Source organism: Suncus etruscus, chromosome X (genome assembly GCF_024139225.1).
Source record: "Suncus etruscus isolate mSunEtr1 chromosome X, mSunEtr1.pri.cur, whole genome shotgun sequence".
Classification (NCBI taxonomy): Eukaryota; Metazoa; Chordata; class Mammalia; order Eulipotyphla; family Soricidae; genus Suncus; species Suncus etruscus.
Genome location: NC_064868.1, coordinates 114,867,344 through 114,939,432, shown reverse-complemented (window position 1 = coordinate 114,939,432; position 72,089 = coordinate 114,867,344).

Here is a 72,089-nt window from a genome sequence, read left to right as displayed (position 1 = left end):
TAAAAGGTCAGAAGAACTTGTTCCTAGCAGAAACCGAATTTCTTTTGAACATTTTTCCCTTTCTTTTTTATTGTTATTTCTTTATTCTTTTTTATGTTAAAGCTTCTTATATTTTTATATTATCTTAAAGTTTTTTTGGTTTAAACACCATGGTTACAAAATTATTCCTGTTTGAGTTTCAGTCATGCAATGTACAAAACCCTTCACCAGTGCACATTTCCTGCCACCAGTCTCTCCAGATTCCCTTCCCTTATTTTCTCCCCCTCCTCTTTTACTTCTCTCATTCCTTACTCCTCCCTTCCCGCCACTGATTTTTTCCCTTTTGGGGAAACCATGCTGTTTCTTGAACATATCTCTATCATGATCCTCTTTCTTTCTCTGTCCCCTTCACATCAAAGTTTCTTTCAAGTAAAGCTAAAAAGTTTAACAAATAGATGAAGCAATAAAGGTCATTAAGATATTGAAAAACTTTTATTAGGGTAAAGAGAAATCTCAAAGGTCTGGAACCCAGTCTTTACATGCAGGGGCCTGGATTTCAGCCTGGATTTGATTTCTGAACACCGCTATGGAAAAACCACTAAGTATCATACAGTAAGACTCACAAACAAATGAAGAATATATTTTACATTTCAGCCATGTGACTAAATAATTATAAATTCGGTGTCTAATGAATCTTGTCAGAACTTTATAGACTGGAAAATATAGTTTTTCGAATTAAATATTCTTGAGTTCAAATCTATGCTCCTTCATTTTAATAACTGTGTGAGCCTCAGAAAGTTATTTAACCTCTCTGAACAATAGTTTCAACTGTTCTATTATAATAGATAGTAATAATTATATCATGGTAAAATAATGTATATGACTAATGTGTAAAATTATTAAATGGTAATTTTAAAAAATTTTATGTTTGTGAAATCACCATGACATACCAAGTTGTTCATAATAGGTGTTTTGAACATTTAATGTTCCATCACAAATTCTATAACCAGTAGGACCTTTCCTCCACAGGTAGTGTTCCATTTCTTTTAGTAAAGCCTTAGTTGACACAAAAAATTACTTCATGCTACATGCTCTATGAAAACTTAGAGTAATGGTAGATGTAATTGTCAGAAAATAAGTCAATAAAAGTCAATTTGTGATGGTTGTCATATTGTATTAATCTATATTAAGAAATTAAAATTATTTTTAGAATTACTACTCTAATTTGCATAGATACATTTTCAATTCTGATATATAAAATTTATTGGTACTTGTGTCTCATTATATCTTGAGATAATTTCTATGATATGCTTATTAGGCATTCATGTAAGTTGATGAGATTGGGTATACCTTAATGACCTGAAGCACCCTGAAATATTCTTGCTTTTTATGTTTTCCTGTAAGTTTTCAAGGTATAATCTAAAGTTGTTCTCATTGAGAAACATTCCATGAACATATCAGTCACTTATATTCTATCATTGCCTGTTTCTGAAATAATTCTTATAGCATGTGTTTTATAAAATGCACAAAGTTTGAGATTATGGTAGTAATCATCAGTGAGATCATCTATTTCTTACTGGAGTCTTTAAATTTGAGCTGGATTTTATTCTGGGGTTGTGTAAGTCTTGGTGTATTTTAATAATAAGGAAGTAAGGGATCCTGTTTTAGAATTGTGGTACCTTGGGCTAGAGCGATAGGACATTTGCCTTGCATGAGGCCAACCTAAGTTCGATCTCTGGCATCCCATATGGTCTCCCAAGCCTGATAGGAGTGATTTCTGAGCACAAAGCTAGGAGATCCCCCAGACTGCTGCTGGCCATGGCCCAAAAATATAAACAAAAAGAATTGTGAAAACTTAAAGATTGAAATATGTCTAAATATAAATCTTGATCAAAAGAGGAAAAGATGATTAGTTGAACTGAAGCACAAAGGAATTTAAGATAGCTCAAGGACCAAAGTACATGTTTAGAATACACAGGACCTTGATTCTAATCCCTGACACTTTCTGTTCCATTTAGGATAGCTGGGTGTGGCTATGGTGACCTCCGGTACTGTTGGGGAGGCTAACAACAAAAAGCCCGAGCAAAACACGATCTAAGCGTATCCAATTTAATACACAAAATAAAATAGGATTCCTATATACTCATCAGACTGAAACTATTACTAATACCCTAAAGAATATTTGCCACCATATGCAAACTTTTAATCTAGGAATTGTAGTGTCCAGTGACAGTAAAAAGATGCATCTTTACTATTTTTGGTCACTTAAATAGAAGAGACTTAAACATCTTTTTCAAACAAATTTTATTATTGAAGAAATGTGGTTTGCAAAATCACTGAAAGTTGAGTTTTTGGTATATTTCAACACTAATCCCTCCTCCAATGTCAACACCAATTGCTAGAGTCCTCACACTTCTCCCTCACTCCTTGGCTGCCACATTGACAGGTACATTGCAAAGTGAGGTAATTGCAGCTTAGATGTCATGTTTTTGGCGTTTTTGAACCTTCTCTCAAGGAATACTTAGACCACTCTCCCACATCACCAATATAAAGAAAACCCAGACTCCTATTTCTCCTTCATTTCCCTTCTTTCCATCTTGGTTTCTTTTCTTCTCTGTCCTTTTCCATTCCCTCTGGGGTCAAGGGATGTCTAATCATCCCACTCTTTACTCCATTACATGCTTTCATCCACGTATTATACATGCCACAGATAAGTTGACTTGTCCTGTGTTTGTCTTTCTCCTCTGGATTATTTCACTCAACATATTTTCCATTTTCAACAAGATTTCAGCAAATTGCATCATTTCATCATTCCATGCAGCTGCATAGTATTCTAATGTTTATATATATCACTTTATAATCCATCCATCTGTGCTTGAACACCTAAATTGATTCCATGTCTTAGCTATTATACTATGTACAACAATGAATGATGGAGTATATGCTTTCTTTTGAATGGATATTAAGTCCTGTGGATAGATACCCAAACATGGCATTTCTGGGTCATACGGCAGATAAATACTAAGTTTACTGAGGACTCTCCATACAGTTTTCACAAGGGTTGAATCAGACAACAATCCCACCAGCAGTGTATTTTAGTTCCTTTTTCACAACATCCATGACAGCACAGAATTTTCCTCTAATTTTTGGTATGTGCCAAGCTCTCTGATGTGTGATGATATGTCATTGTTATTTTCGTTTGGATTTACATCATGATAAGTGATGCTGAGCACTTTGTCAGGTGCCTATTGGCAATATGCTTGTCTTCTTCTGAGATGTGTCTGTTCATATTCTCTCCTCAGTTTAGATTGAGTTTTGAATATTTTTGATATTTTTAGTACTTTACATATTCTGGCTGCCAAGCATTTATTTGGTGTTGAATGCAAATAATTTCCCATTCAGTTAGCTATCTTGTAATTTCATCCCATGTTCCCTTTACCTTGCAGAAACATTATATCACTGTCATATAATTACACTACAAAAGTTAAATATATTGTATAATTATGAGTTAGTTTCAAGTTATGGTTATTGTGTGCTCTCCATATGTACAACATCATATCTATAATACATTTCCATATTTGCCACTAAGAGTTAATCTTGCTTTTGCAGAAGCATTGAAATGAAGCAGAAACAATTGAAATATGGCCCTTGTTTGGTTTATTATTATTGCTAATTGCAGAGGAATGACATTATATCTGTTTGTGAAAAGAAGTTAAATGTCATGTTAATTAAATTTAGTGATAGTAAAGGGTAAATTATTGTGAACACTATTGAGAATCTATACATAAACCTTTCTAGGGGAAGGTTAAGTATACAAACAGACAAGAAAACCAGATTTAGACTATCAAATAGAAGCAATCAGGTATAGGAAAATTATTTTTAAAGTAAGATTTTAGTTTAAGGAGAGTACTACTGGAAATCAGCCATGCTGTGAACATTTGGCAGCAACCAGAATAGAATTAGGCTAAATAAAATTCTCGAGCAAGGAATGAGAAGATTCACACTGAATTTCTAACTTATCTCTTAAAAATACATTGCATTTTAAAGCATTTTTCAAAATATGTTTGCAGCTCATAGACAAAAGATCACATACCTTAGAGATAGATCTTGTGATCAAAGAGTTTCATGATTGTTAACAAAGTGGGTAAGAATATTCATAGCATGAACTAATTTAGTTAATTATAAAAGAATATTAAATAATAGTCTCACATTACAGAGTAATCCTTAAGAAAAAAGACAAATAGTAATGTCTTTTGGTTGTTTTCCAGAAATCTTAAGAAGTAATTGTTAGTGAATCTGCATATGGTATTTTTCAAAATGGAGATTTTGGGCTCTACTAAATACTGCTTTTTTACTTTATGTAATAAATTTTGGTGAGCACCATATAATGTTATAACTAAAATGTAATTAATGGAAATTATGTACAAAATAAGAGCTCCGTTGATATAAAGCTGTGTTAAAAACTTGAATTGTAAAGTCCTATAAATCATCAGAAGTTAGTGAACCCCACACATAGAAAGGAAAAAGATAGGCTAGCATTGTCAGAGATTCTGTGTAGTGTATGAGGTCACAAATAATATAACAGATTCTATGGGGGCATGATTCAAATAAATTATAATGTGAATAAAACTATATTCATTTGTGCAGTCAGACTGAACAGTAATTCCAAGTATCCCATTTTTATAGCATTTGATTCTATTTTGAAGTAGAGAATGACATTATTTTTCCTCATATACCAGATGAAAAGACATGTTTCTTTTAGTTCTTGTCCATCAGAACTGGCAAGTTTTATTCTATGCTGTCTTTGAGCTGAGATAGGGATGTCACTGGACATAGCATAATATAATATGGTCCTATTCTCATTCCTAATCCATCTTTCTTTATCATTTAGATTATGGGTGTCAGTTTTATAACCTCCAGAGTTCAGAAACATGTCCTTGTTTAACACCATTTCTACTAAACATATTGATTTCAAGAATGTCAACCAGAAACTATCAGTAAACTTTGCCCTGATTGTGACTACAGCTGCCATGCTGTCAGATATTTTATGGGGTAATGGAAAAATCAGTGTTTAAGTAAATAAGAAAAGTTGGAGACAGCTTGATGAGCCACAAAATCTATTTAGAATATTTTTCCTCGCATGGCAGTTTTTTTTCTTGCACCTGCAACTAGATTGTAACCTTGAGAAGAATCTTATGCACAAAATTAGAGGCCACAGTGGAAAATTTACTTCTGAGAGTAGGTCATCAAAAAGAGCATGCTGAGTCCAGATGCAGAGGAAATTAGAACCTTTGTTTGGTCTCACTTTGAGTACAGTTGTGCCCTCTGTGAAAATTGCATAGCCCTTCCTTACACTTTTCTTCAGAGGGGAGAGAAACACATTAACAAAACTAGGAAGAAATATTGGAACACAAAATTATAAGGAAAAGTTGGAAAAATAATTGCATTTGTGAACTGCTGAGTCATTAGGACTGATTGTATAAGCCTGAGAAAAACAAGAAGAAAAAAAATATGTTACCTAAAGTAAGAAACTGACATAGTGACCATAAGGTCATAACTTCTCTGTTAGGTTTCGCTTCTGAAAAACATTTTTACTTGATCTTACTTTCCTTTCTAAATCCCTCCTAGTTTCTTTCCTGGCTCTCACAGCTAAACTTCTCTCTTTAAGGAGACTTATTCTCCTCAATATTCAGTCACTTTTTATAACCTTCAGTTGCTTGTTTGAATATATTTTATCTCAAATTTTTTCCTGTCATTCAACTAAATCTATATTCCTAAAATTTTGCAGTGCCATATCAAACCCATGCTTCAGTTCTTTATCTACGTCCAAGTCTTTCTCTGCTTTATAAATGTATTCTGGCATTTCTTTCTCTGTAAAGAGATGAAGTGATATAAACGAAAACTCTAAAGAAAATACCATTATCAAGACAAAATTATTTTTAAGCACTGACAGGCAAGGTTCCAAAAACTTTTACATATATTAAATCGTGTAATTTAGCAATTCTTTGAATTAAAAACTTTTATTGTCATCAGCACATAGATGAAGTAACTAGTTTGGAGAGGATTCATAATTTAACTTAAACAACATATTTAACATTAACTAGTAATGATGAGAGCCTGGATTTAAGGTCAGATATTCTAACTTTAAATACTTGGCCATTTATGGCTTGCACTTAAAATGTAACATTGTTAATTGACTATCCTATTTTATTTTATATTTATTATTATTACTGTATTTAAGCACCATGGTTACAAAATTGTTCATGATGCCAGGAACTCAAATTTAACATATCTAAAGCTAAACTTCCAAGTACTTAACTCTAACACTTAGCACTTTCTCTTCTTTTGATTTACTATACTTCTTTCAAGAAATCATCATTTTCCCAAGTCAGAGAATAACACAAAGACTGGAATTCGGGTAGTTTATGGTTTACCATTGAGAATATTCATAAAAATGCTATTAATACATGAAAATAATGATAATTTTAATGCTGAATATGCTTATTTTGTTATAATATATACACAGGTTTGTGCCATGATTTTACAATAAACATGTAAAGGCTTTGGGGTTGGAAAGAGAGTACATCAGGCAGGGGGCTTGCCTTGTACATACTTAGTTCAGTTTTGATCCTAGGTATCTCAAATGGTTCCCTGACCACTGCCAAGGGTGAATCCTGAGCATGGATTCAGAAGGAAGCTATGAAAACAGCTTGATATGGCTTCAAAACCAAAAGAAAAAAAAAACCTCATATATTTTTTTCAAATAAAGTTGGATTTCGATTCCTTAGCCAGAGTGTGTGATGTTTGGCATGTAAAAATCTCCTTTGCACATAGGATCTCTTTTCATGATCCTCTAGAGCTTCAACAGACAGTAAACACTGTAAAGCCAAAAATATCTTTCTCCATAAAAATTTATTAAATTAAACAATGACAAAATTACTTTAAAAAATTTTCGACTTGTATGTTTAGTATGAAAACAATTAATAAAAATGCAATTTCATTATCTTTTATTTTCGCTCGTAATATTTGGAAGCACATATCTTTGTCATGAGGCAGATAAACCACCCTGTTGCTGGATGACCTTTTCATTTTTGTGCAGTTTGATGTCAGCTGTACAGCCTTTTTATTTTTGTTTTGTTTACTTATCTCAATATCAAGTAGAGGAACAAGTGAGTTAAAAGAAATTTGGTTTAACTTTTCCCCTGCATAAATCTGATCTCTAGGCCTAGGAGACTGTACAGGAAATATGGTGCTTGCCTTGCATTTGACTGACCTGGCTGACCTTCTTAGATCTTTGACACTTCATAATGTTTCCCATAACTGCCCAGGAGTACTCCCTGAGCATGGAGCCAGGAATAAGCACAATACAAAAACAACAAAATTGTGTACTGAGCACAATATAACAACAAACATAAAACTCCATGAGAGGTCACTTACCTATTGTGGCTAGTTTCAAAATTACCACAATGACAATAGCATTTCCAACAGGGGGAACTTAAATAAATCTTGCTCTTTAGTTGAACAAAAAGCATTCTTTTTGTACAACAAAAACAAATGTTGTTATATAAATTTTAGTGTATAAATTTTAGGAATATAATGTTACCACTTAGGAATACAATGTTACTGCCTCATTCCTACCATCGAAATATCAGTATCCAGCCACCTCTGCCTATAGGATCTTTCCCTTCCAAATGGAATATTTTTGCTTATATCCCTTCTCTTTTGTGTGTGCACTGGTGAAGGGTGTTGTATATTGTATTACTGAAACTCAATCATGAACAACTTTTCACTCGTGTAAAAGCCGTCTTATAAACAACCTTGTAATCACGGTATTTAAATAAAATATTTTTAAGTAGGATTTTTTTTTGCAATGCCAAATGGTATATAGAGATTTCTTCTACAGTGAACCTTGTGGAGTATACCCAGAAAATTTCTATGGGAAGCACTGAGCTTTTTTTCCAGCCCCAACAAAGCAATTCAAACATTGGGCAGTTCCTGTTTTCTTTCTTTACTTGCTTTCAGTCATTACATATGTCTCTGATTCTGTCTCCAATAACCATGATTGGATCCTAACTGCCTGTGTTTGATTGATTCTTTATGAAGTATTTTAGTTCTTTTGAGCTTATTTGATTTCTTTATACTATATAGACCCATAAATTAAAATCCTGACTCAGATGTTCATCTCCTAATCCCTGTCTATTTCTCATTTCTCAGTACTATCTGCATTTTCTGGCACTGACTGTTTATGTACTTATACTTGAGAGCTCTCACCTTTGCTATTTCATCTGTATACTGAACAACTTCAAGGAACACCACTGTGAAGACTGATTTGAATGGTGTCCCATAGAATTGTGCAATGAGATAGCTCTACCTGTTTTGCACTGACAGGCTACCCTCCCTTTCTACCTTTGGAAAGCCTTGCCCTACATGTGTCATGAGATTTGTTTATCCTTATTATGCCCACCTGCCTAAATCCTGCCTTCCTGTGCCACATGTTAATACTTGATGTTAAATACTATTGCTGATATCTATAAATACAGCCTTTCTATAGACCTAAACTGTACAGAAAAAGCCCATTTATAAAAATGACAAAATTGAAAATTTCAGGGGCTTATGAAATGGCTAGTTGTCAAGATTCTAGTATTTTTAGTCTCTTCATTTTATAACATAGGAAGCTTGAGTCACAATATTCTTCTCATTGAATTAATTTCTATAGGAAGATGATTTTGCAGAGATGATGGCCATGAGGACCAGTCCGTGTTAGGAAGCTTGTCATAGAGTATAAATTCAGTTAAGATAACAATGCTAGTTAGAACTAATCACTCTGGACAAGGAATGGGCACTGAAGGGGACAATGTGATATGCATTAAGAGTAGAGCAGACCACAATGTCTAAAGGGAAGAGAGAGAAGTAAAATGCCTGGCCCAGAGGCTGAAGGTGTGTGGGTGGGCACATTGGTGGTAGTAATATGCACTGGTGAAGGGTGTTGTACATTCTGTGACAGAAACACAATCGTGAATATTTTTATCCAAATAAAATAAAGCAATTATAATAAAACAAAATAAAAATATAAAGATTTTGCCATCAGATGTGTAAAAAATAGAAAGGTCTTATCTTATAATTCATCTACATATTTTGAGTTAAGAATGATTTTCTGAGGTGTCAAAGTGATAGTACAGTGGGAAAGGTTTGTTTTCTTGAATGTTGCTCCCCTAGGTTCAGTTCCCAGCATCCCATATGGCCCCTGAGCACCGACAGGAGTGATTCATGACTGCAGAGCCAGTAGTAACCTGGGCATTGCTGGGTCTGATTCAAAAACCAAAGGAGGAAGATAATATTTTTTTGAGAACCTAAGAAATTAACATGTAAACAAACTAGCTCCTTGCTATCATTTCAGTTATCAAACTTTTTGACAATAGATTACAAGAGATATTTTGTATACATCTTAGACATTGCAAAAAATGTTTATGCCATGGCTAAATAATCATATGGTAAATTATATTTTCCTTTTAATTAAGAACTGTAGTTACAAGGTTTCAGTCTTATTGGGTTTCAGTGTTAAAATGTACCTCATTCTTAATTCATTTCCATTTCCTGCTACCAATGCCTCCAACCGCCCCATGCCTATGTTTGTGCTCTCTCATTCTCTCTTTTTCTCTCTCTTCCCTTTTTATTCCATTTAGACACTGTGGTTTGCACTATTGTTAATGAAGAGGTACTGTGCCTATCACAATAACTCTGTACAGCACCCTGTTCTTGTCCAGCATGATCAGTTCCAATTATCATTGTCTTTGTGGTCCATTCTCTGCCATATTACACTGCACCACTACTTGTGCCAATTTTCTTACTTCTGGTCCTCATCTCTGTCTTTGGATAAGAATAACATTCTATATTTTTATTATATCCCACAAATGAAAGAGATTATTCAATGCCTATCCTTCCCTCCTGAATCAATTCACTCAGCATAATATTTCCATATTCATCCATGAATAAGCAATTTTCATGACTTCATTTTTTTCTAACAGCTGCATGGTATTCCATTGTGTATTTGTACCAAAGTTTCTTTATCCACTCATCTGTTTGGGGGCACTTGTGTTGTTTTTACATTCTGAATATTTTAAAAATACCCCAAGAGAAGTATTATCATGGTTTCTTTAATTAAACACATTATTTATACATCATATATTTCAAATAGTATATTTACAATGAATTATTTTAAAATAAACCATTAATATTGAAAATTGTTACTTGATAACCATTTGTTACAGCAAATGGATATTCTGAAATATAGAAATTAGTTCAACAAACATTAGAATATTTGTTAAATAAAAATATATATAGTTTCCTCAATGCAAGGAAGTACAAGCAAAGAATCATTGACTTGTTATAAATAATTTTTCCATCGCCAATCATAACGAGTTTCAAAATAATCCTAAGGACTTTATTTGGAAAATATTTTTCTTCAACAATTAAAATACATTTTTCTTCTTACAGGAAGTGGAAACGAAAGGCAGAAAAAAAGAGGAAATTCTTCATTGACTATCAAAGGATTGGCCTAAGCAGTATCATTTTCTCACCTCACATAAACTGCTTCATTGATAGAGCATTTTTGATTGCTTTGTGTTTTTCCAAAGTGCTACTAATCAATATTACAAAGAGAACAGAATCATAGCAGTCACTCTGCTGCAAGGCATATAATTGGTGCATGTAATTCTCGAGCTTGCTTAATATAAATGATAACCAATATCATCATATCTTTGTTTAAAGTTTATTAAGTAGGATGAAAATCACAAATATATAAGATCCATGCTGCTTCAATGAGTCTTGTGAACACTTTTTTTCTCTTCAGCCTCCTACCATAATTCCCCTAAGGCAGCTTTATTGTATTAGCAAATTATAGCTCACTTGCTTCATTGGAGTTTATGATTTTGAAATAATAGCAGTCTGAAGCGAATTTGGTGCATGGAAGACTAGAGCAAGAAATTCTTCAATTTTTACTTAGTAAAAAACAAGATACAGTAATTGTTTTTCTATGGACACTTCTTTATTTAGGGTATATATTTTTCTTTTAAAGTGTTATTATTATTGTTATTATTATTATATTTTAGGTGGCCTGGCAACTACTGTTTTTGTAAAATACTGGTTTTTCACAAATTTACTATATCTCCAAAATCACCACAGCCCAAGACATTCCACATTTGTCCTTATGTTACTTATCTTCCTTCCTCTCCAAATTCTTTCCCCACAGCTTGGTAATCTCTGTTTAATAATCCAAGTCCAATGATTTGTCACTGTTCAGTACTGTCTATGCCCTAGTTGTGTTGGTCTGCATACAACAGATGAGTAGAAAATATTTCTTCCTTTCACATCCAAGTTACAGCAAAATGCATTACCTTATGTCTATCATGTCATAGTATTGAATTGTGTAATATCTCAACTCATTTTTGGGTAGAGATCTGGGCCACACCTCCTCATTGCTTTTTGAATTGGGCTATTAGATATTTTATTGCTAAGCTTTGTGATTTCTTTATATATTTTGGGTATAAGCCATTTATTTATTGTATACAAATATCATCTCTCAATTGGAAGGTATTGTTTTCTTTCTAAGTTTCCTTACAGGAATTCAACACAAGTTGAATTTTCTCAGCTTCTTTGTTATAGATTAACTTTCCATAAATAAGATGGTTTATCTCTTGTCTTTGTGTTATATTTCATTAGACTGATCATTTTAGTTCTATGCTGTGTTAATTATGATAATTTTAAAGACAGTGTTAATTCAAGTACCCTTCATCTTATATTTATTCAGAATTCTTTGGTCTACTCAGAGAGCTTTCTCTTATTTTTAAAGATGTTTTAACACATTCAGTGATGTTTAAGGCTTACTTCTTGCTCTATGCTTGGGAATTATTCTTAGCAAGTTTGGTAGAACAACATGGGGTGTCAAAAATTGAATCTGATTTTATTCTGTGCAAGGCAATTGCCCTACCTGCTATAGAATCATGACAGCTTTGTGAGTTTTCTCATTCCATTTTTATTTTAGTAGTTTGTTCTAAATCTTTAAAGAGTGTCAAGTTTTTAATGGGAATTATAGTGACTATAATTATTACATATGTTGTGCATTGTGATAATGCTAATTCTTATCCTTTAACATGGGAATTCTTCCCATTTCCAGATTCCTTTTTTTTTCTTCAGTAATGATTTGTAGTTTCAGATTTTTATGTTTTTCACCATTCAGTAATATCTCTTTTGGTATTATGGTAATTCTGACTTCACAGAAGATGAAAATGCTTGGAATGATTCCATTTCTTTGATGGTTTGGAAGAGCTTGTAGAGAATAGACAGTAATTCTTTTTGATATTTTAGTAGAATTCAGTATTGATACTGTCTGGACATGGGCTTTTGTTTTTCGGGAGTTTTTGAATTACAGTTTCAATTTATTTACTTGTGATTTGTTTAGTCAGGATTTCTACGTCCTCCTGATTCAATATTGGGTGGTTTTATGAATTTGAAAGATTATATATTGCTTCCAGATTCTCCAGCTTTTATGTGTAGTTGTTTGGACTAGACTCCTATGATATTTGATATATCTGAGTTGTCTATTATGATTTTATGTAATCTTACTTATTCGGATTGTGTTTATGAGGTTTTCTAATGGTGTGTCAATCTTACTGTTTAAGAAGCAATTTCTGGAATTATGAGACCCTTTATATTATTTTCTTGATGTATTTTGCCATTGATTTCTTATGCAATTTATATTATTTCCTTCTGTCTGCTAAATTTTAGATTAGTTTGTTGTCCATTTTATTTTCTTAAGTTGTGAGGTTAGGTAATTGATTTGAGGTTTTTCTTCTTTGCCAATATAATCCAGTATTAAAATACTTTAATATTTTTACGGACCCTTTGTGCTATTTTTGTTATATCCCTTAGCTCTGTTACTATATCTTTATTATCATTCTTTTTCAGGACTTTTCATGTATTTTTATTTCTTCTATATGAATAGTGGTTTTTAAGTATGTTATATAGTTTTATCTTATTGTAGTTTTGTAATTTTCCCCTCACTGTCTTTTGAAGTTTTGTTGTTCAGTTTCCTTTCACTATCTTACTGGAGATTTCCCTCACTGTCTTTTTATGGTAAGTTTCTATATTATAATAGTATAGAGAAATATTTTATGTGATTTATATTTTTGTAACTTCATGAATTTTTGAGTATCCAACATCAATATGTAGAATTTTGGGGGGTAGATGGCCTTGCATATTTCTATTAATATAAATTCTTCCAATTATTTAAATATTTCTATTAATCATAGTTTTTCAAGTCCTCATTTCAAGTCTTTGTTTCCTTACTAATTTTATGTCTTCTTGATCTGTCTAAACAACAGTGTCATGTGTTAAAATCTCCACAGTTTTACTAGTTCTTTTTTAAACCTAGCTGCCAATTCATTTGGCGATTCATTAATTTCAAATTACAAAATGAATTGTTAAGGATTGATCTACTGATACCATAACCAGTATGTAAAATCTATCATGATCTCTTATTAAATTCACTTTTGGTTGAAATGATGTTTTCCTGATATAACATGGCAATCCCTAACTTTTTAATAACTCATTAGCTTGTAATATTATTTTCTATCCTTTCACTCAGAGCTTAAGTGTATTTCCTGTATGTAGTGAAAGGTTAGATTTGGTTTCGTACTCTAGAATTGTAGTCTTTGCCTTTTCACAGGAAAGTTCTATCCAATGATGTTTAATGTGATTATTTATGTGAATGAGTTCATTGTCATTTTCTCATACAATTTATTATTGTTTGTGTTTGACATTTGTCATATAAAGAAGGCCACACATAAAGCTTGTAATATTGTAATACTAGTTTGTATGAAACAAATGCCTTCAATTTTTGTATGCCTGGAAGGTTTATATCACTCCGCCAAATGTGATTAACAGCCTTGGGGTGTAGAGGACTGAAGACTATTTAGTACTATAAATGGATCGCTACTTGTAGTTTCACCTGAGACATATGATGTATATGATGTATATGATGTATGATGTATATTTTACTTACCTAATATTCAAGGCTTTGATTCTACCTAGACACTCTGTCTCTATTTTACTGCCATTTTGACTGAAATGTGTCTTTATTATTTTCCTGTTTGTATTCATTTTGTTTGACATCCTTAGCTCATCTGGTGTCTGTGTACAGGTCTCCCTCAGAAGATTAAGTTCTAAGCTATCATTCTGCACCATTCTCACCTTTCTCTTTCCTTTACTTCTATAATTTCTATCCGATTGAATTGTTTCATTAGTTATTGTTTTTTTTTAATAGCTTAGTTTCTAGTTGGAAATGATCACGCTGGACAAGAACTGGCTGCTAAAAGGAGGTACTGCTTTAGTAAAACTACTGTAGACCACAGTGTCTAAGAAAAAAAGGTTACATAAAAGAAAGTGAGATAGATAGATAGATAGATAGATAGATAGATAGATAGATAGATAGATAGATAGAGATATGAAAACTGCTATACAGGCAAGAAGAGAGAAGGAAGGGGAAATTGGGGAGAAGGGAGGGACATGGGGACACTGGTGCTGGGAAATGTGCACTGGTGCTATAATTTATATTGGTCATTGTGTGACTGAAACACAACCATGAACAGAACAACTTTGTTAACTGTGGATCTCACAGTGATTAAAATTGGTGAAAATGATCTTAACGATAAAAATTGATATTTTAATATGACACTATTAATTGATAAATCTGATTCAAAAGAACTAAAGTGCTTTAATTAAATTAAAGTATTTATTTTATTTTAAAGAATAAAATTTTAAACTAAACTACAGAAAAGTTAACTTCTCCCATTTTACAATTACTTGTTATTATCTTCTTTGTTGATAATCGTGTGAACTTAGTCTTTAAGTTTACCAATTTCTTTAATTCTGCTGAATCTACTGTATTCTTTTTATATTTTATGTTTTGTAATAAATTTCTAATGGATCACCATTATATAGTTACAAAGATATTCATGATTGATTTTTAATCATACAGTGTCCAACAACCATGCCTTCACAAGTGTCCATTTCCTGCCACCAATGTTCCCATTTCCCTGCCCCTCCCTATCTGCCCCATGGCCTTTATATATTTTTCTTTCCTAGTTATTATTGCAAGAACTTTTAGTAATATATTAAATAGATTTTGGATCATTTGTCTTGTGCATGGTCTTAGAGGAAAGGCTTTTAGTTTTGCCTCACTAAATATAAAGTTTGCTGTAAGCTCATGGTAAATGTTTTTGACTATATTAAGGAAACTTCTTTCAGTTCCTATCTTATTGACAGTTATCATGAATAGTTATTGGATATTGTTAACTTCTTTCTATGCATTTTTGATAATATCATGTAAATTTTGTTTATTATGATAATGGTGTATTATGTCAATTGTCTTGCATTTGATAAACCATCCTTTCATTATTTGATTGTGGTGTAATATCTTCTAGATAAATTTTTGGAATTTTTTTAGTATTTATTGAGAAACTGCATCTATGCTAATTAAAGTATTAATGTGTACTTTTATGTTTTGTGGTGTCTCTGTTGGCTTTTTGTATCAAGAAGATAATAACTTTATAAAAATACAGTGAGAGTGTTTCTTCTGTCTTCAGTTTTATAAAAATTCAGGGGAAAGATAGGCAGTAGATCCTTTTTAAAGGTTTGAAAGACCTGGGATTGAAAAGTACATCAGTAACAGTTGCAAAGCACAGTATTTAAAATTTTAAAAATAAGACTGAGAGAGAAGAAAAAGGTTTGCCATAACAATGGGTGCAAGGAGAGGGGAGTGGTTTATTAAGCTGTTTTCTTTCTTGCTATTGGTTTATCAAATTATCTTGCTATTGATTTATCAAGTTTTGAAGTTTTTTAAAAAATACAACTCTTACTTTCACTGATTTTTGGGTTATATTTTGATTTCTCGTTCATTTCTTATCTAGATTTAATTATTCGATTCCTCCTGCTTACATTCTGTCATTTTACTGGTTATTTCCAATTTCTTAAGCTGTGCAGTCAAGTTATTTATGTGGGCCCTTTCTTCTTTTTTTGATGAATGCTTGCAGAGCTAAACTTTCCTCTTAAAACTGCTTTTACTTTGCTGCATAAATTTCGATATATCATTTTCTCATCATTCTTTGTTTTCAGGAATCTTTTGATATACTGTTAGATTTCATTTCTGATGCATTGTTGTCCATTAATGATATATTTAATTTCCAAGTGTTAGGGTTATTCTCTATTTTTGTTTATAAATCACTTCTGTTTTCAGTGAATTATAGTGTGAGATGATAGTTGTTATAATACCTATTCTTTGAAATTTATGGCGTTGTCCTTTTTAGCCAAACATGTATTCTATCTTGGAAAATGACCCAGGGGTGTTGGAGAATAATGCACATTAAGATTTTTGGAATGTAATATATATATATATATATATATATATATATATATATATATATATATATATATATATATATATATATATATATATATATATATTCATCTACTATACCTTCTCTTTCATTTCTCCCTTCAAGGCCTGAAAATCCTTTCTGAGTTTAGCATCTTTATCTATCAAGAGGTATTAGTGTTGTATTGAAGTCTCCATATACTACTGTATTGCTTTATATCTTCAACTCTATTATCAGTTGTTTTAAGTATTCTTCTGACCCCTCATTGGGCTACTATATATTTAGGAGTGTGATTTCTTCTTAAAGGACAATTACATATATAATTAATAAATGACACTCTGTCTTTTATAACTGTTTGAGCCTGAAGTCTGTGTAATCTGATATTAGTATAGCCACACCAGCCTTTTTAAGGGAGTTGTTTCCTTGAAGTATTGTCTTCCTACCTTGACTTTGAGTCTGTGTTTTCTCTGATTATTCAATTGTGTTTCTTTCAGGCAGAACATTGTTTAATTCAATTTCTGACTTATTTTGCTACTCTATGTCTTGAAACTGCTATATTTAGTCCATTGCCATTAAGAGAGAATTTTACAGAATTCTGTGGAATCCTGGAATTTGTGCCATCGTGTTTAGTTTTTTTTTTTTAATAGAAAATTGGTGTGTTGGGGCCAGAGCAGTAGCAAAGTAGTAGGGCGATCTTCTTGCATGCTGCTGACTCAGGACAGACCATGGTTCAATCCCCTGGCATCCTATATGTTCCCCCAAGCCAGAAGCAATTTCACATAGCCAGAAGTAACTCCTAAGTGTCACCAGGTGTACCCCCCAAAAAATAAAATAAAAGAAAGTTGATTTGTTTGTGAATTTTGTTTGTGGTACTTGTCTTAAAGTACCCATTTCAGTTCTGTTTTAAAGTGGGTATAAGTTCCTCAGCTGTTGCTTATTCATTAAGCTATATATCATTACTTCTAATTTGAATGGGAGTCTAGGTAAGTGCAGTATTTATTTTTATTGATTTTATTATATTATTTTTATTATATTTCATCAGTTTCTTGGGATATGGAGGGTTGCCCTTGGTAAGTCTGCTATAAAGCTAATGTACTCTCATTAATATGTAATTTCCTTTGTTTACCTTGCTAATTCTATTATTATATCTATACATAAGTTTTTTATTATCATTTCTATTAGGATTTATCTTGTAGTATTACTTGAATTTCTTTTTATTTCTTTTCTGGTAGCCTTTATGAATTCAGTATGTGTGCACCTGTGCTCTTCAGTTTGGGGGACCTAGCAACAATGATTTATTTGACTCTTGCTGCTTCATGGAGCTTCTCCTCCTGGCTTTTTAGGATACTGCTGTTTCTTATTGATTCTTCTTGAATTCATCCCAAATTTCTCTATTCAGATATTGATTTAAATTATCTTTTCTATCTTCTGCTATTTCCTGATGTTATGCAACTCATATTCAAGCTCACTGATAACGTCTTCAGCAACTACTACTCTGCTGTTGTTGCATTCCAGTGAGTTTATCATTTTGCCTATTATATTTTTCAATTCTGTCATTTTTGTTTCAAGTTTTCTTTTTTTTTCTGATCTTATACTCTCTTGAGTCATATTGACTATACTTTTCATGGTTTCTTTGAATTCCCTGGACACTCCTAACAATTCTTTTCTAAAGGGGCCGGAGAAATAGCATGGAGGTAGAGCTTTGCCTTGCATGCAGAAGGACAGTGGTTCGAATCCCGGCATCCCATATGGTCCCCTGAACCTGCCAGGAGCGATTTCTGAGCATAGAGCCAGGAGTAACCTCTGAGCGCTGCAGGGTGTGATCCAAAACCAGAAACAAAACAAACAAACAATTCTTCTCTAAAGTACTCATCAGAGAGACTTTATATAGTTGGCTGATAGTTGCTTGATCGTCCAAGTGACTTTGTTCACGCTGTATGGAAGTTCTGCATTGCTTTGGCATTGTAACCTATGCAGTCTGCTGGTTTTTATTATGTATTGTGGTGTGACTTCTTAACTAGAAGACATATTTATCTAAAGAGCAAATCAGAGTGGCTGTGCCCTTCTTGGGGCACACTGATCAATGGTACTTTTGATTGACAAAGATGACCCCACGGCCCCTCTGTCTGCCTCAGTTTGGGGGGGATTATGTGGCTGGGTGGAGCCCAACTAGAGTAATAGAAAATCTCCTCCCCTTGTCCTGGTTCTTTCCTTTCCCTTGGGGAAAAATGATCTAGGTACAAAAATTGCACTTCTGAGGCACAAAGAGAACCCCACTGCCACTATATCAGCTTCACTTTCTTCGAAGCATGTTGATCTTATCCCAGTATTTTTCTTTCCTTTAGTACAAATTTATCTGAGTGTGAAGATGGTGCTTCTGAATCACAAAAAATTCCTGCCACTCTTTATGCCTATATAGCCTATATTGTAACTTTGGTTTCTTAAATAAGTTATTTTGTTTTAGGCCACACCAGCATTTCTCGGGGCTTACTTCTGATTCTAAACTTAACGATCATTCCTAGCAGGTGTTGGGGGAGCATATAGAATGCCAGAGATTACCTATATTGAAACATGCAAGACATGATCCATAGCTGTTTTACTGTAAAATTACATTTAAATGAATCCTTTAAATAGTCAATTAAGTTTCTAAAAAGTTTACTGAATTTCAATGAATGATTTCCTTAGTTTAGTGAACATACTAAGGATTGGGCTTTGAATTCATCCTTGGTCAATATTAAAGAATATGTTTGTTTTGTTTTTAGTGGGTCTCAAGGTTTATTTGAGGCTCTAGAAGTAATCAGGAATTATTCCTAGCCTTCTCAGAGTATGATATATAGTTATGGGGATGAAACCAACATAGGCTTTGAACATCTTACTCTCTGTATCATCAGTCCCCAAGTATCTGATATTCTTGATGAATTACCTGAACTGCTGTCCTCAGCTATTAAATAATCAAATCACCACATAATTTTCTTTATTTCTCTTGTTTTTTTGGACGTTTAGGTTATAACTGAGGTTCAGGTAGTCAAAACATTTGCTAAACATTTTTATTTAAAATATTAGGCTATTTTTATGACTTTTCTGATTCTGTGAATCATTGCTGTCTCATCACAGAGGAAAGAATGAGGGACCATATGTTGGTCTTGATTTCTAACCAACAAAAGAATGTGATAGGCCTAGAACAAGGGAGTCATTGAGAGTGTAAGAAAAGAGGAATAGTGGCCAAAGTGATAGCATGGAGGTAAAGCATTTGCTTTGTGTGCAGGTTTGTGGTTTAAATCCTGGCATCCCATGCTTGCAAGGAGCGATTTCTAAACATAGAGCCAGGAGTAACCCCTGAGTGCTACTGGGTGTGACCCAAAAACCAAAAAAAAAGAGGAATAGGACTAAAATATGGTTGGTAGTTAGCAGAGCTTGGTTAAAAGGCCATGGTGGTATGAATGCAGGAATCACACTGCTCTTATTTGAGTATGGCATATTAAACTGCAACAATATCAAGATGAGATGACCTTAGGCAGCATCTATTGCATAAACAGGAGACTGAGATCCTGGGCCATAATCAGACCAGCAATACTAAGACAAATTAGTCAAACTATTGGAGGACAAGTTAGAGAGACTTTCAGGCATCTTATGTCATGCAAGTGGAAGCTGAGCAGTTCAAGAGATTATGATTCTTAATCTTTACTTCAAAACTTTGAATGTAGAATGAAAAGGTCAATAAAAAGAGATTAAATTGAAGAGTCAGCAGAGATTATGTCAGTTACATAAAGGATTAAAATTTTCTAGAGCAGTAGTAAGTTATGTAAAGCTCTGAAGCAGAAAGCACTGTGATTAATTTGTTACTTGGAAAGATTTACTCTAGAAGTTTAATAGGAGTAAATTTTAGGAGGCAAAACTGAAGCCAATAACTAAACTAATGAAAAAATTTTATAGTGATCCAAATAAAATAATTATAGTTTTTTTCATCAGTATTATGATTATTATGATAAAAATGGTAAGTTACATATAAAAAAGTTTGCAAGTATAGCTGTTGTGATATCACTCTACTTATAAGATGATTAGGTTGATGTTGCATATTGTGTCTGTGATCTGTTCAGTATCCTGATTTATATGACAAGCTTAGCATAGTCAATGTCACATATCCAACAGTTTAATATTATGTATATTTTGTTGTGAAAGTTATTTTTGAATAATGTAGATGGGAGAGTGTTGGCTATGTTATCACACATGATTATAATTATTCATTATTAACAGTTTTATTAACAAGTTTAAGCTTGATATTTCAATTATAAATACATACATATATAATTTACAAATATTGTCAAAATAATAATTGTATGACTAAACAGATTTCCATGAATGATATGGAACAACAAAAGATTGAGAATAAAATCTATAATTTGTTTGAGTTACTGAGTAAGCAAAGCAATTTACCATTTTGTGTGAAATGCAAATGGCGAAAGTAGATAAAAATTTCTGATTTCAATGTTGACTTTGAGGCCTCCTAAAATATTTAAAGATATGGATGCTAAATTTAGCAATATAAATATAATGCTAATTTAAAGGTCAGGGTTTTGCTGTTATTTTACGGGGGGGGGGAACACCTGGCAGTTATTAGTGATTATATTCAGGTACAAATCCTAGTGGACCAAAACTGACCCTGGGTATTAAAGCTGCAAGTCAAATGCCCTACCCACTATATTTTCTCTCTGCCTCAAGGATAATATAGGGACATGTATCTGAATCAGTGATGAAAGATATGTTCATTCTACGTCCAAATAATGAAACACATTAGAAATCTTAGAAAGTCAAATAATACATATTAGAAACTAAGAAAAAAAACTTGAGTAGAGATAAATGTGTTGGCGTTCTGAGCATATTTATGGTGACTGAAAATGTGAAATAGAAAGCATATATTTTTCTTTTCTTTACTTAAACATCTTGATTACATAAATGATTGTGATTAGGTTTCAGTCATGTAAAGAACACCCGCTTCACCAGTGCAACATTCTCACCACCAATGACCCAAATCTCCCTCCATCCCACCCCCCCACCTGGCTTTCCAGTTCCCTCATTCATTCACATGATTATGTTAGTTTTCTGTGTAGTTATTTCTATAGATGCACTCACCACTCTTTGTGCTGAGCTTAATGAAGTGAGCTGGAAGTTCCAATCCTCCTCTCATTGTCTCTGAGAATTTTTGCAAAAGTGACTTTTATTTTTCTTAAAACCATAAATGAGTGAGACTATTCTGCATTTCTCTCTCCCTCTGACTTATTTCATTCAGCATGATAGATTCCATGTGCATCCATGTATAGGAAAATTTCATGACTTCATCTCTCCTGACGGCTGCATAATATTCCATCGTGTATATGTACCACAGTTTCTTTAGCCATTCGTCTGTTGAAGGACATCTTGGTTGTTTCCAGAGCCTGGCTATTGTGAATAGTGCTGCAATAAATATAGGTGTGAGGAAGGGGTTTTTATTGTATTCTTGTGTTCTTAGGGTATATCCCTAGGAGTGGAATAGCTGGGTCGAATAGAAGCGCAATTTCCATATTTTAAAGGAATCTCCATATCACTTTCCATAGAGGTGGGACTAGATGGCATTCCTACGAGCAGTGCATAATAGTTCCTTTCTCTCCACATCCTCGCCAGCACTGATTGTTCTCATTCTTTGTGATGTGCACCAGTCTCTGCGCTGTTAGGTGGTATCACATCGTTGTTTTGATTTGCATATCCCTGATGATTAGTAAAGAGAAGCATTTTTTTCATGTGCCTTTTGGCCATTTGTATTTCTTTTTTATCAAAGTGTCTGTTCATTTCTTCTCCCCATTTTTTGATGGGATTAGATGTTTTTTCTTTTAAAGTTCTGTCAGTGCCCTGTATATTTTGGATATTAGCCCCTTATCTGATGAGTGTTGGGTGAATAGTTTCTCACACTCGGTGGGTGACTCTTGTATCCTGGGCACTATATATTTGAGGTGCAGAAGCTTCTCAGTTTAATATATTCCCATCTGTTGATCTCTGCTTCCACTTGTTTGGAAAGTGCAGTTTCCTCCTTGAAGATGCCTTTAGTCTCAATGTCATGGAGTGTTTTACCAACGTGTTGTTCTATATACCTTATGGTATCAGGTCTGATATCAAGGTCTTTAATCCATTTGGATTTTACCTTCGTACATGATGTTAATTGGGGGTCTATATTCGCTTTTTGACAAGTGGCTAACCAGTTCTGCCAGCACCACTTGTTGAAGAGAGTTTTCAAGCTCCACTTAGGATTTCTTGCTCCTTTGTCAAAAATTAGGTAACTGTATGTCTGGGGAATGTTCTCTGAGAACTCAAGCCTATTCCACTGATCTGAGGGTCTGTCTTTATTCCAATATCATGCTGCTTTGATAACTATTGCTTTGTAGTACAGTTTAAAGTTGCAGAAAGTAATGCCTCCCATTTTCCTTTTCCCTAGGAGTACTTTAACTATTTGAGGGTGCTTATTGTTCCAGATGAACTTCGTAAGTTTTTGATCCACTTCTTTGAAGAATGTCATGGGTATTTTTAAGGGGATCACATTAAATCTGTATAATGCTTTGGGGAGTATTGCCATTTTAATGATGTTAATCCTGCCAAGCCATGAGCAGGGTAAGTGTTTCCATTTCCGTGTGTCGTCTCTTATTTCTTGGAACAGGGCTTTATAGTTTTCTTTGTATAGGTCCGCCACGTCTTTGGTCAAGTTGACTCCAAGATATTTGAGTTTGTGTGGCACTATTGTGAATGGGATTGCCTTCTTGACTTCCATCTCTTCCCTATCATTATTGTGTATAAAAAGGCCATTGATTTCTGTAGGTTGATTTTGTAGCCTGCCACCTTGCTATATGAATCTATTGTTTCTAGAATATTTTTGGTAGAGTCCTTAGGGTTTTCTAAGTAGATTATTATGTCGTCTGCAAACAATGAGAGCTTGACTTCTTCCTTTCCTATCTGGATTCCCTTGATAATCTTTTTATTGCCTGATCACTATAGAAAGAACTTCCAGTACTATGTTGAAGAGGAGTGGTAAGAGAGGACAGCCGTGTCTTGTACCAGAATTTAGAGAAAGGCTTTTAGTTTTTCTCCATTGAGGATATTTGCCATTGGCTTGTGGTAGATGGCTTCAACTAGATTAAGAAAGGTTCCTTCCAGTCCCATCTTGCTGAAAATTTTGATCAAGAATGGGTGTTGGACTTTATCAAATGCTTTCTCTGATCTATTGATATGATTATGTGATTTTTATTTTTCTTGTTGTTGATATTGTGTATGATGTTGATAGATTTACGAATGTTAAACCATCCTTGCATTCCTGGGATGAAACCTACTTGGTTGTAGTGTATGATCTTCTTGATGATGCATTGGATCCTATTTGCCAGGATTTTGTTGAAGTTCTTGCATCAGCATTCATCAGGGATATTTATCCATAATTTTCTTTTTTGGCAGCATCTCTGTCTGTTTTTGTTATCAAGGTGACATTGGCTTCATAAAAGCTGTTTGGGGGTGTTTCTGTTTTTTCTATTTCATGTAAAGCCTGGCTAGGATTGGTAGTAGCTCCACTTAAAAGATTTGAAAAAAATTCATTAGGAAATCCATCTGGGCCTAGACTTTTCTTTTGGGGCTGATGTTTAATTACAGTTTCAATTTCCTCAGTAGTGATGGGGGTGTTTAGATATGCTATATCCTCCTTACTTAAATGTGGAAGGTTATAATAGTCCAAGAATTTTTTTTATTTCTTCTAGGTTCTCATGTTTAGTAGCATAAAGTTTCTCAAAGTAGTCTCTGATTACCCTTTGGATCTCTGCAATATCTGTCGTGATATCCCCCTTTTCATTTCTAATATGGGTTATCAGATTTCTCTCTTTATTTGTGAGTTTTGCCAATGGCATATCAATCTTGTTTATTTTTTCAAAGAACCAAGTTCTGCTTTCGTTGATCTTTCATTGTTTTTGGGTTTTCCACTTCATTGAGTTCTGCTTTCAGCTTTGTTATTTCCTTCTGTCTCCCTAATTTTGGTTCCTTTTGTTGGTCATTTCTAATTTTTCGAGCTGCGTCATTAAGTTATTCATGTATGCCCCTTCTTCCTTCCTGATGTGTGCTTGTGAGCTATAAATTTTCCTCTCAGGACCACTTTTGCTGTGTCCCATAGATTCTGGCAGTTTGTGTCTTCATTATCATTTGTTTTCAGGAAAGTTTTGGTTTCCTATTTGATTTTATTCAGACTCACTTGGTTGTTCAATAGCAGGGTGTCTAATTTCCAATTGTTAAAGTGTTTCTTCTGTGTGGCTTTGTAGTTCACATCTAATTTCAGAGCCTTGTAGTCAGCAAAGGTAGCCTGCAAGATATCTATTCTCTTTATTTTATGGGGGTATGTTTTATGTGTCAGCATGTAGTCTATCCTAGAGAATGACCCATGTACATTGGAGAAGAATGTGTATCCAGGTTTTTTGGGATTTAGTGTCCTGTATATATCTACTAGTCCTCTTTCTTCCATAACTCTTTTCAGGGCTAGTATGTTTTTGTTGACTGGTTTTTCATCTGTGAAGTTTCTGAGCTGTTGTTTATCCATGAAGCTATGTATCATTCCTTCAAACCTGAACGTGAGTTGGGCTGGGTGCAGTATTCTCGGTGAGGCATACATTTCATTCACTCTTGTCACAATATCCCACTACTGTCTTCTGGCCTTGAGATTTTCTTGTGACATGTCTGCTGTAAGTCTTAGGGATGCTCCTTTGAATGTAATTTCCCATTTTGATCTTCTGCTTTCAGTATTCTATCTCTATGGGATTTGTTATTGTAACGAGGATGTGTCTTGGGGTGTTTTTCTTTGGGTCTCTTTTAGCTGGTACTCTTTGGACATGCAGGATTTGATTGCATGTAGTCTTTAACTCTGGGAGTATCTCTTTGATGATGTCTTTGACAGTTGATTCTTCCTGGAGATCTCCTTCCTGGGTTTCTGGGACTCCAATGATTCTTATGTTGTTTCTGTTGAGTTTGTCAAAGACTTCTATTTTCATCTGTTCACATTCCTTGAGTACTTTTTTCCATTGCCTGTTTATTTGTCTTAAGGTTCTTTTCCAATTTCTTCTGTTGTGTTGAATTTTTCTGCATCACATCTTCCAGTACTCTGATTCTCTCCTCAGCTGCTGATACCCTGTTGGCGAGTCTATACATTGAGGTTTTCAGTTGAGCTTCCGTGTTTTTCAGATCTGTTATTTCAGTTTGTAGTTTTCTGATTTCTGTCTTTGTGTTCTCTTCAGATCGATCTATGCTTTCTTTGAGTTCTTCAAACATCTTCCATATTGCTATTTTAAGTTCCTTATCCGAGAGTTTAATAAGGTGTATGGAATTTATTAGTTCATCCGAGCTTTTGTCTTCATTCTCTGTGGATGGTGTTTGCCTGCAAGGTTTCCCCATTATCACTCTTGTAGTGTGGTTTTTCCTGCGTTGTGGTGGGGTTCATTGGTTTTTACTTCGAGGCCGCTCTCTTTTGCTGCCTCTAGTGGACAGTCCTTAGAGTGAACAAAGGCACAGCAGGGCGGAGCCTCCACAGGCCAGAGAGCTCAGCTTATTGGATGGTGACCCCCGCAGCCAAATGTACACACTGGGCAGCTCCAAAATGCAGTTTTTTGGAGATGCGCTCCCTAGGCCTCTGAGGAAACCTTCAGGGATTCAGAAACACAGGCAGACAGGTGCAGAAGAAGTTTCCCTTAAAGTCCTCAGAGTCAGAAAGCATTTCTTAACAGATGAAAATATATGGGATAATATAAATACTCAGTAATACCAGAATATGACAAAATGACAGCAGATAAGTGTTCTTGGTAAAGCTGTGGGTATGTGATGTGGAGAAGAGAGAGAACAGTGTGTCGGGTGCTTGTGTTGCATGCAGATAACTTGGATTCAATCCCTAGAACCTCATATTATAAGAGCGAAGGAAGAGATTATTTCATAAAGCCTGGAATTTTAAACAATACAAAAATTATTTGGATGAGACAAGTATTATAATTATCATGAAATATTTATTCAGTTTAGTTTAAAAAGCTAAATTATGTGCATTTTGAAAAATTTTATGAATTACTGGAAATAGAAACAAATTATTTTATATGGATAATGAGTATAGATTTAAAATGGAGATTACAATGTAGATAGCTTTTATAAGAAATTTTTGAGTTAGTGAGAGAAATAAAAAGCACCTAGAAAGTCTTATGTTTTTTAAATCTTTTACATTACTTAAATACTTGATTAAAAGCTGATGGACATTATCATAGGAAACAAAAGCAAAAATAAACACTTGGAGGTACATCAAACAAAAAGGTTTCTGCAGTACAAAAGAAGTTAAGATTCCAAAAATACATTCCACTGACTTGAAGAAATTATTTTCTCATCACACATCAAAATAACAACCCTGTGATAAATTGCAATTGAGGAGACAAATCCCTCCAAGATGATCATCAGACATATAAATGTGTTCATTATCACCGATTCTAAGGGAAATAAAATAAAAATGACAATGATCTACCACTTCAGTCTAGTAAAATTATTCTAGATCAAAAATTTTGGTGTGGCCAGAGACTTATTATAGTTGATAGAATGTTCACTTTACACTTTTCAATTCTGAGCACACCTATGGTCCCCAAGCACAACTAGGAGTTGTGAGTGTAGAGGCAGAGGTAACTATAGAGGCAGAACATCACTAGATATGGGCCAAAAGCAGACAAAATGTCAGTTTTTTTTCAGTGGCTACGGCTTACCAACTTGGCTGTGATTCTTACATGCTTAGCTGCAAAACTCATAGACGGCCACATACTTTTAGTTTTTGTGACCACATAGCATTGAAGGCTCCTGCAATTGCATAATTTTTGTTGTCCCAGGGATTCCAAGACTATACCCGACATATAGCATTTTGAGCATGTGAGGCTGGGTAGGAATCAAATCTGGGCTGCTGAAACAGGTGCTTTGGCAGTGAGTTAACCCCAAACCACTCCATTCCTTGTTTTCTATGAAGTAGAGGGTACATTAACCTAACTAGAATCAATAGTTGAGTCAATGTGTGCTTCTTTTTATCTTTGTTTGTGTGTAAAAGGGAGAAAGAGAAGAAAGAGTGAGAGCAAAGGCATATCTAGAACAATCTACATCTGGCCTTACTCTTTCTCTACTTATTAAGTCCTAAATTATTTATATGTAACTAATTATATACACAGATATATTATTTTTAATATTGACAGTTTGGGAAAAATAGTAAAATCAATGCTTGCAAACAAAACCTTTGACTAATGTACAGCCAGAAGTCAACTACATACCAAAGAATGACTCATTGGATTACATTATAGGTTGATAAAGTTATGTAGAACTTCTGTGATATTATATAATCATGACACTCTGAGGAGTGATCTTTACTAGTGAATATATTCAAAAACACTGTGTATACATTAATAAGCATTATGGCTTGTTAACGTGAGTAGTGGAGGTTTCAATATTGTGGCAAATTTTTCACTCAGTTATGATAGGCAAATAATCATATTTTCAAAGAGCTAATAGAATTCACCATTACTAGGCCTGCTCTTCAAGCTATTTAAGAAAATGTTTAAAGGTATTCTTTTTTTTTTTTTTTTGGTTTTTGGGCCACACCCATTTGATGCTCAGGGGTTACTCCTGGCTAAGCGCTCAGAAATTGCCCCTGGCTTGGGGGGAACATATGGGTCACTGGGAGATTGAACTGTGGTCCTTCCGTGGCTAGCACTTGCAAGGCAGACACCTTACCTCTAGCGCCACCTCACCAGCCCCATGAATGTTTAAAGGTATTCTTACACCTTCAAATAATAAACAAAATTTATAAAAATCTTAATCAATGAATGAAAATAATATAATGAAAAAACAGAGATATGAAATAAAAACAATAGACAATAAGAAATGTAAAAAGAACAGAACCTGTATAGCCCAACAGTTCATACCAGCACATATGTACAATTTAAATATAGAAAGTGTTATATAGTCCCCATGGTAATCACAAAATAAAATATAAGACAGGAAAACAAAAAAGTTGAAAGATTTAGAATGGAAAATGAAGAAATAGAATCACCAAGGAAACGTATTCGTATGAAAAGTTTTATAGAAATAAATGGAGAAAAGTACCAACAAATAAAAAATAACCAGAAACAAGATATAGATTGTAGAATGTAAGCTCCAAAAATCAATGTATCATTTCAAATATGAATGATTTGAGATTACAAATCAAAATATACAGAGTGATTATACATGAAAGGTGATTATCTATGCTATATGAACAGACTTTATCTATGTTATTCTATTATATCTATATTATTCATAGAGTTTCTGCACATAAGATAGAAAGACAAAGATTAGTTTATCATAAAGGGCATTTAAAAAGGGTGTTTAAAAAGGCATTAAAATTAGGGGCTGGAGTAATAGCACAGCAGATTGTGTATTTGCCTTGCACATTTGTGGCACATTGCTGAGTTAGGTTCAATTCCCAGCACCCTGTATGATGCCCTGAGTGTTCCAGGACTAATTTTTGAGCTCAGCGGTAGAAGTAACCCCTGAGAACTGCTAGATGTGGCCCAAAATTCAAAAAAATAAAATTATAATTTATAATGCAAGCACTGAATGAGATAGTAGGGCTTTTGCCTACACATAATCAATGGGTATTCTCTGTGAACCATCCATATAAAGTGCACTTTATAGAGGGCATATGGTGATCCATACAAGCCATCGCTTATAGATCCCTGAGCTTAGCATATGTGATTCTAAGCACAGAGCCAGGGGTAAGCCATGAGCATCATGAGTTGTGGCAAAAAAAAAAACTGCTCCCAAAACAGTGAAGTAAAAAATAAATATAGTGAAGAATTAAAAAATTTTATGGAGAGCAAGAGAAACAAAGACACTAGCTGTAGAATTCAGGGCAGTCAGCCAAAGCAGTATTGAGGGAATTTTATTACTGGACATAGAGGTCTATATGAACAAGAAAGGTATAATTTATAATATAACTTTACATCTGAAAGATCAGTAAAAGGAGGAATAAACAAAAACCATCGAAGGAATGAAAATGATTAAAGATTAGAGCAGAAGTATATTATAAATCAAAAAGTCAACATAAATTGTCAATGAAATAAAAGCTGATATTAAAGATATAAAGTTAAATTCTTCATTGGGGTGATTAAAATGATTAGAAATTCAAGATCTGAAGTTGTAACTGGTACTTATAAAGACACAAATATTCAAAAGAAATTGCTGTAAGCTGCTAAATAAATCGGTAAATCTTAAAGAAGTGAGAATAATTTAGAATCAAAACACCTTCCAAGACTGAACAATGAAGAAAAATAGAAAGTACAGGGACCAAACAAATACAGAAATCAAACAATACCTTACAAAGGACAAAGGTCCAGAAAGAGATGACATATCTAGCTATTTTATAAAACTTCCAAAGAGCTACTAACATCTATTCTACTAAATCTCTTTCAAAAATAAAAGCAGAGACCATACTATCAAACACATTTTAGGAGGCCATTATTACACCAATTCCCAAGGGGCAGCACAAGAAAGGGAAAGTACAGACAAATAGTGTGGCAAACACAGATGAAGAGTCCTCAAAATTTAAAAATATCAGGAGGAGGCTACATCCAGCATTGCTTGGGGTTTACTCCTGGTTCTGCACTCAGGAATCTCTCCTGGTGGATTGGGGACTATATTTATGCCAGGGAGAGAACCCAGGTGGTTGTGTGCAAAGAAAGCACCTTCCTTGCTATTGCTCCAGCTCACCTCAATAAAATTTTGAAACTAAATTTCAGGACAAATAAGGAGACTCATTTACCTGTACAAAGTGAAGTTCATCCAAGGAATATAAGTATGTTTCAACAGTTACAAAGAAACTAATACAAAACATCACATCAACAACAAAGCAGAAATCAAATGCCTATATCAAATGATGCTTAAAAAATTGACAACCATCTACCTATTTATTAAAAGTGTTCAATAAAATTGAGATTAAATTATATCTCAACATAATAAAGTCTATTAATAATAAACCCATAGCTATTAATGTTAATGGTGAACATAAAAAATCTGTTAATATATAGAACTAGACATGTATGTCTACTCTTACTACTCCATTTCAACATAGATTTGTCATTACTATGCAGGATAAATATTCAAAATAGAGAATACACACACATAATAAAAATTATAAAGTTAAAATTAGTTCTATTTGTGAATGACATGAATACATAGAATATCCTGAAATACACACCACTAGTACAAATTATGATATTCTTAAAGTGGCAGGATCAAGATAATATATAATTGTTGCATTTCTTATTTATTAAATCACTGTCATTTACAAAGGTATTCATAGTTGGGTTTTATGCAATGTTCCAGCAATAATTCCACTGCTATTGTCAACTCCTTTCCACCAGTGTTTCCATGTTTTCTCTTCTATCCCTGCTCCGAACACCAGCCTGCCACAAGTACCTTTTGGATTTTGTTGATATAGTTCAGGTTTCATTACTTCTGTGTTGTTGGCTCTGATTTGGATATTTAATTCTATCATTCCTTAACATCAACAATTTACCAAATTACAGATGTACCTTGAACCCTGACCCTTGTTTCTTCTCATATTTATCTTCTAACCCCCACCCTAGCCAATTAAAAACTTACCCTAAATATATGTAAAAAAGGAATTATGTTGCATTTCTACAAAAACATGATTTAGAGAAAGGAGTAATTCAGAAAGTAATTTCATTTGTTTCTAAAAAGATAGTATACCTAACATGAAACTTAACAAAAAGGTAAAAGATCTATACACTGAAAATTTTGATATCATTCTCTCTAGATATATTTAAATATTGTGTACATATGTACATTATATAACTAAATTCTGCACTAAAATGGCAATAGCATACTCCCTGACTTCAAACTATATAGACAAATAATAAAACAATCAACAGTGAGGTACTGAAAAAAATAAAGATATATAGACCACTGTAATGGAATAGGAAGCCTGAAAACAAATTCATACACAAAAGAACATTGAGTCTACAATACAGGAGTCAAGTTCACAAACTCTAGAGAAAAAATCCTCCTCAACAAATTACATTGGCTAAAGTAGATTGTCATATACAAAACAATGGAAAGAAAGGATCTTTGCCATTAATTCTATTCACAAAATATTGCTCAAATAAATTAATAGGAAACATAAAATCCATAAGGAAAACAAAATGATTTATTCCAGGGCTTCAAAATCAGATCCATCATATTTAGAGACTCTAATAGAAAGGGAAACCAAATTAAGAATGCATAAATTGTTGAACATCTTATCAAAAGCCTTTATAGTCCCAGAGAAATAGCTCAATAGGCTGGACTACATACTTAGCTTGCAGAAGACCCAGGTTTGATTACCTTGTCCCTAAAAAACCAAGAGCAACTTGTAAGTCCAGAACCAAAGGAAGCCCTAAGCACTACTGAGTATGACCCACAAAAAATATTTTAAGAGTCTTAAATATTTTAATTGCAAAAATATACCACAAAACTAAAAAATAACATACCAATTGGTAAGCAATATTTGCAAATTGGACATCTGTAAAATAATAATATTTATTGTTTTAGACTTACATATAAATATATTTATTTATATATTTAACCACCTGAAAAGTCATATTTATATATTTTGTATATTTATTTACCTTCAAAATATACAGAGAACACACACAAAATAAGCAACCCATCTATAAATGGGCAACTACTCGGAATCAGAGTTGCTCAAATTCTTTTGTCTACATTCTTCTTTCTGTAAAAAAAACAAATCACAAAGAAATAGCTTGGATATGTACATACTTTAATACAATGAACAGAATGCCTTCCTCCCCCATTGCAGCCAAAATTACTACTCTCCACCATCACTTTACCACCTCTCCAGGGGTTGTATCAATTACTTTGGAAAACATTAACATACAGACATTTGTCTAAAGAAGATATACAAATTTTGAAAGCATTAAAAAGTAATTAATTTTAATGATGGACAAATAAAATACACAATGATATATTACCTCATACCGTCGTGAATATACTTTCTTAAAATATTGAAAACATGGAACCGGAGAGATAGCATGGAGGTAAGGCATTTGCCTTTCATGCAGAAGGACAGTGGTTTGAATCCCGGCGTCCCATATGGTCCCCTGTGCCTGCTAGGGGCGATTTCTGAGCATAGAGCCAGGAGTAAACCCTGAGCTCTGCCGGGTGTGACCCAAAAACCAAAAAAAAAAAAATCGGAAACGACAAGTATTGACAAGAATATGAAAGTAAAGGAAACTTGGTACACTGAAGTACACTGAAATATAAATTGAAATTTAAATATATATTGGTTGCGGCTTCTATGAAAACTTGTGTGGCAATTCTTTAAAATAAATAAAATAAAATAAAAATGTACAGGCCAGTGCAAAAGCACGGCTGTAGGGAGTTTGCCTTGCATATGGCCAATCTAGGGCGGACATTGGTTCTATCCCAAGAGTTCCATATGGTCCCCTGAGCCAGGAGCAATTTCTGACTGCATAGCCAGGAGTAACCCCTGAACATCACAGGGTGTGGCCCAAGAAAGTAGCCTCCTTTTTCCCCTTTATTTTTTCCTTTTATCTTAATTTTTAAAATTTTTAATGTTCTATATATATATATATATACATATATATATATATATATATATATATATATAGTCACTTGTTTGAGTTCTGCTTGGTATGAAATTCTAGAGGAAAAAGTATTGCTTGGGATAAATGCTCAGGTCAAAACCAGGGCACTGATATTTTATAGCCTGTCATTCTTAACCCCCACATGCACCAGCAATATAATATTGTTTCCTTTTGCATACCATACTAAAAAGAAGGGGGAATCTTATGTATAGAAACAAGTTCTTAGCTACTATGGATAAGAACCCATAAATTTTATAATACAGCGGGGTGCCTTCTAACCTGAACATTTGTCACAGGGACTCGATTTAGACTCCATGTGATTGGACAGTGACCCTCCATCGATAAAACCCAGATCTCAACCTTAGAACCAACACAGTTTCATGAAACAGTATCAGGAATCAAACACCCTGTGGGGAGCACCTACTACCACCTTGGCACCAGCTTGTGCCAAGTTGCTAAACATCCTGATGACAAGGAAACAGCAACAACTAGATCTAAGAGCATGTTGCCCTACCTCATCACCTAATTGAAAGATGAAATCAGAAGACACTAAGTTCTTGATATGCGCCTAAAATCAAGATCACTAATCACAGAAGACTAACTTTGACAACTACAACTGGGCAGAACTTTTCCTGGGTCTAATAAGAAAGACCCTATCCTAGGCTTCAGCATATGATATGAACAAAAACCAAGATCTCTAATTTCAGAGGTCTGACTTTGACAACTATGACTGAGCAGAATATCTAGAACCATAAGGAAAGGCTATATCCTGGGTTTCATCCTAAAATCTATGCAAAAACCAAGATCACTAATTAAAGAAAACTGACTACAATAAAGATTATGGAACATAACTTTTAGAACCATAAAGACTATATCCTAGACTTCATCCTATGACCTGTGCAAATACCAAGATATCTAATTACAGAAGACTCATTTTGTCATCCACAACTGAGCAGAACATTTTCTGGCACCATATAAAGACTTTGGGGTTCAATGATGAGCATATTTGGAGCCTGTAGTTGTTCCCATGACAATATGCTTCAAGGGTGGAGAAACCCTGTATCTCAGAGGCCAAGGATATTCCCTTTCAAATTTCTCAAATACTTACTGTGTCTATGCAAAAAAAAGTATAAAACCTTGCCACATCAGTCCTCCTTTTTTTCTTTTTATTCTTTTTTGTGTTGTTGTTTAGTAGTTGTTTGTTGTGGCTGTTGTATATTTTGTTCATTGCTTCTTCATTTCTTTCCCTTATTTCCCCCCTTTTCCTTCTTTTTCTGTCCTTCTTTTAATTTAATGTTGATAGCTCCTAGATGGATTCCTCCCAGCTTTTTTTCCTCTCTTTTTTTCAAACAGAACCACAGAACTTGAATCTTTTTTTTTTCTGTTTCACAAATTAAGGGGGAAAAACAAATGTGGATGGTACCAGGGGCAAACAGTCGCAAGAACATTGAGTGGAAATAAATAATGATCAGGCCTAAATACCAAACACAAAGTCAATGACAACAGAATCAAGATCTACAACAAATTATATGCAAAGTGGACCTGCTAAACTAGCAGTCCAGGGGGCAAATGGGATAAGTATGAGATGCATGCTGGGAACAGGGGAGAAGGGAGGTCAACACTGATGGTGGAGAATTGCCCTAACTCACTGTATATATGTATAATATGTACCTTAAATATGTGTGAAAGACTTGTAATTAACATGTGTCTTAAAAATTATTACAAAATAAAAATGTAAAGTCTTTTTTTGGTAAATGTAAAGTTGTTTTTTTTTAATACGATGGTGCTCAGGAGTTAGTTTTTACTCTGTGCTCAGAAATTGCTCCTGGCTCGTGGAACCATATGGGATACTGGGGATTAAACCTACATCCATCCTGGATCAGCTCTGTACAAGGAAAATACCCTACTGCTGTGCTACCACTCCAGCGCCAAAAATGTAAATTCTATTTGACACAGTGATATACAATATTCTGAAAGTTATAAAACTAATTGGAAGGATGGTACTACTTCTGTATTCATAGCATTATTAATTTCACTAGGCTTACCATGGAAAGTATGTCAACAGATGACTGGAAATAAATTTCTGATGTGTGTGTTTTGGGATTACTTTTTTATAGTTAGTCACTGACAATGTGCAGGGACCACTCCTGGCAGTGCTCAGGAGACCAAAATTATTTTGAGGATTGAACCAGGGTTGGCTGCATGCAAAACTTCTAGTCCTATATATAATTTTAAAGAAAGATGAAATTGTTTTAATTTAGGAAAATGATAGTTCTTGAAATTATGCTGTATGAATAAGAAAGTAAAATCAATTGTCTGGTGGCTTTACTTATACATGGGATATGGATAAATCATTAAAACAGGCTTGTTCTTCAAAGCTGTTTTCATCTCCCTTGAACATGTGCCTTGCTTCCTTATCTGTTTTCTTTCCTTGCCTATTTCCATTCTGTAGGAAATAGTGTCTCAGAGCACTGAGAAATCAGTTTTTTTTCTTAGACACATACTTCTAAATAAGATTCAATAAAAAATCTACCTAAATAAGTTTCAATAAACATATCTTGCTTACCAAAATATTAAAGCAAACAAATGACAAGGTAGACTATGTGAAAATTAGAGACATTTCCAGAGTAAACAGAAACAAAGAGGAAAGAATGTGTAAAATTATATTTTGCTGTTAGTATGGAATTGGAACTTTGGTAGTTATATAGGTGACAATTTCACGGGGGTATGAAGTTGAAATTCCATGTTATTTTTTAAAGAAATTCCACAACACTTAAATGAATGATAGACCATTGAAAAAAATTAAACTAAAAAATAAAATTTGAAATGTTTCACATTTTATATAACATAATAATTTTAGGTGTGTACATTTGGCTTGGAAATTTTATGTATGCAATGATTTCTATTGTTCTGATAACTAAAGCCCCAATCAAGGAACATAATTATCATTTATTTGATTTATTGTGAATAATTAATAACTAGTCTTTTAGAAGAATTTATCATATTATACAATGTAATTATTTATATTCATTATAACTGGATTGGATCTTCATCACTTCTTTGTTGTTTCTATCCCTTAATAACATATCTCTTAAGAAGTTTTACTAAGATTCTTTGGATATTATATTGTTTATAATAGTTTGTAATTCATACAGTTCTAACACCATGGATCGATAACTACCCATATCCCTTTGTCCTCTAAGACTCCAGTGCTTTTCCCTACCCTCCAACTCATTTGTGTGTCAATCATTTCTTCTCTTATGTTGCCTTTTAGCATTCTTATTGCCTTGCTGTGTACAATTAATTCCGACAAATAAGAAAGATCATTCTGGATCCTTCTCATTCTGACTGACTTTGCTCAACATAGCAACACTCAGCCACTGCTTCTGTAACAATACCTTAGTTTACTTCATCAATTTATCTTTTTATTTATTTTTAGTAAATTGTTTTTTTTTAATTTTTTTTTATTTGGGGCCCTATAGTTTACACACTGTTGTAGTAGAATTCATACATAAATGATTCCAACACCGCATCCTCTAACAATGTGTACACTTCCTTCCACCATTGTTCTAGAGACCTCATCTACTCTATTCTCTTCACCACCATAGTTTCATTTATAATAAAGAAAAGTTCTAAGTTTCTGTTGTGTTTGAGCATCTTCCTCCCTATTCTGTTTCTTTGTAACCTGCATATAAAAGAGATTGTTCTGAATCTGTCTGCTTTCCTTGTGACCGACTTCACTCAACATGATACTCTTCAAATCCATCCACATGGTATCAATAGGTTTCTTTCTTTTTTCCTTTTCTTTCTTCCTTTCTTTCCTTTCTTTTCTTCCTTCCTTTCCTTCCTTCTTTTCCTTTATTTACTTCCTTTCCTTTCTTTCTTTCCTTCCTTCACTTTTTTCCTTTCCTTCCTTTATTTCCTTCCTTCATTCCTCCCTCCCTCCCTTTCTTTCTTCTTATTTGTTTTTTCTTTCACTCTCTCTTCTTGGGTCACACTTGGATGGCACTGCACTTAGATGGTCATACTTAGAGACTATATCTCATGCCTGGGATTGAATCTATGTTTGCTATATGCAAAATAATTTTCCTACTTGTTGAACTATTGTTCCAGCTTTGCTTTCCTTAGTTTTCTTACACCTGAGTACCTTAAAATATATATATATATATATATAATACATGTCAAATGTATTTATAATAGATTATATGTGTTTACTTATGTGTTTATATATTTATGTATTGAAATCATTGTTTGTTGAAGAAAGTATGTTGAAACTGGCCCCAAGTAATATATAATTCACATCTGAGTCTATCAGCTATAATAAATTATAAACTGTCAAGAGTTTCTATATGATTGTTCTGGATAGCTTATTTGAAATAAGTCAACATGGAATTTAAGAGCATTAATAAGTACTTTTAAAGTAGCCTTTCTTTGTGGAATCACTATCAGCACCGAAATCATATTATCACGCTGTTGTAAACCTAACTCCACTGTGGCAAACTACTTTGTGGCAAGGTTTTTCTCATAGTTCAATTGCTTAACTCTTTTGTCTGCTGTCTTAAAAGGCCCTATCCGATACAGAATTCTTTGTAATAAGAAAAGCAATTCTATTTAACTGAGAAAAATAAATCTCACAGCTTGATAATATGAAAAAACAATCACATCAAAATAAGTGTTCCTTTGTTATGAAAGTGCTAGCTCTGCTATCTTTCTTAAGCAAACCTATCCCAGCAAATGCACCACTGTTTATTGAAAGGTGCCTCATTTCATTAGTGGTAGATCCTCAAAGCAAAACAGCCCATTAACATAATAATGAAACTAATGTAAGGTAAACAAAAATTAACAGCAAATGTAATTTTAAATTCTCCTGGTGTAATCAAAATATTGCATATAAGAATATCTGGAATTTTATGAGATTTTTTGACAGGCACCAAAAATAATGGAAGCAATCAATCACAATGACTTCTCAATATAGAAGTATTTCTCTGTCATGAAACCTAGAGATTCCTATAATGCTTGATACATTAAACTGTGCATAGTAATTATATCGTTCTGAATCAAAGCCCCTATTGTCTATATCTTCAGGTATTCTAATTATCTTCCTTGAGTCGGCTAAAATGTTTTCTTGACTTCACAAGGAGTCCAGTGATTTATCAGCTTTGTAGAAATAAAAAAAAGAGTGGGAATTTAGTGGCACCCCAACTATGCTGACTTCTTCACTTTGTGTGGAGTATTCATATTGTGTTGCATTTTAACAAGTTAAGTGCTATGTATATTATGCAAAGTTTAGCTTAAATGCCAATTCTCAAGGAAATGTTTTCTCTAGGACCATGTCAGACTTCCTTAGTATTAGTTCTAATTATGATTCTGAATCATGAACATGGTAAAAAAATATAGGCCAATTTTCCCTACTTTTATTCCTTTAGTTTAGCCATATGAAATTTTGTTTATATAGATATTGGTCAAGTTTTAGCAGTTTCATATGGTAGAACATAAAAACTCATGTGTTAGGCATATTTAATTCTTGTCTTTCCATTATACAAAAACTATGTTTATTATTTGCTCATCTTTGTGTTTCTAGTAGCTAGTAAAATATCTGCCATATATCAATTTCTCCACAAACATTTATTGAATTGATGAATGACTAAATGAACATCACTTATATTCTAATTTACAGGGTCATATATTAAACTCTTGAAAGTTTTTAAGATACTCAAGAATAGGACGGTAATACTGTGTGTGGATAAACTATCATTGAAGGGGAGGCTTTGATTTATATAAATAACACAGTTTCTTCACAATAAATTCTCTCACCCCATACATGCAATAAAGTCAAATTGCTCCTGTACTTTTCTCTTACTGACTTATATTTATCATTTCCCTTAGAAATTTTGTGTCAACGGGATAAAAAAGATTAAATACAGGTACCCTAAATTCTGATTTATACATCCTACTCCTACAAACTTATGTTCCACTATACTTTTATATGGACAATTTTACTCATGCTCAAACACTTCTTTCCATATATATTCTTGACAAGAACCCTATGCTTTATTCATTTTCCACCCATATTTCAAACGCCAATTTATATCTCCCTCTCCTTGAATCCTTTAATGACCAACCAAGTTACATTTCTTCTTCTAATTCATTGAACTACTAGTTTGTGTCCCAGATATTGTTCTTAATAATTATTACCCAGTATGATAGTAATCTGATTATGTGAGAAATTGTTATCTTCTTCAAATTATGTCTATTCTTATTCCTCATTATCAGTTATTTGAGAAAGTGGGACGTTGAAAAGAAATATATCTGAAAACAATGCATACCAAGAAATTAATTTATAAATAACTATTAATATACTATATATTATATAAATATAAATATATGTGTTTATTATATAAAATAAAAAACAGCGATGATAGTGTTGTGTTTGGTAAAAGGAAACATTGATTGCAAAATTCGAAGCTGTTGATGCAGTACCTATGTTGTTTATTTATATTGATGTATGTTGTAACTTAAGAATGTTATAAGTCAGGGCCGGAGAGATAGCATGGAGGTAAGGTGTTTGCCTTGCATGCAGAAGGTCGGTGGTTCGAGCCCTGGCATCCCATATGGTCCCCTGAGTCTTCCAGGAGCGATTTCTGAGCATAGAGCCAGGAGTAACCCCTGAGCATTGCCGGGTGTGACCCAAAAACCAAAAAAAAAATGTTATAAGTCAATGTTACTTCAGTTGTGCTTTATTAATAGGTTTGTAATGTTTGGGTTTGCTTTTATTTGATTTAGGACCATACCCAGGAGTGCTCAGGACTTACTTCTGACTCTGTGCTCATGGGTTGCTGAAGATAGAATCTGGTTGGCAGCCTACAGTGAGAATCTGTATCTACCCAGAGACTTATTTGTTTCAAAAAGTATTAGATCAATCTCTTGTGTATTTTAACCATAGACAGGTGGCAGATGTCCAGTCAACAAATGTTAAAGTACCACCAAAGTAACATCTCTTTCTAAGCAACCATGATCTTGAAAATAATTTTTATAATTTGCATGGTTAATAGACAACACAAAGAATTTTTATTTTAAGATTTTCCTTTATATAAGCATGGTGGCACATAACGTTGTTCATAATACAGGTTTTTCATGGTTACATACTTAAGCATGTTTGTTTTCAGTCATATAGTGCACAACACTCATACCAATAACAAATAGCATTATTAATAGTAAGTCTGAAAGACCTATTTTATTAAATAAAATACTAGTTAAAATAGGCCAAAATCGATTAGCGAAGTAAACGAATGTAATTGATTTATTAAATATAATGTATTCAACATAATATGACTAAGTTACCATGAGGTATATTGCCTTAATTCTTTCTCTGACTTTTCCTTTTATTTTTAATGAAATGCAATCTTTGAGCTCTGATGGAAACTTGGTTGCTTAAAATATTTTACATACAACTGCTGATTGCATTTTATGATGGAGATAGACTATGCTGAGGATTCTGAATATAGGAGTAGAATTTCTTCTGTCTATGACTGAGATAGATGATTGATTGACAGATGATAGATAGATAGATAGATAGATAGATAGATAGATAGATAGATAGATTTTGGGGGTTTTGGGGCCACACCTGGTGTGGATTACTTCTGGCTATGCACTCAGAAATTGTTCCTGGCTTAAGGGGACTATATTGGACGCCAGGGAATTGAACCGTGGTCAGTCCTAGGCTATCACTTGCAAGGCAGAAACCTTACGTCTAGTGCCACCCCTCCAGCCCTAGGACTGAGATATATAAATGAAAGTAGGTATCAAAAGGTATTCTAAGTGTGAAAGGTAGAAAAATGGTAGAACAGTAGTGATAAATCAGAAAAAATGTCTAAAAATAAAACTAGTCCAAAGGCATGAATGGCTTGGATTGTGAGGATGCATTTCCACCTAAAGATCCTAGGTCACTTTTGTCATGCAGAAATCCAAGCAATAACATCTGCTGGACTCTTGGAGGAGTAGGACCAGGGCAATAAGAACAAAGACTATGTAAGAACATAAAATTTCGAACAATAAATTTAAAAAAATTTCTGATGAAAATTCTGATATTGTAATAAATACAGACCATAGGATCAATGGAATAGACTTTAATATCTGGGAATGGTCCCACAGGCTTATGAATAGTTTTTGATAAAGGAACAAGAAACACAAAATGGAATGAGGAAAGCCACTTGAATAAATGGTGTTGGGAAAACTGGTCAACTATATGCAATTAAATAAAAAATAAATGAACTCAGACCTCTCCTAAACACCATGCAAAAGGTCAAATAAAATAGATTACAAACTTTGATATCAGACCTGAAACCATAAGGTACATAAAGAAAAACAGGCAGAACACATTGAAGCTAATAACATCTTCTAGGATGAAAAAAGATAAGAAATGGGACTACATCATTAAACTCAGAAGCTTCTGTACCTCAAAGGAATTAGTGACTTGGATACAAAGACTATGGGGAATGGGAGAAACTATTTACTCAATAGCCATCTGGTAAGGTGTTAATATCTAAGATATACAAGGCTCTGATTGAATTTTACAAGAAAAGAAATCTAGGGGATGGAGTGGTAGCAAGGCAGTAAGGCATTTGCCTTGCAAATGGCTGACCCAAGATGGTCCCAGGTTCAATCCTCCAGCATCCCATATGGTCCCCTGAGCCTGTCAGGAGCGATTTTTGAAAGCAAAACCAGGAATAACCCCTGAGCACCGGGTGTTCCCCCCCCCAAAAAAAAGAAAACCCAACAACAGTAAAAATTTAAGAATAAAGAAAAAAATCTAACCCCATCAAAAAATCTGTATTCCTCAGAAGAGAAATACAGATAGTCAAAAGACACATGAAAAAATGCTCTTAATCACTAATCATCAGGAAGATGCAAGCCAAAACAACAATCAGACATCATTACACCACATAGACGAGCACACATCACACACACACAGACACACACACAGACACACACACACACACACACAAATCTACCAGTTCTGGCATGGATTAGGTGAGCAAAGGGCTCACATTCATGCTGGTGTGAAAGAAGACTGGACCAGTCTTTTTGGAAAACAATATTCCTACGAAAGCTAGAAATTGAGCTTCCATATGATCCAGCAATACTACACCTAGGAATATACCACAGGTACACAAAAACACAATACAAAAATGCACTTTGCACTCATGTTCAGTGCAGCACAATTTACAATAGCCAGAATCTGGAAATAATCCAGGTGCCTGACAACAGATGAATGGCTAAAGAAACGGTGGTACATCTATACAATGAAATACTATACATCTTTTAGGAAAAATGAAGTCATTGAATTTGCTTATACATGGATGGGCATGGAGACTATTAATTATGCTGAAAGAAATGAGTCAGAGGGAAAGGGATAGCCATAGAATAATCTTACTCATTTATGGAATATAAGAAAAACAAGAGATAGCATAGTAATAATACCCAGAGACAATAGAGATAAAGGTCAGGAGGTCTAGTCCAGAGTAGAAAGCTCGCCACAAAGAGTGGTGAGTGTAGCTATAGAAGAGAAGAGTCTTCTAGGACAATGATAGTTGGAACTGATGGCTCTGGAAAAGAACTTAGCACTGAAAGTAGAGAAAATAACAGGCAAGGCACCCGGCAAGGCATCCCTCCATTGAAAATAGTCCAAACCTGTGATAAAAAATATAGAAAGAACAACAATTTTCCTGCCTTAGAGCAAGGCAGGGATGGTAGGAAAATGAGAGACATTGATTATGGTGATAGGAAAGGTGCATTAGTGTAGTATGCTGTATATTTTAAGACTTAACCCCCCAAATTAATAATTTTGTAAACATGGTGATTAAATAACGTAAGTTAAAAAAAGAAAATTCCCAACTAATTCCTAATTGTGCAAAAATGTCCAAACAGGGCAATTCCAGACAAAGAAATGATCGGTGTATAATCCCACCCCAAAGCTATTGATATCAGTGAGCAAAAGTCTCCTCTCCCTTCATATTTCCAAAATAAACTTATCTTACTATACTACTACTCTCCTTCCTAAAATCCCTTTCTGAGAGGTAGGTGACAAACTTGGGACAGAAGTTGAGACTTATTTTCCGTTTTCTAGAAAGAGCAATTCCTTTCCCCAACTTGAGGACATGAATATGTAAGAAAATTCTTAGGTGGTTTAGATGAACTTCCATGCCATGAAATAGAACACAGGTACCGTCTGAGGGCTGTATATGTTTCCAGTGAAATGCAAGCTCTACATAGTGCTGGTTCTCATTGTAGACTTTTATCATTCCTAAATCTTCTTGCACTTCCAGAGAGACTAAGGTGGGTAAAAGGGGGAAATTAGACTCTACTATTATAGATGCACTCTCCTACTTCCTACTTCACTGTCGTCACTGAAACACAAATATTTCCCCATCAGAAGTAGTTTGAAACCAGAGTGTAGTTATATAAATTGAGAGCTGATATTTCAAAAATAAACAGGAAGCAACTGGAGAGGAAAAACAAGGAGGTAAAAGCGATGAAAAGAAGATGAATTTGGAGTAAATTAACATGAACTTTCTAAAGCTATACATAAATTTAGTGTTTTGAAAAGACAGAGCCATATTGAGGATAATGTAAAAGTGGTGCTTTTATCCTCAGCACTATAGTCATTTTGGATTATGGATATTCCTTTCAAAACTAAAAATTTAACTTCCATTTGACACAGCAATACTTCTCTTGGCAATATATCCTAGGAGGCCAAAAACAATGCAAAAAAATTCCTCAGCACTCCTATGTACATTGCAGCACTATTCACAATAGCCAGAACAACCAGATGAATGAGAATTGATGAGTGGATAAAGATACTTGGTGTATCTACAGAAAGAAATACTCTGGTATAGCTACAGAAAGAAATACTCTGCAGCTATTAGGAAAAATAGACTTATATAATTTTCTTAGATATACATGGATATGGAGGGTACTATGCTGAGCAAAATGAGTCAGAGGTAGAAAAATAGACATAGAAAGATCACATAACATTTGTAGGATATTTAAAAATGATAGTTTTATATTAATATCCAAATATAATAGAGACAAAGGCCAGAAGGAGGTAGGAAACTTGCTACAGATAGAGGAGAATGTAGTTAAGTCAGAGAAGGGAACATTATGACCATAATAGTTTGTTTTTGTTTTGGTTTTGGCTTTTGGGTGACCACACACTGTGGTGCTTAAGCGATACTCCAGGTTCTGTGCTCCGAAATCGCTCCTGGCAGGTTCAGGGGACCATATGGGATGCCCAGGATCCAACCCGGGTCTGTCTGGGTTGGCCGCATGCACGGAAAACGACATACCACTGTGCTAACGCTTCAGCGCCCTGACAATGATAGTTTGATATGATCACTCTGGACAAGAACTGTGTGCTGGAAGTGGGTTAAATGATGTGCATGATACCCGTTCAGTAATAATATTGCAAACCACAGTGTCTCAAAGGAAAAATGGAAGAGAAAGAAAGAGAAAGAGTAAGAGAAAGAGAGGCAAAATGTCTCCCCCCACAAAATGTCTGCCCTAAAGACAGGCAGGAGAGAGGACAGGAGGGAAAGTGGGGACATCGGTGGTGGGATATGTGCACTGGTGAAAGGTGTTGGACACTGTTTGACTGAAACTCAATTATGAACGACTTTATAATTCTGTATCTAATGGTGATTCAATTAAAGATTTTATTACTAAAACTCTAAGAAAATATTCTTACGGGGACTGTTGTATTATATTATGTTTGGCTTATATTATATTATATTATGTTATGTTATGTTATGTTATATAATATTATATTGATTATATTGTATTATGTTATATTATATTTGATATTATATCATGTTTGGCAGTGTCTTTGGTTCCCATCCCTATGATGAGTTTTGATATGATAAAAATATATCTCCAGACATCAACTGTTTCTCTTTGAGGAGAGAGACAAGCTCACATACTTAGGCCATTTGGTGAAGGAAATGGCATAAATTGTTTAAAATCTCTTGATCCATAAAACATGGGTTATTTTTTCCAGATATTTATAAATTTCTGTGTAGATTTAGGTAATGCTGTCATTTTCCCACCTCCAAAGTGTTAATATCTGTACTTTCAATTTTATCAATTTCATAACTATTGCTATCTCTTTCCCTGTAGTCATAACAGTTCAGACAATAAAGTGCTGATAAATTCCATGTACTTCTTAGGTTAAGATACAGATTCAGGGGCCGGGCGGTGGCGCAAGGGGTAAGGTGCCTGCCTTGCCTGCGCTAGCCTTGGACGGACCGCGGTTCGATCCCCGGTGTCCCATATGGTCCCCCAAGCCAGGAGCGACTTCTGAGTGCATAGCCAGGAGTAACCCCTGAGCGTTACCGGGTGTGGCCCAAAAACCAAAAAAAAAAATAAAAGATACAGATTCAGAGATATGTGAAACATGATATCATCTGGTGAGATTATTTTAGAAGCATTTCTGACTTTTAAACTTTCTCAGATACATCTCGAAAAAGTTCTGAATAGAACATAAATTGCTATTCAAATATATTTTGATATTTATTTGATGCTTCAGTTTAGCTTTCAAGTATATGCTCTCTGAAATTTTGTGATTATACATGTGTTTTGATTTTTCTGATTTTATTGACTTTTGTTTGCTTTTCATAGAAAATTCATAGATCATAAAGAAAGGCAAATGTGCCACTGAAACTGCTATACCAATATTATTTTGGTCTTAAATTTGTCCAGTTTGGGAGTTTACATTTTTAAGCATATGTCCATTTCATACAAGGGAGATGAACAATATAACATTTTCTTTTTTGTGAGCTATGCCTTTAGAATTCAAGAAATTATTTCAAATAATTTTTATTCTTTGATTTCTGCAATTACTCATATTGATATATTCTCTTAGATAATAGAGAAGAACATTTCTACTACAAAGGCAAACAAACATTAGATTTCCTGACTCTAAAACATTTTTACTGACATAAGGATTTATTGATCAAAGGTATATAACATTTTATGCTATTTCTGTTAAGCATTAGAAGAGCTACATGATAGCATTCTTATCACAGAAGAAATACTAACCTTTATCATTTTCTGATAGAAAATTGGCACTTCTTTTCCAACTTAATATTAGATTTTATAACATTTTATTTTATGTGTGTAAGATTTTGACTAATTTTATATAAATGAAAATTTGCAATAAATTTCAACTTTTTGAATTTTATACTAAATTTCTCACTTGCAGTACATCTTCCAAAAGTTTCACTTTTTTTAAGTTTCACGTTTTTGAGGAGACAGGAAAATTTGATAGATGTGTTTCAGTTACAGTGTCAATCAAGAAATGTAAGCATAGCCCTTACCTGAAAGAATAATCATACTTGGAATATTAGGACTACTTTCTGGAAAGTACTTTCATGGATCCAAATAGCATGTAATTTGTGTCATTGAGTTGTCTACATTTGTGAATATGTATATTAACAGCAAGGCAGATAGTCCACACACTCTGCTTTTTGTAATGGTTTCCAGTCAATGCAGTTTGGAATGTTAGAAAGGGTGTCAATGAGTGAATTTCCTTGCTGGGTGATATTTGGCTTACTGACTTGATTTCCACTTTCACTTCCCCAAGTAGTGGGTAACATTGGACCTGTACATATATGTTAGATACTCAGACTAGTAAGGGAAAAAACCCTCAGTGATCTCTACAGTATTTGAATATACTTACTTACATTTAGGTTGGCTACTTTTTGGTTTTTAATTTTATGTAATGTATCATAAAATAGAGAAATTCTGTGATTATCATTTAATTTAGTAGGAATAAATATGAAATTGAAATCTAGTGGAATTCTTAAATACATGTGATTATTTGTGGTGGGAGATATATTTGGGCTCCAATCTTGTCTACTACTTTTTTACTACTAAAAAGTAAAGTAACCTCTCTAAATCTTTCTCATTAAACACTTTTCATATTAAAACCAAATATAACTCTTTCTCTAGATTGGTTGTGATATTGAGTTGATACATTATTAACAGGGATTCTAAACTACCATAGGGCTTTTTTTTCTCAATGGCACACAGTACCTTTCTATTTATTTAATATGACCTAAATAGTATCAGATTCTTGAGTAGGATCCATCAGATGTTGTGATAGAAATAACTAGTGATGACCAAACAACTGATATATTTTTCTAACCCCATAGTAAAACTATTAGCTATATATAATACCATACATTGTGAAGATACATATAATGAGCCTGAGATAGGGGTAAATATCTTGCCTGACACATACATATTCAGTTATACACATGTTCAATTTTAGAATCACCCAATTACAATAAAAATCCTGTTTCTTGTCTTTGTAATACTGTTCCATTTTATGGGAACCCACGTATTTAGGGAGATTATAAATGAGAGGGTGAGCAATTTTAAGTTATTTCTATCAATTACACAATGTTTGTTTCCTTTACGTTGCCTGGGTGATGAAAAATTTAATCTTCAACATTATGTGTAGTTGCCACATCCATTTCATTATTTCTTTTTCTGCTTAGAATATTTTACTATCACAAGTTTCCTTCATTTTAATATTATCATAGGAAAGCAGGCAAGGTCTCTGCCCCCAACTTTTCTATAAACTCAGTTACCTGGAATATTTTTCAAGGAATTACTCCGATTGACAGTTCACATGTGGTGAAGCTGAAAAGCAGTTTTGATAAGCTATAAGTGTGATTTGCCAATAAATCAAAGGTAGCAGATCTGTGATGTTGTTAATAAAATTTTTTCTGTGCTAGTTAATCTGCCTGTGACATGCTTCTTGCTCATTTTTTATCAAAAACTTAGCATGCATTATGTAAAGAAGCCAAGCAGTAGATAATGATAGTATAAAAATAAAACATTTGTCCTCCCACTCTCTGTTAACTATGGCATATCTAAACTGTTTTATTATAATTTTGCATATCTTTATTGGTATCTACTATATGCAAAGAAAACTATTTGTTTAATCGATTGACCTATTACAAGTATTATGCCTCTGAAGGCCATCTTTTGCATTTTTAAGTCTTTATGGTTCATATAGAATGCCTCATTATTTCAAGGGCTATATAATATGACTGAACCATAGAAAATTTAAATTACTTCTTATTTATGAATGCTTAGATTGTTGGCGGTTATTTATCATAATGAAAATGCTCGATTACCACTCTTTTCACACTTGTGCTCTAGCTTCTAGTTCTATACTATGAAAGAACATCAGATTACACATATCACATTCATTTTTGACACAGTGGAATGTAATCTTTGATAAAATTCATATCACCTAAGATACTCATATCATTCTGCAGCATATCTTGAGAAAAAATACAAAACATTATCAAATGAACTGACAAAAATACATTTAAAAACTGGAGCTGGAGTGATAGCACAATGGTTAGGGAATTTATTTGCTTTGCATGCGATTGACCCGGGTTTGATTGCAAGCATCCCATATAGTCCCCTGAGCCTGCCAGGAGCCCCTGAGCACTGCTGGGTGTGGCCCCAAATCAAATAAAAAACCTTTACAAATAAATGATTCAAAGTAATTAATTTGTGCAAAAGACATAATACTTGAAAATAGGTATCTTTTGCATTTTATGGGGAGAAAACTGAGAGAGAGTTTTAGAGCATACAGGGGAATGAATACAAGGCAAACACCTTAACAGTCTCAAGATATCTTCAATCTTGTCCAGTACTTTATATTCATAAAATCTATTGTATTAGGAAATATGTACAGAATAGAGAATGTAGCTTTCTAAAATTTTTACAAACATAAAATAGGATATTTTGTATAATATTCTAAAAGTCATCCCTGAACTGCAGAAGTAAAGTGAAAATCACTTATGTATGGTTTTGTGCCCAATCACATCCTCCTGAAAACACTTCTGATAATTTGGTATGCTATTTTCAAAATGTTGATTCTCATAATTTTAAGTTAGTGCTTTTAGCATTTTGTTCTATAATCAAAACATTTAAGTTATGAATTGTATGTATGCTTAATTAAATTTTGTTGAGGTAACATGGGTTTATAGTATTTAGTTTCATGTATACAGTATTATAATGTAACATATGAATACATAAAATGGTCATTAACACTAGAAAACAAATTTTCATATTTCATCATATAAATGACGTTTTAGTCATTATATTCTACCCTACAACAACTCTCTTCCTCTATGTAACCAGCAATATGTGCTCTATATCTCAGTTAATTTTTATTCTGTGAATTTTCCAGTTGCTTTATTTATTTTGTACATTCCACAGGTGAGGTCATGTTTTATTTGTCATTCTCCTATTTCTCTTAGCATAATATCTTCAAAATCTATCTAAATTGTTAAAAATGACAAGATTTGATTTTTTATAGCTAGATAGTGGCATATATGTGCAAGCTTATGTGCATGTTCACATATTATTTATCTATTAATTCATAAATACAGGAATTTATTGTTTCCATATGCTAGTGATTCAAGGTATTGTGCGAAAATATTGAGGTGTTTGTATGTATCTTTTAGAATTAGTCCTTTTAAATTCTTTAAATAAATATTTAAAAGAGAAAAAATGGATCTTATGGTATGTAAATTCTGATGATTTCGGGAAATTCCTGTGTTTTTTTTATATTGCCTAAAAAATTCAAATTCTCATCATGAAATGTATGAGGATTTTATTTGCACATCAAATCTACCACAGTAATAGATAATGGTCATTCTAACAGATGTAAGGTGTTATTCTTTTTATCATGTGTATTTTATGAATAGTAAATGGGGATCAACAGCTGGCTATCTATATATTTTGAGAAATATCTATTCAATATTTCTGCCCATATTTTTGTTAAATTATATAAGTTTTTATATTTACTATTTTATAACCTTGCTGCTATATAAATGTGCAGATTTCTTTTTTATTAGTCATAGCTTGCTTTTTAATTTTAAGATTGTATTTTCATTTTATAGAAGATACATTTAAATAGTTCTATTTTCCTTTTTTTCCCTCTTTCTTTTGAAAGATATTTCTAAGGTTGATTTCAAGGAAATGTTACCAATCTTTTCTTGGATGTAATTTATGATTAGGATCTTACATTCAAGTCTTCAATTAATTTCAAATGAATCTTATGTGTGAATCACACAAATTAACTTAGTACGATTTATAATTATTGATAATTTAATGTTAGTGGTACTTTTCATTGTTTTTATGCAAATACTCATTTCCCCAGTGCCTCATATTAAAAATATTTATTTTCCTATAATACAATTTGCTCCATTGTCACATATTAATTTTCAATATATGTATAGAATTTTATTTCTATTATCTCAGTTTGTTCCATTGATTTTGGTGTCTATTTTAATTTCAGCTTTATATACTATCTATATCTTTATTGTATAGTTTGAGAATAGATACTCCATTTTATATTATAGTTTGAGGTTAGATATTATAATGTCTTCCTATAAAACAGGTGTTTTTATTTGGGATGACTTTTGGGATTTGGGGTCTTTGGGGATTCCAAAAAAATTTTCGGAGATTTTTGTTATATGCAACAATATTGGTTCTTCTGACTAATGAATACAAACTATCCAAAGTTTTGTTACTTCTATGTATTTAAAAATATCTTACTCACTGTACATATTTAACACTTTGGTAAATTTACTTCTAGATACTCCATTATATGATTATAAATAGTATTTTCTCAATATTCTGATGGTTAACTGTTACAGCCATTTATTTTTACCATCTTTTACACATTTTGGACACAGTGCTATTTGGGGGCCTTTCCTGGTTCAGTGCCCAAAGTATTTCTTGATAGTGCTTGTGGGATCATGGGAAAATGAGTATTTAAGCTGGCGCTCTTACATTGAAAGCACATATTTCAGCCATTGGAGCCATCTCCCTGGGAGAGTTATACTAATTTTATATCACTTACTCCTCCAAAATTTGTTTTATTTTTAATAATATAATTTTATTGCAATTATAGTGGCTTGCATATCGTTCACAGTGATATTCCAGGTACATATTTACATTGAATCAGGGGAATTTCCACCACCGAATTGTCCTCCCACAACCGCTCCCATCCTGCCTCCCATATCCTCCACTCTCCCCCAGGGGCTACTAGAATGCGTGGTCCCTTCTGTGTCTAGTTTATTACTTAGTGGTCTTATAATTGTTTGGTCTTGGTGCCTCCATTACTACCCCCTCTAATTGGGAGGAGGGATTAGAAAGTTCAAGTTATGTGGTTTTGTTTGAGGAAGAGAAAGGTAATATAATGGGGTAAAAATCGACTATGCCGACTATGAGCAGAGTCATTCCGAGGCTCTCATCCTTGGTTTGAGGGACGATGGGGAAAAGAAGAAGGTGAAACACCACAACAGTTCAAAAAGAGGAATCAAATAAGATATCCAGTGAGCACTGCAGCACTAAAAATATGCACCATATAGTTACCAAGGTCTTGAGATAGGAAATATGATAAGGCGCAAAGAGGAAGAAGAGAAGAAAGAAAAAGTAAATATATAATTAAAAAATGGACAACTACTTCAATATCTACCCCAAAACAAAGAAATCGACAAAAACTAGATATAAAAATAATAAAAATTTAAAAAATTAAAATAAAAAAGGATTATTTACTGTTTTTTTGTCTCTTCTCCCCCCCCTCATAGGTACAGTAAATATTGGGGTCATCTGAAACGGGAATCCCCTTGGCCTAAGAGATGCAGGGTTTCTCTACCCTTGGAATATATATTGTCATGGGAATATCTATAGACTCCTTTCACGTTCATTTACTCTCCCCTTGGTGTTTTTGTGTCGTATGGAAGACTTCTGCTCCTATCTGGATGATAAAAACACCTCTAAACCTAGAGGTCTCCGTCTGTGCACAAGTCAAGGAGTGGAATTTATGATGAAGACTTTCTTTGTGATTTTAGAAGTTCTGTTTCCTCGATGTCATTTTAATCTGTCTTCTGTGGTTAGTGGTCTTGGCCCTTGCACTGAAACTCAGATGGAGCCTGGGATATCGTCTTTTGTTATGTTTCCAGATGACTCGTTCAGTTGCAATTGCCTCAGTCAGGACTCTGGAATTGGAGGTCATGATTGTTATGCAGGACGTAGACCAAACCCTAGACTAGGGCTTTCTTGTTGGTCCCAGAATACATACTGCTCGGTCATAGTTCTATCAGCTGGTCATCTGTAGATCATGTTCTTGGCTTTTGCACGGCCCATAGTGTGGTAAGTCTTCCAATTTTGTTTTATCATTGGTTGGTAAGGTAGGATAACCTGTTCTTATGTCCATTTGTTCCCAATTTCCTCGTTGTCAGGATATCATATTAGAATTGGCACATGTTGGAGATCGAGTAGTATTCAGGATGTCCCAGGTGGGCTTTGGTTCCTGTAGCTGTTGTGAAGAACTCTGTCGGTTCTATGTCTGGGGTTCAGGATTCAAGTCTGGATGGTCGGTGTATAATCTAAGGCACAAATTCTAAGTGAATTGGATGGAATAGTAATAACATAAATTCTATAGAAATGCTACATATTCTGAGACAATGGCATTTTGAAAAAAATTTCCTGATGTAATTGTTATGGAGACAATATACTAATAATAAATGTTTAAAAGACAATAAAATAAACAATGAAGAAAGGTAGAAATTGCATCTGAAACCTATTTTCAAAATATTAAATAATAATTCTTGTAAACATTGAGCAGGACAGTAAAATATGATTCCATTTGCTTCAATTCTATCCTTTCATATAACAGCAAAAGATAATTTAGTAATGATATATATGAAGATATGTAATTTGCATGTAACACTTTCTTTGTGAATACTGTCAACATTTACCATTGTGCTTTTATTCAACAACATTCATACTGTGAAACCTATAAAACATATTATACTTTTCACTAATAATTTTAGAATCGTAAACACCACCATATTTTAAACATCATTCCTCTTATAATAATATGTTTCCCTCCATAATAATGTTTTTGAATGTTTAGTCTCAAATGTATATATTATTTAATAATGTCTTAAAAGCATTATCATTCACAAACAAGTACGATTATTTTGTTGTCCCATTCTTTTCTCTGGCATTCTATTTAAAAAGTGTTTGATTTATTTTGCAATTCATATAAGGTAGGTATTTTCTTTGTATTCAAAGGTCATTACAAATCTCTGAGTAGATTGATGACACTATTAATTTACCTGTCAAGAGAGGGCCACTGATGTATCTCAAAAAGGTATCCTAATGGCATGGCACTAATGCAATTTCACAAACGACTTAATGGAGCACATAAAGCATATTTTCTTTATTAAATACACATAGCATGGAGTCATATCTTACTCTACGGGGTGTGAAAAATTTTAATCAGCTAAAAGATGAAGAGACTCTTCAAGGTTATGCAGATTAAGTTATAAAAAGCCCTTAAAGCATAGTCCTCAATGTGTTCAGGAAGGAAAGTTTCAATCAGGGATATGTGTTTAGACTGACATAGTTAGTGACTTTCTAAAGTTTCCAAATGAATTTTAAAGGGAAAATTAGGATGTGTCAATTTTAGGAAACAAAATTTGAAAAATGGAAAGTCTCTCTCTATATACATATATATATATATATATATATATATATATATATATATAATGTAGAGAAAGGGAACGATGGTGGAGGGAAGTTGACATAGGTTGTGGGATTGATGCTGGAACATTAGATGATTAATACACCACTATGAATAACTAAACCATGGTGCTTTATTAAAATAAAATAATAAATATTATCTTCTGAGCTAGGCTTCTACAGTGCTGACCTCTCTGTTAATCTAGATCAGAGCAAAACTCTAGCTAGAGAGAGTTTTGTTTGTTTCTATTTTACTTTGAACCTACAGATATTTTTTACCATTCAGAGATTATTATATGCATTTCCTTTTTTGAAAAGGTTGTAATTGTCTAAGAATCTGCCAATGCAAGTTTTTTACTCTTGAGTTAACATTATATATTTGTTTAATTTATATATTCATCTATTCAGAATACATATTTTAAAATATGCCCAACACTGTGATAGGTATGGGAACTATTATGGAGTACACATACTTTTTGAGATATAGAAATTAATATGAAGTAGAGTAGGTTTTAGGCTAATAATGTATTTTGGGATAATGTAATTTATCAATGAGTTTTGTTTTGTTTTGTTTTGTTTTGTTTTTTGGTTTTTGGGCCACACCCATTTGACGCTCAGGGGTTACTCCTGGCTATGTGCTCAGAAATCGCCCCTGGCTTGGGGGGACCATATGGGACGCCGGGGGATCGAACCGCGGTCCTTCCTTGGCTAGCGCTTGCAAGGCAGACACCTTACCTCCAGCGCCACCTACCCGGCCCCTATCAATGAGTTTTGACCCATTGATAAATAATTAAGTGAGAACAGGTTCACAATCCCACCTTAGAAGGAATATGGAAGAACTAAAAAACTGAAATTTATGGTAGAGTTCATAGCATTATATATGACTAGAATTAATCAAGATGTCTTTATACTAGTAGTTTTAGTCACAATCATCTAAAGTGAGAGACAAAGTGTAGATCTCTCAGTCAGACTCAATCTCCATGGCCTCTGCTTTACCATCTGAACTTTCAAACTCTCATATTATCTCTGAGAATAAATAACTATAGGTGTCATCTGGAACTAATGGCCAGAGAACTGATGCACTATGAAGTTTTAATTGCCTAAGAATTATTAAAATCATATCCAGTAAGTTATTATTCTCCTACTAAGAGAAACTAACCCTCAGAATTAACTCCAAAACTGATTTCTGCTTTGAATTAAGATATTCTGAGAAATTTTACCAGGATTCCAGGAATTTAATTTTAGTTCCAACAATAATACTGTTGAAGTTTATGATCTTGTGCATATCACATAACTTCTGGAAGCTAGAGTTTACAAGTATTTTAGAAGAATTATTGGCTGGAGAGATAGTACAGTGGCTTATACTCGTTGACCATGGTTTCAATCCCAGCGCCACAGATGTTGCCTTGAGCACCACCTTGAGCACAAAGCCAGGAATAAGACCTAAGTACCATCAGATGTGCCCCCAATAAAGAATGTATGCTAATACTTTCTTAGTGTAACTTTTAGAATTATGAGTTGTTTAGTTATATATTTCTGTAAAATTTTTTCATTTTTCTATTGAAATATAGGTACCATTGCATAAATTTAATATATAAAATAAGTTATTTTGTTATGTGTTTATTTTTGTAATAATCCTATCAACAGTTATAATTTTAGTTGAAATAATTAATTTTTTAGTTTTTTATAAATTCAGAGATTGTAACAACATATTTGCTACACTGTATGTTTAACCTGGGAATATATTTAAAATTCATTACAATACTGTACCTTAAACCACATCTATTTTATTCTACCATCCCTTATGCGTTAGTAGCCATAATTTATTAATGTTTTGATAATTTGACCTTTTAATAAAATCAATTAGTTATTTACCATGAGAATCAAAGATCATGATTAAGTTTCAGTCATACAACCTCCAACACTCAACCTTTCACCTCTGAACATTTCCAGCTACCTATTTCCCCATTTCCCTCCCCTCTGCCCCTCACCTGCCTGCCTCTATTGCACACATTTTTCTTGTTATTTCTTTATTTCCTTTTAGACACTGTGGTATGCAACAGTGTTACTGAAGAGGTATCATACATATAACTTTATCTTCTTTTAGGACCCAGTTTTTGACCAGAGTGATAAATAACAACTATCATCATATTGATCCACTTCCTGCTCTAACTGCTATAACTGTACTCCCCATCTTATTGTGGCCAGCTCCCTACCATGGACCAATCATCCTGGCCTTAATTACTATTGTGTTGGGAATTATTAACATGATCTCTTGTTTTATATGTCCCACAGCTATGTTTATTGAGGCCCTATTCACAATAATCATTATCTAAAAATGATCAAGTACCCAAAAACAGATGAGTGGATAAAGAAATTACAGTATACATGGAATACTATGCAGCGACTAGGAAAAATAATTAAATAATATTGTGTATTGAGTATTGTGCTGAGTTTAAATAAATGAGTCAGAGGGATTGGGATAGATAGAATGACCACACTCATTTGGGGAATATATAAAATTAGACTTTTGTAGTTTTAACATATCTAAATTTTTTGACTTATTTCATGATCTGAAAATTGCCTGTGTAGCAAGCTTCTTAAGAAACTTATCTAAAATTTATTGCAGTAGTGAAAAATAATTTTAATATTCTTAATAATGTGGACATATATTTTATTTTATTATGAATAAGAGAATGCCAATAATACAGAAAATTTATTAATGTTTTTTCTTTCTTACTAAAACACTGTGTGCTGATTCTAATACTTGTTCCCAAGCAGTTGAATAAAGTTTAAACTTCTCTGCACTTTTGTATTCTTCTTTAGAGGGTATTAATGTGTAACAGGTTATAGCAGTTTATCGTATGGTCTCAGATAAGAGAGCATTATCTACTCAGTGCAGGAGGACAGAAATAAAATTCAGAGAGCTAATTTATAGTGTACTATTTATAATGAACACTGCTAACATCTTTCAGCATTAAAATATAGCAACGTGTAGGGAGTGTAAGTAAAAACTATAAAAATATATTGTGAAATTATATCTGATTTAAAGTTATCACGAAATATTTTCCTTCTGAATTTTAAATTGTGCACTTGCTAATGATCTCTTTGGTGCTCCTACAAAAAACTATTTTTAAAATCAAATAAAATTATTTTATTTGTAACCCTTGCTTATCAAATCTTCTGTCTTTAAAGCTTTGTCTTCACTAGAAAGTCATATACATAGAATATTGCTTTCTCATATTAACTGCTTTCACTTGGAACACACTGTATTTGAAATTCATCTATGATCTTTAAATTATTCGTAATCCCTTCTTTTATATTGCTGAGAAGTTTCTCATTGCATGAATTTACCACAGTGTGAATGAAGCTTCAGGCTCCAAAACCAAGACTAGGCCTGGAAGCAAACTCTGGTGCAGGAAATAATCCACACAGTGAATGGGGAATAAAAACAGATTCATGAATTTCAACAAACAAACCTTTAGCTCCTAAGAAGGAAGGCAGCTTAGTGAAGGAAGACTGGAGAATGAATGCACTGCGTTGCTGAAACCAGGGCTTTTTATTAGCAAGAACTAGACCACACCCTATGGTGTAGAACAAATACAAGTATATAGGGACCTAGTAATCCAACACCAGATAACACCCTGGGGTGGAGAACAAATACTGAATAGTGTATGTCCCAGTAATACAGCACCACAGTATATATGTTCACTAGTTGATGGTCATTATATTTTCTTGTAGTTTGGATGATTATTAATAGATCTGCTATCAACATTCTCATACTCCTTTTTCATTAATTTAAATCAGCATAGTACCATAAGATAAATGAGTGAATGGAGGAATTTATATTTAAGAGTTATCATTCTAAATTTACATTTGAAATTAAAATTATGTAATTGGCTTTATGAAATTGCCTTACTAGGTTCCAGTCCAACAACAGTGCCTGAGAGATTACATTGTTCCTTATGTTCTAAGTATGGTTATTCTAATTGCTATGAAGTGGAATATTATTATGACCTTAATTTGTGCTTATTTCTCTAGTGATAAATGAGAGGTATAACATATTCATGCATATATTTGCTATCCATTTATCATTCTTGGTGAAATTTCTCTTGTTTTTTTTTTCCATTTTAAAAAAATCAGATTTAGAGAGATAGCACAAAAGGCTAATGTACATGCTTTGCATGCAAGAGGCCCTGGATATGATCCTAAATACTCCATAAATCCCAGTGTTACCAGAAATGACCTCCAAGTTATACACTGGGAGTAGCCCCTAAGCCCTGCAACGTATGTCCCAAAACCCAAATAAATAAAATTAAAAGTATAACAGGTTATCTTTCATTATTTTTATTGATTGCTCTTTATATAACTCAGAAAAATTGCTTTATTAACTATAGAATTATTTTCTCATGGATGCAGCTTGCCTTTTTATCTTCTTGATGGAATTGCTTGTAGAACAAAACTATTTACTATGGGTGAACCAAGCAGTGCTCAGGAGTTTCAAAGACCCAATAATGATTACTGGTCAAGTAGGTTATTGCTTCAATATAAGGGTTTAATAATGTGATGATGGGAATAATCTAGGCCACAACAAGAATGCACCCTTGCAATACATGAGATCATATTGTCCTGGGAGTTGAATCTGGGCTGGGCACATACATCTCATATGCCCTAACTGTTGTGCAAATATCCAATCTAAAACACTTTTAGTTGCATGAAGTTCAAATCATCAGATGTTCTTTGTAAGTTTGTTATACTTTTGGTGTTATATCAAAAGTATTGTTTTGGGGACAAGTAGACAAAGATATTTTTCCTATGCTTGGTTCTAAAAGTTTTAGAGTTTCTAATTACATTTAAGCCCATGATTAATTTAGAATAAATTTTACAAAAACTTAAGCAATAGATAGACGTTAACTTTTCATCTTTCAATGTTCAGGTTTGCCAGAACCAGTTATTGAAAGTCTTTTGTTAAATGAAGTTTATTGTACAATAAATTCTATTGTTAGATCATATTTATAATTTTAATTTCTTCTGGATGAAGTGACCTTAATTTCATTATAAGCTGATACTCCTTAATGCTAGTGATTTCCTATATATTTGTGTCTTCTTTCTATAATAGCTGTATTAAAAGAACCCTAGAGTACTTTTAATGTTCATCTAACATTTCATTTTCAACATTTATTTTTACCTATCAATATATTCCTATTTAAAATTACTTTCATATAAAGAGTATATAGTCAGGATTAGTAAAGGACAAATAATTATATTTTAAATTCAATATGATGATCTGTTCTCATTTTTATTCTCACACCTCTTATGTTTAAATGTTGCTTTTCATGTATCAGCTCTATAATTTTATTTTATTAATAGTATGCTGTTTTGTTGTTTATTCAATTTGTGTCTTCATTTGATTGTTAGAATAGCCTTGATTATTCCAATTTAACTTATCTTTTTGTCTATATGTATTCACATTTTAGTGGCTTCTTAAATTATAATATGTAGCTACCTTTCATGCCTGTTTAGAGTTGATATTTTACCTTACACATAAAATATAGAAACCTTACAATCATATTGGAGTTTGTTTTATTGAGGGGTCACACCCTGTTCTTCACAGGACTTAATCCTGGCTCTATGCTCAGATATCACAACTGGCATGGCTGAGAGTACTATATGAGGCACTGAAGATGGAACCAGAGCCATGTACATGGAAGGATCCACAAGTATCATATCCACTGTATTATCACTTCAGTCCTGTTATCATATATTATTTTTTAAAATTTCTCTGTTTTATATTATATACTGGGTTTAAATATATTGAAACCTTCCTCTGATGATACAATAGTTACTGTAAGTAATTTAGATCTCAGGAACATGCATTTCATGTGGGAGTCCTGTGATCAATCCCTGCTGTGTGGTTTCACAAGCAGTATCAAGAGTATCTCCCCAGCACTATCAGACAGGACTCCTCAAAAATCATACAGTTTGAAAAAAATGTATGTGGCAGCACAACTATGATTTGCAAAGTACCTACTTATTTTATAAATCTTCTTAATTTTATGATTTATTTATTTCTATATTTTTATGGTTTCCCTGGAAACTTTCATTTAAATTATTTTATTTTATTTTATTTTATTTAGTCACCATGAATTTACATAGCTAGTCATGATTAAATTTCAGGCATACAATGTTTCACACTGCTCCCATCATAATTAGCTCAGCCTATTTTCTCCCCCAATTCAGTTTGCCTGTCACCCATCAGTTTGCCTTTATGAGAAGCACTTTAAATATATATATATATATATGTATATGTATGTATGTATACACACACACATATATAATTAAAGCACCATAAGTTTGGATGCCACACATCCAGAGAAACTCAGGATTTACTCCTGGTTCTACATTCAGAAATTACTCCTGGCAGACTTAGGGGACCATATAAGATGCCAGGGATCGAACTGAGGTCAGGCGCATGGAAGGCAAATGTCCTACCTGCTGTGCTATTGCTCTAATGCCACAAGCACCATATTTTTTTAAAGAAAATAATTTTTAACAAAATATATTTTCTTTATAATATATAGTTTAGGGTGTAAGATATTCTTATTGAACATCTAGATATGTTACACGGTTATGCTCATAAAAAATTCTAGTTTTCACCATTATCTTACAATTGAACCTTCTTACCAGTTTTGCCTAATTCCAATCCCTTTTCTTGTGGTAAATATCAATTTGTTCTTAAAATCCATATTTGTTTTTTTAATTTGTTACTATTTTACCTTACACTGCCTAGTTTCAAACTTAGATTTCATCCATATCACACATGAATTTTACTGCTTAATCATATCCCTAGCACCTACTTTTTACTTTTTATTATTTATTCTTTGTATTGATTTTTATTAATACAGTATTATTTACAAATTTGTTTACAATAAAGCTGATTAAGGCATATAATGTCCAGCACCAATCCTGTCATCAATGCACACATATATAGCAATTGATACAAATTATTTAAATTATTTAAAATGAATTATTTTAAATTATCTATAATTATTTTTAAATAATTATTTTAAATGATTTTATAATTATTTTAAATTATTTAAAATTTTAGCAAGCTAAGAGTAAATATGCATTTTTTTGGTTTTTGGTTTTTGGGCCACACCCGGTGATGCTCAGGGGTTACTACTGGCTATGAGTTCAGAAATAGCTCCTGGTTTGGGGGACCTTATGGATCACCAGGGATTGATCCCAGGTCCCTCCTCAATCAGCCGTGTGCAAAGCAAACTCCCCACTGCTCTGCCATTGCTCTGATACCATAAATATACATATCTGGTGTATAGCTTTATATATTTCCATATGTATAAATACCACCAATAAAATCTAGTCTCCATCCAACATCATACAATCACCTCACATTCTGTTTCCAATTGGTTCCACATTCCATTATTATACTTTAAAGATCTTGTGATGCTTGTCTCATCTATGAAACCATAACAATAAGATTTATAAATTACAGCATCTAAAATAAAATTAATAAAATTAAAATAATTAACATTATCTTTTACATATGTATGATGTACTATTCAATGACTTAAAATAAACTTGCAAGACAAAGACATGGATAAATCTTAAATGAATATTACTAAGTGAAAGAAGCCATCTGAAATTGCTACATATTTTATTTGGTTCCAATTATATGTATGTTTTCTGGGAAGTATAAACCTATGAATAATGTAAAATATATTGACTGTCATAGTATTGGGGGTAGGGTTGAATATTTTAAAAACAGTGAAACAGTTCTACATAATATATAACAGTGGCTACACAATAGAATATATTTGTCAAAATCTAGAAAAATTTCAGTTACTTGTGTAATGTATACAAATTAAAGATTTTACTTGGTTAAGGGATGTCAGTATTAATTTCAGAATATAAAAATGAATCTATACATATCACATGAGTCTGAGATGACTGAATGAGATGGGAAAATAAGATACTGACAGCGATTTTGGTAAGATAAGGAGTCTGTAAGACATAATTTTTGCACATTAGTTGGTAAATATATCTCCCAGAGTTGACAATTCTTAATCCTATACATATGAATATATATATTTGAATAAAATTATTAAATGGCACTTGGAGCCAATTTTTATATTTACATGGAATGTTGCCAATATATTAAGGGGAAAGGATAGAGTGATCACTTGATTAAATAATTTGAGTTAGAGTTAGAGTTTGAGTTAGAGTTAGAGTGTGAAGCTAAAATATGTATTACCTGAAATGCATATTTTAGACGAAGGAATCCTGCATAAAACAATTACATACTCTTTTATTCCGATCACATGACTTTCTTTGTAAAGGCAAAACTTTAGAGATTCAAATAAGCAAAAACATACATTATTTTGAAGTTATTAAGGGGGTTCTCAGATGGCTTTTCCCAGAAATTCTCAAACACTAGACCATTTATTCAATGTGAGATATGAAAATGCAAAACAACTTCTGTCTGTCTGACAGACAGTGCCAAAGATTACCCAAGCCAACTCAGTGGCCTTCAGGTGTCTCCACAGCAACAACCAGTTCTGAAGGTCACCATGGCTGCACTTCCTGGTACTCAGGCTGTAGTGCCACGTATTGAACCAGGGTTGTATTAATGTACCCGAATTGTTGTTCTATCTCTCAGGACCTTTGTGTGCATTTTTTTTTTTTTGGTTTTTGGGCCACACCCAGTAACGCTCAGGGGTTACTCCTGGCTATGTGCTCAGAAGTTGCTCCTGGCTTGGGGGACCATATGGGACACCGGGGGATCGAACCGCGGTCCATCCAAGGTTAGCGCAGGCAAGGCAGGCACCTTACCTTTAGCGCCACCGCCCGGCCCCTTTGTGTGCATTTTTAATTTTGGTTTTGAGGCCATACCCAGTGATGCTCAGGGTTTGCTCCTTGTTATGCTCTCAGAAATCACTCCTGGTTTGGAGTACCATCTGGCACACTAGTGGATCTAACTGAGGTCTGACCTGGGTCAGCTGCATGGAAAGCAAATGCACTACCGCTGTGCCATCGCTTGGTCCTATTTGTGTGCATATTTCAATAAGTCAATTATTGCTTCTCGTACATAGACTTAGCAGAAAGAAAAATGGTATATCTGTGTGTATGTGTAAAATTCACCTTTTATCAGTAATTACCAGTAGATAATTCAAGAAAAACTTTTATTCACATTAAAATACACAAATGGGATCATATCATATACCTTTTTAATTTAATTTTTCAATTAATTGTATGATTGGGCACTTTTTCTTTTCTCTGAATAAAGTCAACCCATTCTTTCAAATGGTTCCATACATAATAAATTTATTCTCAGTCCGTAGATGATGTGCGTATTTAAATATAGTTATACTTGCTGTTTACACTGTGTTTACACTGTGGTTGTATTATAGAAGGAAACATACCTGACACAGCAAAGTCAATGATGAGTGTAAAACTTGCGTGAGAGATAGCTCAGTGTACTAGAACACAAAATTTGCATGAGGAAGCCTGAGTTTGATTCTCAGCACTTAAGTTCTTTGAAGATCACCTCCTTGAGCACCTTAAAAGTTGTCCAAAAAACAACAAAAGCAATGTACATAAAAATTATGCAGGTGACCCACATGAAAACCTGAAATAAAGAGAGCTGCTTTTATATCAACATATTGTACAGACATGTAAAGCTAGCAGAAACAGCCAGGAAGCATAAATTGGATTAAAGCTTGAGTTTTCTTTTAGGTAATAGTTATGTCTTAGCTCAGTTTCTTTAACACTGTACTGTTTTCAGTTCATTAGACCATGGGTTTAATACAGATTCTCAATAGGGATTAACTTCAACTCTTCATGGCACAGGTCTGTTTGGATATCATTTCTCATGCCTCTTTTTCCGTTCTATTGATCTACAACTGGCTCTATTTTTCGGACTTGTAAATTGAAAACTGTTTCCAAGAATTGAACAATACCTAAGACTTTGAAGTAATGGTTATTATACAATTATATCATGTGACTATCCATGCAGGTGCTGATCATTTTGCTTACTTAATCATAGCGTATTTATTTGTGGAAGTGGTTATAAAAAATGTAGAGCGAGTGGATAACAAAAGATACAATGCAAGTTTGCAGAGATGACTTATCACTATTTTCATTCTTTTAATCTATGTTCATACATTGAACACATATATACACATACATTTTCCTTTTAATTTTTGTAGATAGAAGTTCAATCACATCTGACTGTGCTTAAGTACCTCTGGGGTAAGTTCTGACTGTAAACTCAGAGATGATTCCTGACTCTGGTCAGGAGCAATATGTGGTACAAGGATTGAACATGGGTGGACCGCACGCAAGGTGAGCACTCTACCCCACTACATTATTTCTCCATCCCCTTTCCTCTTCTTATATACTCCTATTAGAACTGTAGCACCAGTCCTATATGGTTATATTTATTATTAAAATGCTTTTGTTTTTAGACCACACTCAGCAGTGTTAAGAGTTTCTCCTGGTTCTTTGTTCAGGAATCACTCCTGGTGATGTCAGGGAACTTATGAAGTGCTAGAAATCAAACTTAAGTTGGATGTATGCAAGAAAAGCTCTCTATCTATTGTACTATCTCTGGCCCTAATACTTTGTGTTTATTATATCATCAATATCACTGGCTAAATTTTATTTCTAAATTCAAATAGAGTCACACCAGGAATTCAGATGCATGGATTTTCAAGGTATACCATTCAGTTCATAGCAATTATTGTCAGTATTCATTATAGCACTAAAATATTATTCCAATTTTTCAAGAGATGAAATTAAATCTGAAAGACATTAAGTAAATAACTCAGGATCACTGGAATAATAAAATTTATAACTTCTATTTAAATAACAGTCCCCAAATTTGTTCATTATCCTGAAACTTGACAAATTGTAGCCTGTGGAACAAATCAGATCTATTTCTGGGTTTGGTGATACATATCCATTCCAATTTCATTATATAACCCCTGCTTATGGAAGATTTCACAATAAAACAGCATGGTACTGGAATAAAGACAATCTCTCAGATCAATGGAACACACCTGAATATCCTGAGATGTACTCTTAGGTATATAATCAAATAATCTTTGATAATGGGTAAAAATATGAAATGGAGCAAGGAAAACCTCTTTATCAAGTGTTTTTTTTTTGTTTTTCAGCCACACCCGTTTGATGCTCAGGGGTTACTCCTGGCTAAGCACTCAGAAATTGCCCCTGGCTTGGAAGGACCATATGGGATGCCATGGGATCGAACTGCGGTCCTTCCTTGGTTAGCGCTTGCAAGGCAGACGCCTTACCTCTAGCGCCACCTCGCCGGCCCCAAATCCTTTTTTTTTGTTTTTTTTTTGGGGGGGTCACACCTTGCAATGCTCAAGGGTTTCACCTGGCTCTACACTCAGAAATCACTCTTGGCAGGCTCGGCGGACTATATGGGATGCCGGGATTCGAACCAATGATCTTCATAAAAGGCAAACGTTGTACCACTATGCTATCTCTCCTTCTCTTTATCAAGTGTTTTTAGGAAAACTTGTAGGTACATGCAAAAAAAATTAATTCAAACCTGTCTATAATGCCATGAACAAAGTTAAAATAAAAATGGATCAAGGACCTTGATTTTTTTTAAATTTTATTGTGACCAAAGTGCATTACAAATCATTCACTGCATCATTTATGGTACATAATGACAATGAATGAGGGGCATTCCCACCACCAGTGCTGTCCTCCCTCCGCCCCTATTCCCAGCATGCATTCCACATCTCCCTCCTCTATCCCCCAGTATGCCAGTGCAACTGGTCTCCACTTTACAGTTTGTTGTAGATTGAGCATCCATTCCACCGTCATTGAAGATAAAAAGGATAAGAAAAAGAGGAGAAAAAAATTTGATGACAACTACCGAAAAAAAGAAAGGAGAAAAGAAAAAAAAAGAAAAATAGAAGAAAAAAGAAAAAGAATGGACCGGCAAATAAAAATAAATCTCTAAATAATAACCACAAATGTGAAAAATAAAGAGAAAAGTGAAAGAACAAAGAGAAGGAAAATAAAGTAAAAAACTAACAAATCAAAATAAAACAAGAAAAAGTATGGATGCTGGAGTGGTAGGTTTTGGCGTTCCCCCCACTTTTTTTTTTTTGCACAGTAAGCATTGGGGAAGAAAGGAAATTCCCATGGTCTAAGAGATTCAGGGTTTCTCCATCCTTGAAGCATACCATCATGGGATCAACTCCTGGTTCCATATATACTCATTACCCCATCCCAAAAGCTTTTCTGTGATGCCAGGAAAGTTTCCTCTCGGTTGTGTGTGAAAAAATCAAGCAACTGTAGCTAGCAATCTTGGTATTTGAACAGGTTATAGGTCAGGGTTTAGGATAGAGTCTCTAGGTTAGAGGTTCCTATCCATCATTGTTGTGGTGTTCAGTCTTCTGTAACACTTGCTCCCTGTTTTTGTTCAGTCCCTAAGCCGAAGCCTAGGATAGTATGGATCCAAAGGTTCTGCTCAGTCTCTGTTTTCCAAGTTGGACCTCTGCAATAAGACATCTTGTTGTTGTTGTTGTTGTTGTTGTTTTGTGTCCTGGACTACAGCCTAGGGTGGGGTTTTCCTTATTAGTCTCAAGGTAGGCTCTGTTCAGTCACAGTTGTCAAAAGTCAGTTTTCTGTTGTTGGTGCTCTTATTTTTCACAGTTCAAAGGACGATAGCTCTTCTGATTTCCAATTAGTGTTAGGTGATGTGATAGGACAGCCTGGTCTTAGGTCAAGTTTTCCTTTCCTCGTGCTCATGTCAAAACTGGCACAAGTTGGTGCCAGAGTAGTGTTATAAATCTCCCAATGGAGCTTAGTTTCTGGTGGTGTTACCAGGAGCTGTATCATTTCTACACGGGGGATGTGGGGTTTTGGATTGGACTAACACTGTCCAATCTCCTGGGGACTGGTTACATCCACATGACACATGTTCAGGTTGGGAGGCACCTTTCTGCAATAAAAAGTGAGTTCTTATCCCTAGAAGATAAGATCTTCTTTCTGTGTCTATGGTTTCCCCTTTTTTTACTGTACCCATACTAATACGTATGGTGTCATACTGTGTTGCTGGTGCTATTCTGGGTAAGGATGACAGGCTGCACACACAGTCTCTGTCGTCTGGTTTTGTTCTGAGCTTTTATTCCAGTCAAGGCATTTTTTTACCAAGCAGCACCGAAAATGGTAAGGATAGAGAAAAATGTATATATTAAAATAGAAAAAATAAATAAAACTGAGTTTAAAAGAAAAGGTATTCGAATAAAACAAGTGGTGGAGGAGGCTACTTGTATATTTAGGAATACACATCTTAACATGTATTGTTATACAGGTATTGAGCTTCCAATAGGCAATATAAGACACCCAATTAAGACTTTTGATATATTCTGTGGGGAGTAAAAGCCAAGGTACTTTTCGATTCACAGACCTTGGAATTGAGTTTGAGAGATGCTTTGCTGCATTACGAGACCATATAGTGTCTTTGAGTTGGGAGTTTTGCTGAGGCTGATTCCTGTATCGTGCAACAGTCCACAATTTAGTGGGGTGAGAGGGGCCATCAAGCATGAGTCAGCAGGTATGCTGGTTGTAGTTCTTTGCTTATGCATAACAATGGGGATCCAGAGGGTGTCTTTCACTGAGGAGCTGGAAGGTGGTCTGTTGGGGCAGGAGGTTAATCTTGGTGCCTACTGAGTTAGGAACTGAGGGTAAAGAGGGTTAAATTAGGGGAAGATAAAGGATCGGGATTGAAAAATGAGGGGGTAGAGGAGACACAGGGGAAGGGGAGAGGCAATACATGACAGGGGCTATATACAATACATATATATGAATTGTTTGTGATTTCGGCTTGAAGTTAGTACAGAAAGTCACATCCATAAGGACTGACTTTAAAGATCTATTTGAGTGTTATCCAAATCTTTGGTATTCTGTTCCCTTTCCTAGTAACCGTCTAGAATGAAGAACATTTTTAGATAATGCTCAAAAGCAGTTATAAAAATGAGTATTAGTAAGAAAAGACACCGCTGCAAAGGTCCAGTATGAATATGGGAGGAGTTTCCCTCTTCCTCCCTCCCCCCAGAGTCCAGTTGCCAAACCTGGCCCTGAAGACCAATTTGGCATGGGAGGATCTCGGTCTCCTGGACTAGTTGGTCAGCCCAGGAGGCCATTGGCCAGCTGTCTGCCCAGTTTCCCAGCCATACCTGTAGGAGAGGAACAGTAATCCTGGCATGTGGGATTTTCTGGGCCCAGCTGCAGCCTCCCTCTCCAGTATGAAAAAGCATAGGGGAGGAGTTTGCCTCTTCCCCATCCCCCCAGAGCTCAGATGCCAAACCTGGCCTTGAAAGCCAGCTTGGCGTGGGAGGCTCTCGGTCTCCAGGACCTTGATATTTTGTCTGAAATCTTAAAGCACATAGAGAAAAGAGTAGGCATAAGTCTCCATGATATTGAAAATAAAGACATCTTCGAAGATAAAGCACCAATGGCTAAGCAAGTGGAAGCAAAGATAACAAATTAGACTACATTGAATTAAGAAGTTTCTGCATCTCAAAGGAAATATTGTCTAGGATAAAGACTCTCCCACATTATGGGAGACACTATTCACAGAATACATTTCTGATACTGGGTTAATAACTAATATATATTAGACACTGATAGAGATTAAATAAACCTGATCCCAACAAAAATGGGAAGAAGAGATGAACAGAAACTCCCTCAAAGAAGAAATACAAATGGCCAAAAGGCATACAACAATACTTTACATCATTCATCATCTGTGAGATGCAAATCAAAACAACAATGAGATACCATCTCAAACATCACAAAGAACAAAGTAAACCACTACTGGTATGGATTGCAGGGAGGAAAGGACTCTCATTCACTACTGGTGGGAATGTAGACTTGTCTAGCCTTTATGGAAAACAATATGTATATTCCTAAAAAAAAAAAAACCTAGAAATTGAGCTTTCATATGATCTGGAAATACCACTCCTAGCAATATACCTTAGAAGCCCAAAACACAATGTATAAAATCTCTGTCCATTTCTATGTGCATTGCAACAAAATTCAAAATAGCTAGAATCTGGAAATAACCCAAGTGCCCAAGAACAGAATAGTGGATGAAGAATCTGGGGCCGGCAAGGTGGCGCTAGAGGTAAGTGCTAGCCAAGGAAGGACCGCAGTTTGATCCCCGGTGTCTCATATAGTCCCCCCAAGCCAGGGGCAATTTCTGAGCACTTAGCCAGGAGTAACCCCTGAGCATCAAACGGGTGTGGCCCAAAAAACAAAAACAAAAACAAAAGAATCTGTGGCACATCTTCACAATGGAATACAACATATCTGTTAGGAATAATGTTGTAAAATTTGCTTATACAATGAATGTATACATAGAGTATTATGTTAAAAGAAATGAGTCAGAGGGAGACTGATAGACTTAAAATAACCAAACTCATTTGTGGGATGACAATAAAGATTGCATCATATTACTATCCAAAGACAAGAGTTGAGGTCCAGGAGAGCCAGTTCTTGGTAGAGTTTGATTCAGAGTGGGTCAGTTCAGTTAGAGCAGAGAAAGAACCACTATGATAATGATATTTAGAAGTGATCAGTTTGGAGAACTGGGTGTTGAAATGAAATATCATTTGATGATATCACTTGATATGCATGATAGCATTTCAGATGACATCTATTTTAAATAACTGGCTCATAGTACATGTGTTTCCATTCAATCAAAACTTGTTTTCTTGAATTATGGCTTTAGAATCTTAGTTCTCCAAGTTTTCTTTTGAATACTTTATTATTTTAACCTAAGAGCACAATCTTGGTTGGTGAAACTCAACCAAGAACATTTCTGTAACCACAGAGCTTAATTTATTTTAAAAGAAAAATTTAGTAGTTATTTAGAAAATTATGCATTTATTTATTTGTTTGTTTATTTGCTTTTTGGAGTCAAACCTGAAGGTTCTTAGGTGTTACTCCTGACTCTGAGCTCAGAAATCACTCCTGGCTCGTGGGACCATATGGGATGCCAGGGACCAAACCTGCATCTATCCTGGGTCAGCAGCATGAAGGCAAATGCCCTCCAGTCCAAATTATGCATTTTAATATTTTATTTCTAACTCTTATCCAATGTGTTAACTATCTTTTATGTTTCTTATCATTGTTAGCTTAATAATCTATCATCACTTTCTTGCAAATAATTAAAAATAATTTTGAATAAAAATGGTCACAAAATGTCACTGGAATTTTATGTTCTATTTCTTACCAAAAGATGTTTTTTCCAAGACATATTACATACTTTTCAGTTGAATGCTATTATTTACATTACTTCAAGTACACTATAAATATTTATTCCTTTTGAGGGGGGGTGGGATATACCTGGTGGCAGTTAGGGTTTATCTTACTTTTAGCTCTGCACTCAGGGATCACTCCTGGATGCACTGGCATGTCAAAGAGCATACCTGAGTCAGCATCATGGAAGTCAAGTACCAAGCCCATCATACTCATACCTGAGGGTAAATAGTTCCTTTACCTATTTCCTGAATCTATCACTTACACAAACCCTACAAAAAAGAAAAATATTATTATCTATAATATTTGCTTTATGACTATTTCTTCTTAAATTTACCTTTGTGTTATAAGTTGTCCATAATAGAGTTTTCTTTTAGTTAGAAAGTTATTCATGATTGAATTTTCATCATATACTCTTCATTGAGTTTCAGTTCAATACCCTTCACCCAGTTTCCCTATTGCCCTCCCCAACCCTTTCCTGTCTCCTTTTGTGGCGAACCATTCTCTCTCTCTCTCCTCTCTCTCTCTCTCTCTCTCTCTCTCTCTCTCTCTCTCTCTCTCTCTCTCTCTCTCTCTTTCTCTCTCTCTCTCTCTCCTCTCTTGTTTCCTATTAAACTATGTAGTTTACAATATTGTTACTGAAGGGGAATCATACATATTCCTTAATCTCCTTTCAGCATCTAGTTCTTGTCCAGAGTCATCATTTCCAGTTATATATGTTATAGTGGTTTCTTCTCTGCTTTAACTGCACTCCTCTGCTGTAACTTGTTCATTGTGATCCCATGCAGAATTCTGAAGAATCGCATATAAAAATGCAGGTAAAGTCCATGTTTTATGCTTAGCTTAATTTTTAGGTAATATTGGTTCCCTTGAGTACATATTTACATACCTACTCAAAACATACATATTTTAATTGCACACATACTCAAAATATACATTATTTAAACCATTATAGTTGCAGTATTTTTCACAAACCTATTTGACACTCTTCCACATCAACCCCCTTTATTTCCTTATGGTAAGTAACATCAGTTCTGACTTCTGAAGTCCAAGTTTGTTTGTTTGCTTGTTTTTTTTTCCATAAAGAAAAGTACAGTAGTGATAGTACAATGGGTTGGTTACTTGCCTTAAATACATTTTACTAGGTTTAATTCCAGGAATTTCATACAGACCACTGAAACCTGCCAGGGTGTTCTTGAACACAAAGCCAGGAGTAATCCCTGAGAACTGCTAGGTGTGGCTTCCAAGCAAATACTAACAAAATTGCATTAAATTAATCCAGCAACACAAAAGAAGTATTTATCATGATCAAGAAGAATTCATACCTGCTATGTAAGAATGGGTCAACATTTGTAAATTAATTAACAGAAGATATAGCATCACCAAAAAGAAACATAAAAATCACATGATTAATTCATTGAAAACTGAAAATATTCAATATGATTAAACATGCATACATGACAAACTGTTCTGAATTAATTGGTACTATAAGGAATATATGTCACCCAAGTAAAGCTTATATATGACATCCAAAGTAAAGCTCATATTTAATAAATATTTTTAAGATCTAGAACTAGATCAGTAACTAATTCCTCATTTTTATTATATTATGGGAAATTCTAACTGATATTAACAGATAAAATGTTAATATAAATAGTAAAATTTACAGACTTCACACATAAAATATTCATACTATAAAAAAGAGTATAACATGATAGAGTATACAATAGTTATACATAAACTTATTTCACTTATATATAGGGTATGAGTTAGAAGAAACAAAAACTAAGTAAATAATCCCAGTTACAACTGCATCACAAAAGATGAAATACTTGAGAGTAAACTTCTCTAGAGAAGGGCCTCTTAAAAGATAACATGGGATTCAACATGTAAATAAAAGTAAAGAACCTATATACTTGATGAGAAGGCTCTAAAATAAGAATATATAAAGAAAATGGATATTCATTTTATAATCATAAACTGTAACAATAAAAATAGAAAGAGCCAAGTTTACCTA